Source organism: Sorex fumeus, unplaced genomic scaffold (genome assembly GCF_029834395.1).
Source record: "Sorex fumeus unplaced genomic scaffold, SorFum_2.1 ptg000142l, whole genome shotgun sequence".
Lineage (NCBI taxonomy): Eukaryota > Metazoa > Chordata > Mammalia > Eulipotyphla > Soricidae > Sorex > Sorex fumeus.
Window position 1 is genome coordinate 4,186,126 of NW_026606199.1, and position 67,279 is coordinate 4,253,404.

Sequence of the window (67,279 nt, forward strand, 5' to 3'; positions counted from 1 at the left end):
GGGCGGGGAGGGGGGCCGGGGCGGGGCCCGGAGCAGGGCGGGCGGGGGTCCCGGCCGAGGCAGGGGGCGGCGGCGGGCGGGTCCCGTGCTGACTCACGCTGCGCTGGCCCCGGGGCCCTGGACGTGCGGCGCCCGCGGAGCCGGAGCGCGTGGCCGGCGAGGCGGGCGGCCGGTGTCCCTTTAAGGGCGCGCGGCGGGCGCGGGAAGAACCACCGGCCTGCGGCGGGGGCCGCGGCTCCGTGTCCATGGCGACGGCGCGGGGCGGGCCGGGCCCGCATCTGTTGCTGGCGGGCTGCGAGCGCGGCCCCCCGCGCGGCCCGGCCTAGGGAGGGCGGCGGCGGCGGGCGCTGGCCCCGCGGCGGCAAGTCGGGTCCGCCGCGCCCTGCCCGGCCGGGGTCCGGCGGGTCCGCCCGCGCCCCGGCCCGGCCCGGGGTCCCGCAACAGGCGCCGCCCGCCCCGCCCGGGCCCCCGCCCCCGCCGATGGGCGACCCCCCGCGAGCCCCGCCCGGCCCGGCCCCGGGCCCGCGCCCTGACCTTCCGCTGGCCCTGCAGGCGGGAGCCCCGTAGGGCCTGGGCGCGGCCCCTCCGCCCTGCGCGCCCTCGCAACTTGGCAGAGCCCATGGTGAGTCGGGTGGGCGGCCGGGCCGGGCCGGGCCGGGGAGGGGGCGCCGGCGGGCGGCGGGGCCGGGGTCCGCGTTCGCGGCGCCCGAGGCTCGCGAGCGTCATACTAATTAGTTGCCGCAACGTTGGAGCGTTTCATCAGCCGCGACAGCCCGGCCGCGCGGTGACCCGGGGACCCTGGTCCGGCCGGGGACGGTGGGCTGCGCCCCGGGGTCCCCCGCCCGCTCAGCGGTGGGCAGGGGCCAGTGGGCAGAGGATGGTGTCCCTCGGGGAAGGGGGTCCCAAGGCGGCCGCCCGCCCCCTGCCTGCGGCGTTGGGGGTCCAGGACCGCCGGTCGCTGAGTGTGCCGGGCAGCGGGTGGGCACAGGTGGCGAGAGTGGCCCCCGCCCCCCACGAGCTCTCTGCGGATCCAGGGCCGCCTCTGGAGCCGAGCCTGAGTCACCCCCTCTCTGGTTCCGTCTGATACCGTCAGACGCTTCTGCCGGAACCCAGTGTCACCTCCGCATGCCGCTTGCACCGCGCCCAGGCGCTGCTGTACCTGGCGTGGTGGCTGCGGGGCTCGGGCACCTGTTGTGCCTGCCGTGCCACACCTGGCCTAGAGGCCCCCGGCCCCCCACCCCTGCTTGGCACAGGGAGCCAGCCACCATGGCCAAGGGGAGTCTGTGCGTGCTTGGTCACACCTCTCACCCTTGGGTCCTTCTGTGCCAGATGGGGGGGTGGCTACGGCCGGAGCCGCTCCTCGGCAGACCCCTGCTCACCTCCCAGTGCCCAAGCCCACCCCACTGCCCTCTGCAAACCTGTCCCGGGACTGCAGCCCTGTGGGGGCAGGAGAGAGAGAACAGAGTGAAGCACTTGCCTCACTGCTGCTGACCAGGCTGTGAGTCCTGAGCGCTGCCAGGATTCAGCCCCAAGCACAGAGCCGGGAGTCAGCCCCGAGCACAGAGTCAGGAGTCAGCCCCGAGCACAGAGTCAGGAGTCAGCCCCAAACACAGAGCCAGGAGTGACCCTGAATACAGAGCCAGAAGTGGCCCCTGAGCTCAGAGCCAGGAGTCATCCACGAGCACAGAGCAAGGAGTCAACCCCGAACACGGAGCCAGGAGTGAGCCCCAAGCACAGAGCCAGGAATGACCCCGAGCACAGAGCCAGGAGTGACCGCTGAGCACAGAGCCAGGAGTGCCCCCTGAGCACAGAGCCAGGAGTCAGCCCCGAGCACAGAGTCAGGAGTCAGCCCCAAACACAGAGCCAGGAGTGACCCTGAATACAGAGCCAGAAGTGGCCCCTGAGCTCAGAGCCAGGAGTCATCCCCAAGCACAGAGCAAGGAGTGAGCCCTGAGCACAGAGCAGGGAGTGACCCCTGAGCTTGGAGCCAGGACTCATCCACAAGCACAGAGCCAGGAGTGACCCCTAAGCACAGAGCCAAGAGTGACCATGAGCACAGAGCCAGGAGTCATCCCCGAGCACAGAGCCAGGAGTCAGCCCTGAGCTCAGAGCCAGGAGTCATCCCCGAGCACAGAGCCAGGAGTCAGCCCTGAGCTCAGAGCCAGGAGTCATCCACGAGCACAGAGCCAGGAGTGACCATGAGCACAGAGCCAGGAGTGACCCTGAGCACAGAGCCAGGAGTCAGCCCTGAGCACAGAGCAGGGAGTGACCCTGAGCACAGAGCCAAGAGTGACTCCGAGCACAGAGCCAGGAGTCATCCCCGAGCACAGAGGCAGGAGTCAGCCCTGAGCACAGAACCAGGAGTCAGCCCTGAGCACAGAGCCAGGAGTGATCCCTGAGCACAGAGTCGCGAGTGAGCCCAAGCACAGAGCTGGGAGTCACACTGAGCACAGAGCCAGGAGTGACCTCTGAGCACAGAGTCGCGAGTGAGCCCAAGCACAGAGCAGGGCGTGAGCACTGAACACAGAGCCAGGAGTGACCCTGAGCACAGAGCCAGGAGTCAGCCCCAAGCCCAGAGCCAGGAGTGACCCCGAGCACAGAGCCAGGTATGGCTCCCAACACAACCTCACCGATAACATTCGTGCCTGGAGTTTCGGGACTGCAGACCAACAAGAGGAAGCAGGGCTCAGAGCCGCGCGCCAAGGAGCTCCCCGGAGGCTGTAGGTACACCTGGGCAGTGCCCCCAGGTCCCACCCTCCTGCCCATAAGCTCTGGTCAGACACCCCAGCCAGGTCTGCGTCCAGGAGACAGGCCCAGGCGGCCGCTGGCCTGCGGGGGCTGGGGTTTACCCAACCCAGTCCGGGGCACAGGATGTGCAGCTGCCCAACGTGACACCCCCCCCCACCCATGGCCACACTGCTGTGCAGACAGCAGAGATCTCAGCACGACTTCCATGCCGGGCGCCTCGGGTGTGGGCCCAGCCCCTGCTGGGTGGACGCCTCCTGGGTTGACCGCCAAGTCCTCCGGACGTGCGCTGGCCGCAGCCTCTCGTGTGCCAGGGGCCCAGAGACAGCAGTGGCAGAGCCTGAGGGTGGGGGGCGGAGCCAGGCCTCGTGGGGTGGGGACCCAAGCAGACCACTCCCAGAGGGGGCGCCTTGGGCGGCGGGTCGCTCCTCTGCTGGTGGCCACCCGCATTCAGAGAGCCGGACAGAGCAGAGGCCCAGTGGGGACAGGACCAACTGCTCCTGCTGTGCCCGTCCTGGGCGCCCAGGCTCGGAGCTGTCCCACCAGGCCTAAGCTGGACAGGGCCTGGCACCTCTGAGAGCTGGCCCCTGGAGTTGCCACGAGTCTCTGCAGGATGGCCACCACAAGCTGCTGCCCGGGCTGTGGTCCCGGCCTTTGGGGGGAAGTGGGGTGATGGATTTCAGCGGTTGCCTCAGGCTTTCTCCTTCCTCAGCACCAGTGGCACGGCCACTGAGCACCCAGCCAGCCGGACCCGGTCAGCAGCCCCAGTGTCCGCAGTCCGAGCCCTTGGCGGATCTGCACGGTCCGCACCTGGCCCCTCCTCCCCACCCCCCGCCCCAGGAGCCTGGCGCCGGGTGCCGGGCAGAGCAGGCCAGGCCGCACGGCTGCTTGTACGTGGAGACGTGCGGGGTCCCCAGCACCGCCTGGTCTGTTGCTAGGGCCCGGCGGGCCTCTGCAGCTCCTTATCCTGGCGCTGACCCACTGGCCTGGCTGAAAGAATCCCCCAGAGTGACCCCACACCCTCAGGACCACTCAGGAGGCCCCCCAAGGAGACAAAGAAAGGGGCTCATGTAAATGGGCCCTGGTCCAAGCGAGCGCTGAGCCCTCAGTCCCCCGGAAGAGGCCTGGGGAGAGCGTCCATGCCCTCGCTTCTAGAACAGCTGGACCATGTCGCGGCCTGGAGTAGCAGACGTGATCTCCAGAGCAACTGCGTGCCCCCGGGCTCCCCGACTGACCCTCGCAGTCAGGGTCACCTCTGCTGGGCAGCTGCAGAGGAAACAGGGCCCAGCAGGCCACACTGTCCTCTGGGCATGTGACCTTGCCCGTGTTCTCCCTGTGGCGCGGCCATGGGGCACCGGCACAGCCTCTGCCTCGGCCCTCAGCAGCCCCCTCGCTTGGTCTGACTGAGGAGAAGCTTCCCACGAGAATGTGCCCTCTGACCTCTGACCCCTGACCCCGAACGGGCATCCTGGCAGCGGCCACTTTTCCCTCGCTCCCCGGGCATCCCCGTGAGGCCAAACACACTGTCCCTGAGGAGGCAGCCAGCCCCCATCTGGGTGACCCCGAGGGGCAGAGACCCCGCTGTGGGTGTCTGCTTCCAGGAAAGCCGACAGCTCGTCCCCTGTCCCACAGGATCTGAAGAGCGTCCTGTCCCCGCCCCAGCACCCAGGGGAGTTCCTGCACCCCGTGGTGTACGCCTGCACTGCTGTCATGCTGCTGTGCCTGCTGGCGTCTGTGATCACCTACCTCGTGCACCAGAGGTGAGCCCCGAGCCGAGATGGGACGGGCCCGGCACCCCCCCACACACACAGCCGAGCTGGACGGGCCCCTCCCTCCCCCTCCCGCGGAGATCAGGCTGGGGTCCCTCCACTCCCTGCGCCCCCTCCCATCCCAGGAGCTGAGAGGGCTCGGAGGGCAGAGGGCATCACGTGCGCCCCTTTCCACAGCGCCATTCGCATCAGCCGCGAGGGCCGCCACGTGCTGCTCAACTTCTGCGTGCACACAGCCCTCACCTTCTCCGTGTTTGCCGGCGGCATCAACCACACCAAGTACCCGGGCCTCTGCCAGGCGGTGAGTCTTGCACCTCACACTGCAATGGGAGAGCCAGGTGGCCCATCAGCCAGGTGACCCGTGACCTGTCGGCCAGGTGACCTGTCAGCCAGGTGACCCGCTGGTTAGGTAACCCACCCACCAGGTAACCTGTCAGCCAGGTGGTCCATCAGCCAGGTGGCCCGTCAGCCAGATAATCCATAAGCCAGGTGGCCCGTTGTCCAGGTTACCTCTCAGCTAGGTGACCAATCGGCCAGGTGTCCTATTGACCAGGTGACCCATCAGCCAGGTGATACGTTATCCAGGTGACCCGCTGGTTAGGTAACCCACCCACCAGGTAACCTGTCAGCCAGGTGACCCATCAGCCAGGTGACCCGTCAGCCAGGTGGCCTGTCAACTCTGTTGGCCACCAGTTGGCCACTGGCTGTGCTGAGGGGCTGGTTGACTTGTCCTGCTCTTCCCTGGACCTGCTCACTCCAGTCTGCCAGCATCACAGGCGGCGGGTGGCATCGGGCACAAGGGCCCAGTCCCCCGGGACCCCTTGCATGTGTCACAGGACAGTAGAGAGCAGGGGCAGCGGGCATCACCGCAGAGCTGCCCAGCCTGTCTCCGCCCATGAGGGTCCAGCTGAAGGTGGCACCTGGGTGCCTCTGGGCATGGGACTGTGCTGGGCCCTGCTGCGGGCAGCAGAGTGGGGGGCCGGCCCACCCCAACCTGCTGGGGGCCCCAACTGGAGGCCCCGGGGCTGCCCGAACTCCTGGCCCCACGCGAAGGCCGCGAGGAAGCATTCGGGATCCCACGACTCGTGGAGTGCACAGTGCCCCCACTGTCCTCTCGGCCCAACAGACTGCCCCTTAGCAGCCCACATAGGGCTCCTGTCCCACATGCCACTGTCGGGCGCCTGCTGTGGGTGGCCGCTGTGGGGCCCCTCTCGGGTGCTATCGGGGGTCCTGTCGGGCACCAGTCAGGCTCCTCTCGGGCTCCTCTCGGGGCTGCTGTCAGGTCCTGTTGGGGCTGTTGTCGGGGGTCTTGGGGGGTCCTGTCGGGCTGCTGCCAGGGGTCCTGTCAGACTTCCGTCAGACTGTCAGGCTCCTCCCGGGGCTCCTGTCCGGCTGCTTTCAGGACTGTTGTCTTGTCTCGTGCTAGGGCCCCCGCTGTCCCGGGAGGTGTGGGGGTCCCGCTGCACCCAGTGCTGAGTGTCTGCACCGGCAGGTGGGTGTGACGCTGCACTTCTGCACCCTGTCTGCCATGCTGTGGCTTGGCGTGGCTGCCAGGAGCATCTACGAGCAGGTGACCAAGAAGGCCCCACCGTGCCCCAGTGCTCACCAGCAGCCCAGCCCCCGGCAGCCTCTGCTCAGGTATCAGAGCTGGGTGGGGGGCGGGGGCGTGTGGAGACTGGGAGCTGGGGGCAGACCTGGAGGAGGGGGGCAGGCTAGAGCCGGGGGGTTCAGGTCAGGGTCTCTCCTGGGGTCCCGGCTCTGCCCCTGGTCGCTGGCCAGGAACCCTTGCTAGGTGCTGAGGGCTGGGGAGCACGGGTAGGGGGCCAGGGTGGGGTATCTGTGGGGTGCAGTTGCGGGGGGCCTGAGCAGGGTGTGTTGAGCTGCCCATATGGCAGCTTTATTTATGCAGTGACCTTGGACCCGAGCCTGCCTCTGCTAGGCCACTGAGGCCATGGTAGCAGACTTGCAGGAAACTGGCTACTCTCAAGGAAGGACCTCTTGACCACGGGGTCCCCGTGGGGCCGTGGCCATGACCAGGCCCTTGCAGCCGTGCTGGTCAGAGCTTTCCTCCCCATCGATCCATGGGAAGCCCAGCTCCCCTGGCTTTCCAGACCGCCTTCAAATGTATTTCCTGGCTGTGACCAGAGTCTCCTGGGGGTACAGTTGGGACCAAGGCCCCAAGCTCTCCTGCTCCATTCTTCTGCAGATCCCAAGTGCCCAAAGAAACCTGGCCAGCCTCCCTGCCTGGGCTCTGTGGTCAGAGCTGTGGAGTCTGGGGTCTTAAGGTCAATTCTGCATGCAGTTGGTGGTCTGAGCTCTACCTAGGCTTGTGGTCAGAGGCTAGTGGACTGGCTTTGTGGTTGCGGGATTTCTGACTTTGGGTTCTGTGGTCTGGGCTCGTGGTCAGAGGCTTGTGGACTGGGTTTGTGGCTGGGGGATTTCTGACATTGGGTTCTGTGGTCTGGGCTCGTGGTCAGAAGCTGCATAGCCTCAGGCTCAGGCTCTCTGTCACACGAGCAGGGAGCTCAGAGAAGACTCGTTCTGTAGCCCTCCCCTTTGTTACAAAGTGGCCTTTGCATTCAGGGTGCCATCCTGGGGCTTTGGCCCCGTGGCCCTCTCTAGTGGCATGCCAGGCCGGTGCACCTTCCTGACGTGGACAGACTGGGGGCCTTCAGCCTGTCCCAGGCACAGCCGAGCTGGTGCTGGTGGCAGATGAGCCGATGCAGCCTTCCCTAGGGGCCCAGGCAAGGGGAGAAGATAGGGGTCAGTGCCTTCTCAGCACCCCAGGGCCCCTGGTCTCTGTCCACCTCCTCCAGCCTGAAAATTCCATCCTTAGAGGCGGCCCCCAGGGCTGGAGCAATAGCACAGCGGGGAGGCCGTTTGCCTTGCATGCAGCCGACCCAGATTTGATCCCCAGCATCCCATATGGTCCCCCCGAGCACTGCCAGGAGTAATTCCTGAGTGCAGAGCCAGGAGTGACCCCTTGAGCATCGCTGGGTGTGACCCAAAAAGAAAAAAAAAAACAGGCGGCGCCCTGTACTGAGCAGACCCCCGATACCCGAGTAGAGCACGTGGCGGACATCTGTGCCGTGTCTGTGCCATGTCTGCCTCCCTGACCCTGAGCGCGCCGGATGCTGGCCTCGTGGAAATGCTTGTCACCCTGGGAAGGGAACCCAGAAGGCTGGTGCAAGCTCTCTCTGTCACAGAGCCTTGACGAGCAGCATGCTTGGGGTCACGTCTGGGCCACATCTGCTCCACATCAGTGCTTATGCCGCAACGTTACCATATCTGGGTCACATCTGTATCACGTCTGTACTGCATCTGTACCATGTCTGTGCCACGTCTGTTCTGAAGGAACCCTGAATCCCCACCAGCCTGGACTTCCCTGCTGAGCAGCTGCGGGTCTCAACTCAAGTGTGAATGTGACCTGCCATGTTGGGAGAAGCCAGGCCACTTGTCTGCTGGACATCTTACCTCTCTTGGCTGCCGCTGACCCGTAACGTGCCACATGCTTCCTGGCCACCAACGCTGTATACACACGGGGCCCACCTGGCCCCTGCCCACACCCTCCCAGTGCCCCCTCTGCCCAGCTCTGGAGGAAGCCACACCTGTCTGAGGAAGAGCATTTACCGGGATCCCTGTCCTCCAGTGTGGCTTGGGGTGACGCGTTCCGGGAGAGAGGTGACTCTCTGAGACCCCTGTCTCATAGGCCAGGACACTGCCCCCCCATCAGAGCTGGTCTGAGGCATCGGCCATCAGCCTCGGGGCCACCTAAAGTCGTCACTGTGGTCATTGAGAGGTCATCATTGTGGGTGTCCTGGAGTTCACTTGCGGTCATCCTTGCTCACTCTGCTGTGGGGATATGGTGTGGACATGTCCCCTGGCCTTGGGCTGCTCCTGTCGGACAGCTATGACCATGTCCACCCTTGGGCTGAGGACGGGCCTCACACCCGGGCGCTGCCCCGCGGTCGATGAAATGATCCGAGTCCCTTGCTGCTTCCCTTCTCCTGCCTGGTCTGTTCTCCCAGGTCTGCCCCCGGTCCTGCACTTGGACGGGGGTGGGGGGGTCACAAAGACCTCGGGGTTCTAGCCTGTGCCTTTCTCCAGAGTGGTCTGAGCCTCAGCTTCCTCCAGGCCATGCTCCTGGCTGCATCTGTGCCGCGTCTGTGCCTCTGTTGAGGTCTCCCGTGGCTCGTGTGGGCCTGGCCTTGGGGGCGGGCAGGATCTGAGCTTCAGACCCACGGACGCCACGGACCCGGGTGTGGCCCTGCCACTTTCTGGAGCACAGTGCCCCGGTCCTGCCATTCGTATTCTGCAGGCCACAGAGCAGCTCTCGGTCCGAGAGCGCCTGGTCAGACCCGGGTTCCGGTGTGGTCAGAGGGCAGACCGCGCGGTCTCTCTCAGGCCTGGGAGCTTGCTCCCACTGTGTCCCGGTTCTGCAGGCCCCGCGCCCACATGTGATTGGGGCGCCTGGACAGTGCTGCTTGTGGCTCAGTTGGGCTCCTCAGGGCTGCCTCAGCAGCACCAGCACTGAGCAGGGAGGGCGGCCCGTCCCCTGGGCGCGCCGCCGCCCTCTTACTCTTGGGATGTGCCTTCCCTGCGGCCCCGAAGTGGGGGTTGCCCCAGTCACCCCTAGCAGGCCTGCGTGTCCACCTGTACGCCACGTGCTGGGCCTGCCCGGCGTCCCTCCCCTGCTCTGCCTCTCGGTGGTCCCTCGCTTTCAGGACATCCCCCAGTCACTGCTGCCCGCTCACTTCTCTCTTGGCTGCATTTTTTCATCTCCTCCTGGATTACTTTGCTGCTCTCTGGAATCCCGCTTGAACTTACCTCTCCACTTCCGGCCCATGGGTTTTCGTGATTCTGTAGGGCTTAGACCCTGTGGTCTCGTCACAGATTTCTGAGGGTAAGAAACACACCATCCATGGCCAGTCCAAGAAGCCAGCCATATCCCTCCTGCCCCTGCATGGCCTCGAGCAGCCGAGCGTGCAAGGGTGAGGGGTTAGCCTAACATGCAGGGGTGAGGGGTCAGGCTAGCATGCAGGGGTGAGGGGTCAGCCTAGCGTGCAAGGGTGAGGGTCAGGCTGGTGTGCAGGGTGAGGGGTTCAGGATGGCGTGCAGGGGTGAGGTCAAGCTGATGTGCGGGGGGGGCAGATCGGCGCGTAGGGGGAGGGACAGGCTGACGTTCGGTGGGGTGGGGCAGCTGGGCGCTGCAGCCCTGCACCCGCTGAGCCCCTTGGGGTGGCCCCTGGCATTTCTGGGAGAGGAGGAGGCTACAGCCAGCGATGGCCTCTGGATATCACCACGCCACTTGCCTGCTGCAGCCTCTGCACCCCATGGCTGATGCCCGGTGCTGTGGGCTGCAGGCGCTCCTGGGAACTAGGTCACAGAGGGTCGCTCCGTTCCCAGGGACCCCATCCTCCCGCAGGCTGCAGCGCTCACCCAAGGTCAGACTGCTGGAGACACACAGGCCGGTCCCCAGCCCCGGGAAAGGAAGGCCCATCACAGGTCCTCCCCTCCCTTCTGCAGCACGTGAAGGCCCACTGGGCCCGGCCAGGTCATAGCAGGGGCAGGGGAGGGGAGAGCTCGGGGAGGGCTCAGAGGAGGGGAGATGGCGTGGAGGGAGCAAACAGGACAGGAGGGGAGTGGGGAGAGGGAGAGTAGGAGGGGGTGGGTCCCGAGGGGGAGGAGAGGGGAAGGATGGAGGGGAAGGGGAGGGGGCTCCTTCCCCCCAGACTGCCGCCCCTGCGTCTTGCACCTCCCTCCTTTCCCCCTGAAGCAAAACAGATGGTCCCACGCCCATCCCGTGTCCATCCCGTGTCCATCCCATGTCCATCCCACATCCATCCCACGTCCATCCCGTGTTCATCCCACATCCATCCCACGTCCATCCCATGTCCATCCCATGTGCATCCCACATCCATCCTGTGTCCATCCCGTGTCCATCCCATGTTCATTCCGTGTCCATCTCTTGTCCGTCCTTTGCCTGTTCCACCTCCGGGTTGTGTCTGCCACTTGCGTGTCCCATGTCTGTCCTGTGTCTGTGCCGTGTCTATCCCTGTGTCCATCCCATGTCTGGCCTCTGAGGTTGGGGTGCTGAGGGCCTCTCTCCTCCGCTCTCCTTCCTATAGGTCCTACCTCATTGGTGGGGGGGTCCCCTTCATCATCTGTGGAGTCACAGCTGCCACGAATATCCGTAACTACGGGAAGGAGAACGAGGACTCGGCATAGTGAGTTGAACCCAGGGACACCCGCGTCCAGCCCCCCCTCGCGTCCCAGTGGTCCTGAAACCAGAGCTGGCCCCCCCGCACCCACCCCTCCTCCCTTCCCCGCGCTGGGGATGGACCCCAGGGCCGCACACTGCTGCCCACTCCCGGCTCCCCCACACCAACTGGCCTCTGGCCAGGAGAGCAGCAGCCGGGGAGGGACCCCCCGAGGCCCGTCCCCCACTGTCCCTCTCCCCGCAGCTGCTGGATGGCCTGGGAGCCCAGCCTGGGCGCCTTCTACGGGCCAGCGGCCTTCATCGCTCTCGGCACCTGCGTGTACCTGCTGGGCGCCTACGTGCAGCTGCGGCGTCACCCCGAGCGCAGGTACGAGCTCCGGGAGGCCCCCGAGGAGCGGCCGCGGGCGCCCCCCGGCTCGCCGCCCGCCCGCCCCGCGCTGGCCGCCTCGCTGCTGCAGAACGAGCACTCGCTGCCCGCCCAGCTGCGCGCGGCCGCCTGCTCCCTCGGCCTGTTCGCGGCCACCTGGGCCTTCGGGGCTCTGGCCGTGTCGCAGGGCCCCCTCCTGGACATGGTCTTCAGCTGCCTCTACGGCGCCTTCTGCGTGACCCTGGGGCTCTTCGTGCTCATCCACCACTGCGCCAAGCGCGACGACGTGTGGCAGCGCTGGTGGGCCTGCTGCCCTGCCCGCGGGGAGCCCCCCGCCGGCCCGCTCTGTGCCCGGCCCTCGCCCCACGCCGCGGACGGGGAGGCGCTGGGCCCCCCCGCCTGCCTGCCAGACTCGCCCTGTCCCGGCCAGCCCCGCAGCTACGGCCACCTGCCGGCCGGCCCCTGCCAGCTGACCGGCCTGCCGGCCCCCAGCCACCCCAGTTGCCTGTCGCCGGCCACGCCCTGCTGCGCCACGCGGCGCCGTGAGCAGCTGCTGCAGGAGGACGTCTGCGGGCACCACCTGCTGCCCCGGACGCGGCCGCACTGCGCCCCGCCGGCCTTCGACTACCACCTCCCGTCCAGCCTGGACGGCAGCCCCCAGAGCTCGCGCACGGACAGCGCCCCCAGCTCGCTCGAGGGCCCGCTGGGCCTGCACACGCTGGCCTGCTGCGCCCAGGACAGCGCCTTCCCCGTGCTCAGCCAGCCCGATGGGCTCTACGGCTGCGGCCTGCGGCCCGGCCGGGAGGTGGCCTGCGGCCCCGTCCACCTGGAGATGCTTCACAGGACACAGTCGCTGCCTTGCGGGGGCCCCGGCCTCAACGGGCTGTTCCGGGGCGACGAGCACGGGGCTCGCTGTGCGGTCAGCATCCGGACAGGGCCCTGGAGGAACGAGACCAGTGTGTAGGGGGGCCCACGTGGCCCCCCGCGGACAGGCCTGTGCCACGCCCTGCGCCCACGAAGCACCACGCCCTCCCGTGTCCCAGCGTGTGTTGTGAGACTCTGTCCCGCGTGGGGAGCCCTGGGCCTGGCCCTGAGTGCCGGTCACTGCCAGCGGGCCCCACTCAGGCCCTGCCTGGACGCAGGCCTGGGCTCATGGACCCCCCGGGGAGACGTCAGCCTGGGGGCTGCGGGCTCTTCTGTGCCTTCAGGGGGCTCAGCTCTCCCCCCGGGACAGCCGCCTCGGCTGAGAGCGTTCACTGAGGCAGGAGACGGAAGGGGTGTGCGCCCCCCCCCCCGCGGGCCCGCCCGTCTCCCAGGACACGCCTGCACCGTGTGTGGCCTGCGTGTGCTCGAGTGGCTGCTGCTGCTGCTGCAGGCAGGCCCACAGCGTGTGCTGTAGGTCACCAACAAATACAGTGTTTGCGGCGTGGCTGCGAGGCTGCGTGTGCTGTGTGCCGTGGCTCTGCCGGCAGCCCCGGGCACTGTCCTCGGGGCCCCTGCCCGCCCCCAAGGGACCCTGCGACCATGGCCGGCTGGGCCAGCCCAGTCCCTGCATCCCAGGGGCTGGGCAGCTCCCACAGAACCAGGCCGGGTCCCCACATGTTGCTGAGGATGGACCGTTACCCCCCACCGCCCACCCCGGCGCCCGCTGCTGGCTCGTCCAGGCCCTGTCCTGAGCCATGCACAGGGCTGTGGGCCTCGCCCCTGCTGCAGCCAGACCATGAGGACAGTCGAGTCGGGGGTGGGGGGCGGTCAGGCAGCCACCGAGGAGGCCAGAGATAGGCCAGCTGGACCCTGAGGGAGGCAGGGGTGGGGCGGGCCAGCATCCAGGGCACACAGTACGTCCCCGAGGACCCTGTGGTCACAGTGAGTCGTGCAGAGAGCCCCTCCCCGCCCCTGTGGGACACTCACCCCTCCCTCAGCTCTGCCCTAGGATAGGGCATGTCTCAGAATCACTCAGACTCATGAGTGTCGGGGACACAGCCTGGGCAGGGGACAGGTGACCTGCTCTATCTGTCCATGCTCTCCTGCATGTGTCGGTCAGCTCCGGGGCGGGGCGGTGGGGCATGCCCCCTACTGGCCCGAGATGGAACGCTCCTGCCGGCTGCCTGGACGCCCGAGGGCTCCTTGCTCGCAGCGGGTGGGGCACAGGCAGACGAGGGGCACTCGGTGCCCACAGGTCACAGCCGGCTCTGGCCAGGAGGCTCCCGTGGAGTGGGGCCACCATGACAGGAGGACGGGGCCCTCGGGCACCGGCTGTCCCCAAGGAGACCAGGCTGGTGAGAGCCTCGGCAGGAGGCCGCAGGTGCTATGTCTGCACAGAACCAGCAGGATGAAGCCCGATGCCCCTGCTGGACCCCGAGAGTCCACACTGAGCTGCCCCAGCACACACGCTGGGGCCCTCAGCCCCTGCAGAGCACAGGCGGCTCCTGTCCCCACACCAGGGACTCCGTCTGAAGGGCACCCGCCCACAGGAGATGGTGCAGAGGTAGGGGCAAGTGAGGTGAGGCTTCAACTGGGGGCACAGGGCAAGTTTAGTCCCTCCGTCTCCTCCCCACCACCCCCTGCTCCCAGTTCAGAACCAGCTAAAGACAACCCAGCCAGTGCCTGGTCACGCAGATTCCCTCAGAGCCCCCCCAGTCACGCAGCCCCCCCTCAGAGCCCCCTGGCCACTCAGTCCCTCCAAGGCCCCATCACGCAGACTCACCCAGAGCACCCCAACCTCAGAGACCCCCAGTCACGCACTCATTCAGAGGCCCCTGGGCTCCCAGTCACTCAGACTCCCTCAAGCCCCCCAATCACGCACACCCACTCAGAGCCCCCCGGTCACGCAGTCCCCCCTCAGAAGCCCTCCCCTCGGTCACTCACTTGCTCACGGCCCTCGGTCGTGCAGACCTATAGCCCCCGGGTGCAGGAACCCGTCACTCTGAAGACTCTCCCCAGAGAGAGCGTCACTCATGAGGACACCGCTGTGGGGCCCCCCACTGTCCTGAACTGCCAGTGCTCAGAGTGGCCTCACCACCGGCTGCCCCCCAGCACCCACCAGTGTTCTGGTGCCAAAGGCAGGTCTAGAGAAAGTTGGGCTGCACCAGGACCCAGCAGGGCCGCCGCCGTCCAGGCCGCCTGGGTCCACCTACCCCCCACCCAAGGGCCACAGGAGGGTCAGGTGGAGAAGTTCGGGGTGGTGGGACTTGGGGGGGAGGGGGTGTGAAATCTCACCGTGCGCTGCAGAAACTGGCGGGAGGGGGGCCTCGGACAGTGCTGAGCCCACAGGACACCCACCAAGGGAAGAAATGCACACGGAGTTCAGGGCAGAGGGCTGAAACAGGGACCCCAAAACAGAGACCCTCTGCCCACCACCCACAGCGGCCGCCTCCGAGGCTCCTGAGCCACGGAGGTTGAGAGGCGGGACTCAGCGCAGGTGGGCAGCAGCCCCCTCTCAGGTGCCCGCCAGCTTCCCTCCAGAGAAGGGGGCGTCTCAGCCTCCCTCGGAGGAGCCCCTCCCTTCCCTCCCTGAAGGGGAGAATCAGGGGTGGGGGTCCCACCTGCAGGCGCGGGGAATTGCCACCAGCTTCTCGAGCCGGTTTGCTGGTGCTCTGCCCTCACTTTCCGTCCCTTGTTCAGTGAGTCAGCACCAGGGTCCAGAGGGGCGTGTCGGGCGCTACCTGCCCCGTCCTGGGGAGTTTGCAAATGAAGCAGGAGGGGCTGACTCTGGGGGGACTGGCTGCGGCTCCCCCCACCCCCACAGCCACCTCCAGTCGGAGCTTAGCCACCACCGCTGGAGCTGGGCTGGCAGTGCAGGGACCTCGGTCACAACCCGGACCCCACTGAGAGACCCCTGAGCCGTGGGGAGGGAGGAGCCCAGCGCCAAAACAGGGGCGTAAGATGCCCGAAGCCCCCCACAGTGACAGTGGGGACGAGGGTGCCCCCGTCACCCCGGGGGCTTCCTAGGGCCAGAGACAGCACAGGGCGGGCACTCGCGTTCCATCCCAACAGCCCACAGGGGGCCCAGGACTGAGCCCTGAGCACGGGGCCAGGAGCGCTCCCCAGGCCCAGCCAGGTGGAACCAAATGGGTCTGCTGGTCCCCCCGGGGCAGGGGAGAGGCCAGCCTGCTCCTGCGGGTCCGGCGGTGCGGAGCAGCCTCGTCTCTGTGAAGGAGGGTCAGCGCCCGGCTCCTGCCCTGGGGGGACCTGGGTGCCCTGGGAGCCGCGCCGGCAGGGCCGCAGCCCCGGGCCCCTGCCGCGCGCCCGGGACCCCGCGCCTGCAGCGCGCGGACCCGCCTCCCTCCGGACACTGCGGCGGCGGCGGGCGGGGCGCGGCGGGGGCGGAGCCGGGACGCGCCGGGCAACGGGACCAGCGCCGCGCCGGACCCGACCGGACCCGGACCGGGCCGGGGGGCGCGCGGCGGGGCGCGGACGCGGGCAGGGGCGCGCGGCGGCGGGGCCTCTGGACGCGGGCACCATGCAGGCCCCCAGCGCGGGCGCCGCGCGGCTCTGCCGGGGCGACAGCAGCGACCTGGACCTCTACGACTTCGAGCCGCTGCCCACCCTGGCCGAGGACGAGGTGAGCCGGACCCCACCCTCCCCTCGGAGCCCCTGCGCCTCTGCGCGGGGCGGGGACCGGCGCCCCGGAGAGCCGGGGGCGGGGGCTGCCGCAGAGGCCACAGGGGTCACCCGGGGCGTCCCCTCCCCCGGTGCCGGCGTGTCCCCGCCAGAAGTTTCCTCCTCAGGCGGGAGCCGCGCTGAGCCCCTCAGCAGGGATCGCGGGCACGGCGGCTGCCCCCACGGCCCGCAGTGCTCACGCTGCGTCCAGGCCTCCTTGGCCCGTGGCCAGGCCAGGAGCGTCCTGTGAGAAGCAGCTTCGGGCGGGTGCCCAGCGACCAGCGCCCGCCCATGGGCTCTGGGTTCCCGGGGAGACTGATTGGGGGCCCCCCCGGGGCCCCCAGGAGCCAGCCCCCACAGGGTCAGGGGCCTGTCCTGAGGTCGCAGTGGCCACTGAAGGGTGCCTGGGATGCGGCCTCCCTGTGCCTGGACCCCTGGTGCCTCAGGAAGGCGGGGAGGGGCCGAGAGCGGGTCCCAGGGCCTGAGCCCGGGTGTGTCAGACCCCAGGAGTGGTCAGGCTCCAGAGCTCCTGCCCCCTGTGGCTGGTGAGGCTGCCTGGGTGCCTGCGAGGCAGGGGGACCCCTGACCGGGATCCCTCCTGAACCAGCCCTGTGTGTGTGTGTGTGTGTGGGGGGGGGGTTTGGGGGGTCCAGCACGTGGCTGTGCGTGGTCAGTCTAGCACAAGGAGAGCCCAGCGGTGAGCTGGCAGCGCCGCAGAGGCCGGCAGGGCCCTGGCAGCTCAGAGACAGGACAGCGGCCACTGTGGCCACTGCAGCCGGGGTGTCCGGGCCCCCGGCTCTTCTGGAAGCTTCCCCGGCGTGTGGTGGTGCCAGGCAGAGCCTCCCGCCTACCAGTTTGCTGGAGGGCGGGGATCAGAGGGTGCTTGGGCAAGGTGCCCTGTGGGCTGCCTGCAGGGGCCCCTCGGGGCAGCTCAGCCCACAGCAAGAGCAAGGGTGGGTCTGGGGGTGCGTGAAGCGTGTGAGTGCACAAGCATGTTCCTGTGTGTGGCATTCGCACACATGTGTGATGTGAACTCACAGGTCTGGCCAGGTGTTTGGTGTGTATGTTCTTGTTTATGGTGTGTGCGTGTATGAAGTAGGTACACATGCTTATATGTGCAGTGTGTACATGTGTGGCTGTGCACGTGTGCATGTGTGGTGTGTGGTGTGTGCATGCATGTGCATTTGTGTGTGTATGTAGAGTGCATGTTTTATGTGCGTACATGTGTGTGCCTACATGTGGAGGTGAGTGTATAGGCATGTAAAGGCATGAGTGTGTGTGTGCATAGGGGGGTGCTCACACCTTGGTGCCTATTTGACCCGGTGTCCAGGAGCACCAGCTTCCCTGGCCCCGAGGAGTCGGGAGCAAGAGGTGACGGGGAGATTCCCGGGCCTGCACCCTCCCGGTGGGAGTTGGATGCTCAGCTGGGCACGTCTGTGCCCCTGCCAGCCCTCCGGGGCTCACCATCACCTCTGCCCACACGCACAGCCCCACAGCCCCTCCTGGAACATCCAGGCCCCCTCCCTGCCAGCCAGCACAGGGGCTAGAAGGCCTGGGCCACCTCACCAGGCCCCTCTGGCCCCGCCTCTGGCCTGTCCCGGCACCCTCAGCCCCTTGCCCCAGGCCCAGCCCAGAGCCGGGAGCCCAACGTGCTTTCCTCGTTGCATCTCGTTTGCCCTGGCACTGTGAGGGGGAGGCACGGGCCGAGGCAGCCTGACTGTGTGCAGGCTCCCCACGTGGGTCAGAGGAGGGCTGGGCTCCAGCTCCTGCCCTGGACACTCACCCCCATGCCCGGACCCCACCTGGACCCAGCCTGACTCGTACATGCTTCCTCCAGGCTGACTCCCAAACTGTCCCTGACACGGAGGCGACAGGAGAGAGGCCCTGAGCTCCAGGTCGTCTGATGTGTGTTGTGAGCACACGCGAGTGTGGGGGTGGGTGTGCAGGTTAGTGTATACGTGTGGGTCTGTGCCGGTGGGTGTGCCACAGGGGTGGAGCGTGCTTGTGTGGAATGCATGTGAGAAGAGCTGCGTGTGTGCACTGGACGTGCCTGCTCTGGTGTGTCTCCGTGTGTGTGTGTGTGTGTGTGTGTGTGTGTGTCTGCTGGACACATGCCTGCTCCAGTGTGAATCTCTGTGTGTGTGGGGGAGAGTTGGTGTTTGTGGGGGGAGGGGGAGAGCTGGTGTGTGTGTGTGCGCGTGTGTATCTGTGTGTGTGCGCGTGCGTGCGTGCTCACACCTGCAGAGAGCCATCCGGCTTGTGCCTTGGAGCCCTGTCATAGCCTGTCATGTGTGTATGTGTGTGCCTGCAGGGATTGTGTCGCGTGAGTTGTTGGAGTTAGCTGCCTCGTGTGCATATGAGACTGTACTGGTGTGTGTGTCTGTGGCATGCTGGTGTCATTGTCAAGGGCATGCACGTCTGTGTACATGTGACTTGCTGTGTCGTGCGTCATAGCTGTGCATGTCTATACAGGTGAGATCGTGCTGCTATTATCGGTGTGCGCATGTGTGACCAGCTGTGCCATGTGTCATTAGCATGCCCACATGTGCACGTGTGATCATGCCGTGTCATCGGCGTCACGTGGCTTCCCGAGGTGGAGGCACCCCTCAGCCTGGGCCAGCGCAGCAGGAGCTGGAAGTGTGACTTGGGAACCCCCAGAGCACCGGGCTCAGAGGGGCCACGGAGGCGGGGAGGGTGGGGTGGAGGGCTCGGCCAGGAGCCAGGGCAAGGTGGGCTGGCTCAGGGCCGGGCTGGGAGGGGCCGGGCCCAGGGGACTCTCGGGCAGGCCTGGCCCACTCCTGAGTGGCCGCCCTGCGGCCTCCACCACTCTCCACAGTAGGACGGGCAGACTGGGCCCCCAGGGCGCCCACCCGCCCCCGGGTTGCCCCCAAGCCCGACTCGGCAGGGCAGCTCTGGGCAGGGCCCGCTCAGCCTCCCCTTCCGGCAGGAGAACGTGTCGCTGGCAGACGTCCTGTCTCTGCGGGACGGCAGCCTGGGCGAGCAGGAGGCCTGGGCCGTGTGCCTGGAGTGTGGCCTGGCGCTGCGCAGCGTGGCCGCCTCCGCCCCGGGGCTCTTCCACACGCTCTGCATCACGCCCGACACCCTGGCCTTCAACAGCAGCGGCAGCATCTGCTTCATGGAGCAGCTCAGCGGTGAGCACTGTGGCGGGAGCGGGGACACGGGTAGGGGAACGGGGGATGGGGACCAGGGACAAGGGAGGGCACAGGGATGGGGACGGGGTCTCAGGAGATGGGGTGGGGACAGGGGACGGGGACTGGGGTGGGGCTGGGGGCGGTGAGGGGGGAGGGAGGGACACAGGCCCAGGGATGAGAATCAACAGGAACAGGAGACGCCGGGGCAGGAAACGGGTGGCGGTGGGGTTGGAGGGCAGAGGGCAGAGGGCAGGGAGGGCAGGCGGCACTTTGGGGGGAGCGTGGACACGGCTCCCCAGTGGGCTCGGCCCCTTGGCGGGCCCAGGCACAGAGACCCATACTTTCTCCCCAGATGACCCCGAGGGCGCCTTTGTTCCCCCGGAGTTCGATGACACTGGGAACACATTTGAGGTGAGTGTGGCGTCTGCCCTGGGGCTGGCTCTGGACCCCCGGCCTGGCCCCAGTCCCCGCCCAGCACCCCTGCTCCCCCTTATTGCTCATGCCCCCAGGCCTCACTCCTGGCCTGGAGCCAGGGCCCTCCTTGGGGGTCGCCCAGCAGAGCCTGCTGGGCAGTGGAGGGGAGGGGTGGTCCCGTCCCAGGCCCCAACGGGGTGGAGAGGGAGCCTCACACAGGCCAGGGGGACCCCAGGGCGACCCCGGGAGTGAGGCGCTCAGAGACAGGCGCATGGCGTGTTCTTGGGCCGCCCCTCCCGGGGCTGCAAGTGACCCTGGCTGACGGCAGTGACAGGGCTCAGGGACTTGGGGCCAAGGCTGGGGACAGGCTCCTAGCGCGTGCTGGGTGTGGCCCCTCCCTGTGTCCCTCCCCTGTACTGGCCCCGCGGGCCCCAGCTCTCTTTGCTTTTGCTCAGAAGTGACCTGGATTCTTGGCCTTCCCTCGGGCACCTGCTGCTCTCGCCACACCCAGCAGCCCTCGGGGTCTCCTCTGGGCGGGGGAGGAGCCGGTGCTCCCGGCCATCTGGGCTCTGATTCAGGCTGCTGGCCAGGCTGCTCTGCCGCCTGCTACTGGGGGGAATCGCGGCCCAGCACGCTGCCCCCATCGGCCACCCTGCAGTTCTTTGCGGTGTCTGACAAGACTTTCCCTGTCCTTCGCCTCAAGGTCTGAGCTGAGTGGCCCTTCCTTGGCCTCCTGCCCCCTCTCACTGCCTCTCCAAGAACAGGGTCTTGGTCTTGGGAGACTGGTCAGGCTTGCCATGGCCCCAGAGGACGGCAGCAGCATGGCCCTGGGGCCGGGCTGGGGCTGGGCTGAGACTGGCCCTGGGGCCAGGCAGTGACTGGGCTGGGACTGGCCCTGGGGCCGGGCTGGAGCTGGGCAGTGACTGGCCCCAGCTTGTGCTCTGGTGCAGCTCTGTCCTGGGGTGGCTGGTGATGCCCAGGAGGCGGTGCTGGCCTTCATCGGGTTCCCACAGGGTGTGTGCGAGCAGAGTGCCCCTTCCAAGTGGGTCTGGTCTGTTGGAACTCGCGAAAGCCTCTACCTCCTGCTGGGCCGGAGCTGCTGCTCAGACCCTGGGCTGGCCTCTGCCGGCTCGGTGTGCCAGCTCTGACCAGCTGTGCACCTTCAGCGTCGTCAGCGTTTGCTGTGTGCTCCGGGGCCGGGGGGCAGCTGTGCCTCCCAGCCTGGCCCATCACCTCTCGAGCCCCGGCCAGGCCTTCCTTCCTGCCCCACTTTGCTCCTGGCCAGCCCCTCAGCCTGGACCTCCCTCCATTCGGGGCTCCCAGCCCTCCCCAGCTGACCACAGATCTCCCCCGCCCTCCTGGCCCCCGTCCAGGCCCCCTTCAGTGTTTTCACTGAGTGTCTGTGGGTGCAGGTCTTCCGTGGACCCTTTCACCAGTTTTGTCCTTTCTGTGACGTGCAAGTTGGTCCCTGTTCATTATTCCAAATGTGGTCAACCAAAGCTCCCAGCATCCATAGGCTGGAGAGGTGAGCATTGGCACCAGCGTTCACTGACCACACACAGGGGCTTCATTTCTGGTCTCTGCTCTGCCCAGTGACCTGTGCCTCTGTCCTTATATCAGCACCTTTGCGTTTTTGATAACTAATGCTTTTCAGTAATGTTTAAGAAATGTGATTCTTCTAGCTTCGTTCTTTCTCAGGATGGGTTTGCTATCTGGGCCTTTCAGAGTTCATTATGAATCATTTTACTTTTTTGTTTGGGGGGACACATCTGGCAATGCTCCGGGGTTACTCCTGGCTCTGCGCTAAGGAATTATCCCTGGCAGTGCTCAGGAGACCCTATGAGATGCCGGGGATTAGACCCAGGTCAAGGTGAGGCAAGCTACCTCCCCACTGTGCTATTGCTCCAGCCCCTCAATGTGAATCTTCGGGTTTTCTCTTCTCATTCTGTGAAGGATGCAGAGGAAATTAGAGAGTGAACATTTTAGCAATATTAATTCCTCTGGTCCCTGGACATGGGATACCTTACATTTATTCTTTCTTCATTTCTTTTGTCCAAGTATTACATAAGTGAAGACAGATCTTTTGTTTTCCTGGTTAAATATTTTCCTAATTTGTTCAATAAAACAATTCTATTGTGAGTGGAGTTGCTTTCTTTATTTCACTTTAGATATTTTATTGTTAGTATATAGAAATATCACTAATTTCTGAATGCAAATTTTAAATCCTAAATCCTTACTCAATTCTATTATGATTTCTAAGTATCCATTGACATCTTTAAGATTTTTTTATGTAAGATTATGTCATCTGTAATTGAAAGCAATCTCTCTCACTCTCGCTCTCTCTGATTTGAATTTCTTTTATTTTTTTTTTGTGTATACTCTGGTAGAACCTCCAGAACTTTATGGAACAGGACTGTTGAAACTTGGGTCCTTTCCCTGGGTCCCAGTGTCAAAGAAGAACTTACATATTTCCACCACTGGCCGTGATATTTGATTGTGGGGTCGCCACAAATGCCTTTATTATGATGAGATGCTTCCCTTTGGATTTTGAATTTCTTCAAATACTTCTTCTGTCTCTGCTGGGGTGGTGACGTTCTCTTCCCACCTCATGGCTAGTGTCCTGCAGGGCAGCAGACTTGCCCTGGGACCCTCGTGGTCTCAGCATTCTATCTTTTCAACGTGCTGTTGAATTCAGTTTGATAATATTTTGCTGGAAACTTTTATATCTATGTTCATCAATGATGCTCGAGCGGGCTGCAGTTCATCAATGATATAGGCATGTCATTTTCTTATTGTATGCTTATCTGACACAGATGTTAGGGTATAATGCTGGTATCATTTAAAAAGTTGGTGATGGGATCTCTCTATTTCAATATTCAGGATTGTGAGAGGGGTCAGTATTGGTGCTCCTCTAAATATTTGGTAACATCTCTGGGGAAAGTCATCTGGCCATGAACTTTTCTCTGTTAGGAGGTTTCAGACAACTGATTTAATATTTTTTGACTCTCGGAGAGCCCGGCAAGCTACCGAGAGTATTCGATATGCCAGACACAGTAACAACAAAGTCTCCAATGGAGACGTTACTGGGCCCGCTCGAGCAAATCGACTTATTATTGGTATATTCGGATTTTCTATTTCCTCGCGATTTGGCCTTCATAGGCCATATATTTTTAGGTACGTTACACATCTGTTCTGGGTTCTCTGATCTTTTGGTATATAATCTTACATCACAGCCTTGTGGCTGAGTCTGTCCATTAGGAAGTCTCCGCTTTCTTCGTGTGTGTGGTTTTGTTTATTTGACTCTTTTCTTAGTTTAGCTAGTGGTTTGTCAGTTTCTGTGCATCCTTTCAAGAGTCAGTTCTTAGTTTCATTAATCTTTGCTTCTTTGTATCCATTTCGTTCAGTTCGGCTCTGAGCTTTGTGGATAACCTTCTCTGCGCTAATTTTAGACTTAGCTTTTTCTTCTTTTTCTAGTTGCTTCAGGTGTACTGTTAGGTGGCTGGCGTGAGATCTTTTTCTTTGACGTAGATGTTCACTCCTAGAAACTGCCCTCTTTGAACAGCCTTTGCCGCCTCCCATCCATTTTGGAAGTTTTGTTTATTTCAGGGTATTTTTATCTCCATTTTGATTTCTTTTTGTTTGTTTTTGGTTCACACCCAGAGTTACTCAGGGCTTGCTCTTGACTCTGCACTCAGGGATCACTCCTGGTGGGCTCAGGGGATTGTTTGTGGTGCCAGGGATCAAGTTGGCCACATGCAAGGCAAATGCCCTCCCCGTTGCACTTTTTGGTCCCTGATTTCTTCTTCGATGCACCATTCTCGAGGAGAATCTTTCTTCATTTCCAACATTTCTACACTTTTCATTTTTTCCTCCCGTACTGATTTCTGGGTTCATGCAGTTGTGGCCAGAAAAGGTACTGGGGCTGGTCTCAGACCTTAAATTTGCCAAGGCTTGTTTTGAACATAAGGTCCACCCTGGAGAACATGACTCAAGCAGCAAGGACAGTGCCCTCGCTGCTCCGGACGCCTGAGAGCCACCTGGCCTCATTCCTTCAGCGTGGGCGGCGAGTCCTCTGTGCCACCCACCCGCTGCCCTTGGACTCGGTGCTTCTGTTGCTTCGTCACTGTGTGCAGGAGAACCCTACGCTGTTTCTGGTGTGTGGTGATGGGGCAGCCGCAGCCCTGCTCTTCTCAGCCATTATGTCTCCAGAGAAGCTTTCTCCCTCCCCACTTGGTTCTCCTTCCAGAGTTCCACCCCCCGGAGAGGTGTATTATTTTATGTTATGTGCCTGAGCTGCAGGGTCGTGCGGGGAGGACGTGTGTGGTCTGACACCCAGACCAGGGGCTGCCTCTCCTTGCCAGGAACTCGCCCGTGGAGAGGTTGGCAGGGCCTGTGACTGGGCAGGTGACCCGAAGTCGTGTTTGTAGCCAGCCGAGGCTCCCCCTGACTCAGGGCAGAAGTGTGCTCAGTTCAAGACACAAGACCCCCCACTCTGCTGTCACAGATCCCAGGGGATAGGCTTGGCCAGGTATTCGGGCCCAGCACTGAGGCCGTGCTGGGATGTAGCACAAAGGTGTCGCGAGGTCAGACACTGACCCCACCGGCCAGGGCAGCCCTTCCCAGGTTAGGCTGAGGCTCTGGCCCCAGCCCCACGTGACACACTCACATGCTCACGGTCAGACAGGGTGGGCCCGAGTCCAGAGCAGAGGAAGCACCCTTCCCTCTGTTCCATCAGTTTCTGAAGAATTCACCTAAAATGCTTTGTCCTGCAAAGGACCATGCAGAAGGGGTGGGGATGCGGTGGGGTGGGGGCTGCCTGGGGTGAGCAAGTGAGATGGAGGCGGGTTGGGGGGAAGGCACTGCCCAGAGCCTGGACAGTAGTAAGGCAGAGGATAGTGATCAGCCTAGACAGCAGTGAGGCATATTGCTACCCTGCCACACTGCCACACTGTGACACTGCCATGTTGCTACACTGCCACACTGCCACACTGTGACACTGCCATGTTGCTACACTGCCACACTGCTACACTGTTACACTGCCATGTTGCTACACTGCCACACTGCTACACTGTGACACTGCCATGTTGCTACACTGCCACACTGCTACACTGCCATGTTGCTACACTGCCACACTGCTACACTGCCATGTTGCTACACTGCCACACTGCTACACTGCCATGTTGCTACACTGCCACACTGCTACACTGTGACACTGCCATGTTGCTACACTGCCACACTGTGACACTGCCATGTTGCTACACTGCCACACTGCCACACTGCCATGTTGCTACACTGCCACACTGTGACACTGCCATGTTGCTACACTGCCACACTGCCACACTGCTACACTGCCATGTTGCTACCCTGCCACACTGCTACACTGTGACACTGCTATGTTGCTACCCTGCCACACTGCTACACTGTGACACTGCCATGTTGCTACCCTGCCACACTGCTACACTGTGACACTGCCATGTTGCTACACTGCCACACTGCTACACTGCCATGTTGCTACACTGCCACACTGCCACACTGTGACACTGCCATGTTGCTACACTGCCACACTGCTACACTGTGACACTGCCATGTTGCTACACTGCCACACTGTCATGTTGCCACACAGCCATATACATGCTGGCCCTGGAACTGCAGTTCTGGGCCAGAGGAGCAGAGGCTGCAGAGACAGTGTTGCAGGCCCTAAGGAGGCTCTCCTCACAGGCCCACATCTACTCCCTGGGCGCCACCCTGAAGGCCGCCCTGGAGTACGTGGCGGAACCAGCGCCCCAGCTGAGCCAGGACTTGGAGGCGCTCCTGGGCCGGATGCAAGCGGAGGACCCTGCACAGCGGCCGGACCTCCAGGTAACCTGGAGCGGAGCCCCGGCCTGACCCCAGCACACCGGGGCCTGCCCACAGCCCTGGCCTCAGACCCACATCACCCTGAGGGTCAGAGACCAAGAGGCCTAGGAAGTGCTGGGTACCCTGTTTCTCTGCGGCCCTGAGGGCAGTTCAGGGTGGGGGCTGGGCCAGGCTCCCCCGCCCAGTCCCTTCCGCCATGGCGTCGCCCTGTCCGCAGAGCATCATGGCGCTGTGTGAGGAGAAGCTGCAGCCCACGTCCTCCTGCCGCCTGTGCCGCAGCCTCTCGGCCGCTGGGCGGAGGGTGCTCTCCCTCGAGTCCTTCGGAGCACTTCCAGGTGAGCAGGCATGCACCGCACCGCATGCACAGAGGTGACTGTGGTCTCCCACATGTGCCGGTACACGTGCACACACTGAGACACAGACACGTGTGCTCAAACACAAGCATGCATGCACACATTTGCTTCTTGCTCACATGCAAATATAAGCACACGTGTGCACCTCACATGCACAGGCCTCAGACACATGAAGATTTACACATGCACGTGTGCATCCTCCCACAGGCTCACAGTCTCACACATGCGATGTGCGAGGCATTCACAAGGAAGACACGTGCCCACACCATGTGCTCAGACACCAGATATGCCCTTACGCTCACAGCCACACTCCTCAGAAATCACACGGGCCTTCACACCCCACACACAGGCTCAGCAGTACGAGCACACGCACACTCACGTTCAGTCATACACCCACTTGGATACACAAGCACACACACTCAGTCACAAGCACACACTCAGCCACCACACAACACACACTTGCCCTCAGCCTGGAGCTCAGATCCCAGGAGAGGTGAGAGGGCTCAGGGCAGCCTGGGTCGGCGTCTTTCGGATTGTCCAGCACAGCCCAGCACCGCCGGCCGGGCCCTTGTCCGTGCCGAGCCAGAGCACCTGGCCTGTCCGGTGAGCGGGGCTCTGCTGGAGCCTCAGACGAGCCCACGTGGCTGCTGCGTCCGTGTCTGACCACAGGAGCCCGAGCCAGCAGCAGCGTTGCCGAGACTGTGCATGTGCATGCATGCAGTCGTGTGTGGGACACGCCGGGGAATGTGAGCGCACTGTGTCCGTGCATCTGCACATTGTGCTTGTGTGCGTAGGTCTGCTTATGTATTTGTGCATACATGGTCATGTGTGGGTCTTTGTGTTTAAGCAGGTTGTGTATATGTGTGTATTCACCTGTGAGTACGCACTGTGCATTGTGAGCACATAGGAGGTGTGTGCCTGTAAGCATTGTATCCACGGATCTCTGCATGTGTGCCTGCACCTGCCATTGTACTGCATGTGCCTGAGTTTGCGTGTGCATTGTGTGTGCAGGTGTACACAGGTATGTGTACACATGTGTGCGTGACTTTATGCATGGACATGTATTTGTATGTGCACCCACCTAGGTGTGCATACACTTATGAGTCTTGTGTGCTTGGGTACGCATGGGCATGCACGTGAACATGTGTGTAGATGGCCATGTGTGTGAGCACCTATGTTTGCATGGGTGTGTGTGAATGTGCATGTGTGTGCATCTGTGTGTGCATTGTGGTCAGGTGTGTATGTATACGTGTACATGCATGTTGTGTACATAGGTGTTTGTGCCTGGCTAGTAGTGTGTTCATTCACGTGTGTGCAGTAGAAACTCTGGGTTCCCTTGAGGGACCTACTTGGGAGTGGCTGACCTGGACGGGAGACCAAGGGTCATTCACTGACCAGCCAGTGCCAAGGATATGGCGGACCATGTCCGCACTGATCCCGAGGAGGGGGCTGAGGCAAGGGCGACGGGGTGCAGGCCTCCGGGCTGTGGCCGGGGGTGACTGCCTCCCGGGCAGGGAGTCACTGGCCAGCTCTGCTTCTTCCAGACGCCAGCGAGAGCCCCTGGAGGGGGACAGTCACGCCTAAGAGTGTAGCACCCACAGACCTGCCCACCCCGGAGGAGCCTCCTGCGGACCCCCTGCAGACTGGCCAAGGCCCAGGGCATGCCGGGACCCTGCCCCCCAGGCCTCTGCTGCCAGCCCCCGTGAGAAACGGGGAGAGCCTCAACCTGGAGGATCTGGCCAGCCTCTTCCTGGATGCCCAGGCTGACCCACACCCCAGCTTTCTGGAGAGGAGCCGCCTGAGGAAAGTGGGAACCTCCCCCCAGCTCTTGCCCGAGGGGCCCGAGGCTGGTGCCCCCCGCCCATCACTGACCAGTGCCCAGGACCCTCCTGTGCACCCCCAGGGGGCCTCTGAGCAGGGGGTGAACGGCCTGTCGGGCTCTCGGGCTCAGTGTCCACCGTGGCCGGAGCAGGAGCCCGAGGGGCAACAGGGAGGGGCAGAGGGGCCTGGCCAGCGCCCCACAGAGGGAAGCCCCCCTCCCTGTTCCCAGGACCCTCCAGGTGCAGGCCCAGCCGCAGGGCTGCTCCGCGCTGAGGGGGCTGCAGACACAGCCGGGGCGCCAGAAAGTGCCGCCCACAAGCAGGTGAGTGACAGTGTCCGCCCGGGTCCCTGAGTCCTAAGTGGAGAGGCGGCTCCTGTCCTGAGTGCCGAGTCCCCGGTGGGCGGGTCCCCGTCGTGTCCCGTGTCCTGCAGGTGTGGCTGCGGCGTCCCCTCCTCCCGGCTGTGCTCCTGCAGCCTCACTCCTGCGGGGACAGGCCCAGCGTCTCGTGCACACAAGACCCCTCACACCCCCGCCCTGACCAGTCGCCTCTCTCCTGTGGGGTCCGCCTGGCGCCTTCCCATGCCGATCGCCCCGAGTTCTCCACAGAGCAGCCCACAGCACGTCTCCCAGCCCTGCCCTCTAGGGCCCCCTCGGGCCTCCTGACCTCCTGGCCAGAGGGCCTCACAGGGAGATGGACGCCGCCAGGCCTGTGCACGGACACGGGGCAGCCCAGCGCGAGCCGCCCGGCGGGAGCTCCCTCACCTGCCCCTGCAGCTGCGAGGGCACGCACGCCTGGCCCCGCCACTGAGCCCAGCACACCTGGCAGCGTCGCCTGGTAGAGGCACCTGGCAGGGTCGCCGGAAGAGTCCCTTGGCCCTGAGCAGGTCTGCTCCCCCCGGGCTCCTGGCAGTTGCTCCTCTAAGTCCACACAGCTGGGAGCTGGGCAAGCGAAGGATGAGGTGACCTCAGGCGTCAGGTTCCAGCCAGGACGTTTGTCTCGTGCACTTGAGCGTGGAAACGTGGAGCCTTTGAGCAGGAGCTGCCTTCAGGCCCGTGCTGGACACAAGTGCCGTAGGCACGTGGCCCCGGCTGACGCCGTCCCCAGAGACCGTGCCCCTCCGTGGCCCCGCTGCCACTGTCCCCACAGGCGCTGCCCCTCCGTGGCTCTGGCTGCCACTGTCCCCACAGGCTCTGCCTCTCTGTGGCTCCGGCTGACACTGTCCCCACAGCTCTGTTTCACTGGAGGGAAGTCTGTCCTGAGCCCGGCACTCAGCCTGTCATTCCCGTGCAGGACCTGAGGCTGGAGCAGAGCAATTCCCTCAGCAGCGGTCTCCCTGACCCGTGGCCCCTCTGGCCAGGGACCTTTACCCGTCAGGAGTGGGTCCCTCGGCAGGTCACGCTCTTTGACCTGCTCATGCTTTCGTCCCTGGGAAGCTGGGGGCCAATGCCCACCATGGCTGGGCACGGTAGCTCCAGGACACACCTGGTCTCTGGCACCTGTCCCCGGCGCTGTCCGTGTCCCCGGCTCGAGGCTGCAGGCCTCTGTTGGGGGTTGCACAGGGCAGGGGCCCAGAATGTGGATCTGCCAAGTGGCGCCCTGACTGACTCTTGCTTCGACGTGGAAGCCCTGGGCTGGGTCCCCCGCATCACACGGTCCCCCGTGATGACTCGAAGGATGAAACAAGATGGTCGAGGGCCCCGTCGCCTGGCTGGCAGCCATCCCCACCCTCCACTCCAGAACATCTCCCCTTCTCCACAGACCCCCGTCCTGAGAGACGTGGACCCCTCCCCCTGCCCCCATCTGCCTCCCGTCCCTGCAGTGGAATCTGGCCCTGCAGGGCCACCGTCTGGGCCCTCTGACCCGTGTCAGGCCACCGTCCTCCCTGGACTGCAGCTGCTGCCACGGCACAGTCCCTGTGAGCGCCACACGCGAGGTCAGGTGTGGCCCCGCAGCTACCGTGGGGCCGCTGACTGTCTCCTCCCCTCACGCTGTCACCTCCTCCCTCGGACTCGCACCACGGCCACGGTCCCCGGGCCCCCGCCTGTGGCTGCTGCAGCCCCTCCATCCTGCCGAGAGCTGGCATGGGCCTGAACCACGCTTCTCAGGGCTCTGGCTCTCGGCACCAGCTGGTTCTGCCTCTGGGCCTGTGCCCCGCCCGGGCCTGCCCCGGAGTCCTCGGGCACCTAATCCTGATTTACTGGCCGAGTCACCTGTCTGGGCTCAGGTTTCCTCGCAGGAGGGCCCTTGCGGGGCACTGGCCTTCCCAGAGTGGCCTCCTGACCTGCTTTCTCCCCCAGGGAGTGTCCCTGCGCTTCGTCCTGTCCTCGCTGGGCCGGCCCTTCCGGGAGCACGAGCTGTGGGCCCTGTCCCACGCCTGCCTCAGCGCCCTGCGGACTCTCCGGCAGCACCCAGGTGCCTGCCCTGCCCTGGCCCTGCCCCGCACCCGCCCCTCCAGCCTGCGTGTCCAGGAGTGGGCCCGCGGCTGGCGCTGACCCTCTCTTGCAGCTCGCCTCTGCCTGGACTCGGTGCTGCTGGCTGAGGACGGGGCTGTGCTGCTCGGGCCGGGCCCTGACAATGGTACGCACCGCTTGCCTCGGTTGGACCAGCGTCCTGCCAGCCACGGGGCTCACGCAGGGCTGGACTCTCTCCTAGGTGCTCACGACACCTTCTTCCTGGCGCCTGAGGTGACAGAACAGAGGCTGGTGACAGAGAAGGTAACAGCACTTTCTTCCCAGAGGCCTCCCCCCTCCGCTCAGCCCCACGGTCCTTCCCCTCCTCCAGGGTACCTTCCCCACTCAGCCTGATGGGTGGGAAAGGGATAAGTGTGACCCCCCCCCCCCCCCCGAGGCAGTATCAGGCACTTCTTGGGACACAGGGACATGGAAGATCCCAGGGAACGCAGGTAGAGTTTTGGGAAGGTCCATGTCAAAGAACCACCCTTGGAGATTCCCCTGCAGGCCAGAGAGTACAGCTGTTAAGACACCCCCTGGCACCAGCCAACCTCGTTCCCGCCCAGGAACCACATAAAACCCCAGGAGCCACGTGGGCCAGGAGTGATCCCTGAGCACAGAGCCAGGACGAGCCCCCAAGCACCACCAGGTGTGGCCCCCAAACCAAACACCAAAAAATGAAAATAAGGAAAATTGAAAGAGTTGAAGGCAACCCCAGGAGGCAGGGGAGGCTCTGGCTGGCACGGGGCTGCCTCAGCACGAGAGGAGACGCAGGCAGGCAGGAGAGCAGAGCCTGTGGCCTGTCTGCCGAGAACCTTGAGATCTTATCCCAAATCTTAGAATGTACGCACTGGGGAAGGCAGCAGAATGTAGGAAAAGGCACCCGGGGCCAGAGAGATAAGACAGTGGGCAGGGTGCTTGCCTGGTCTGTGGCCATTCTGGGTTCTACCCAGGCATCCCTTGTGGTTCCCCCAAGCCAGGTGAGTGATCCCTGAGGGTAGTCAGGAGTAAGCGCTGAGCACCTTTCGGGATGGCCAAAAACAAAAAAAGGAAGGAAAAGAGAAAGAAAGTATCCAAAATCAATTCCATTTCTTTCTCTGTAAGGGATAAGTGAGCACTGTAATTTAAATACAATGTGTCTACAGTGGGCTGGAGCCATAGCACAGCTCAAGGGCGTTTGCCTTGTACTCGTGTGGCCTGGCCAACCCGGGTTTGATTCCTCTCTGCCCCTCTCAGAGAGCCTGGCAAGCTACCGAGAGTATTGATGTATTCGATATGCCAAACACAGTAACAGATCTCACAATGGAGACGTTACTGGGCCCCTCCACCAAATCGATGAACAATGGGAGGACAGTGCTACAGTGTCTACAACCAGAAGGGGGGAAATGGATGTGAATTAACTAAAGGTGCAGATTTGTGTGCTGAGACTACTGACCGCTGGTGCCTCACAGACAGGCCCCAGGACAGGCGGGAAAGCTCCCTGGACGGGGCCCTAAGGAAGGTCACAGATGCTTCTCCACTAAGGAAGATGGGGTCCTGGAATGTCAGCAAAGACTAGGACTGGGGGGCAGAGAGATGGGGTGGCTGAGACCCCAGCGGGAGTGACCCCTGAGCACGGAGCCAGAGTCAGCCCTTAGCACTGCTGAGTGTGGCCCAAAGAGCAAAAAAAAGAACCTGGACCCAAAGCCCACAGGAGCACCACGGTGTGGGGGAGAAAGTGGGGTTTCCCCAGGTCAGAGGGGCCCCCTGCACTGGTCAGGGAGTCCTAGAGGTCAGGGACAGTCTGGGAATGGAGCCTGGGCCCCTGGCTCCCCTCGGGGTGGAGCCTGCTGTGACCTTCCAGAGGAGAAGGCAGCTGGCGCCCCCAGAGGTGGAGGCCTGTGTGTGGTCAGGGCGCCGTGAGGCCCCAAGAGCCGGGCCTTGGCCGAACCGCCACTGCCACACAGCTCTGAAAGGAGCACCAACTCCAGAGACGGACGGGCGCGCCCTCCCCGCCGCCCTCAGCAGCTGAGAGGGCCACCAGGAAGGGGGTCTCACAGAGGAGGGAAGGGCCGAGGCTCCTCGCGCACCCCCAGGCAGAGCGTGAGCTCTAGGCCTGCCGCTCCCAGTGCAGCGTCCGCACTGGTGGGCTGCAGTGTGGGAGCTCTCCGGTCAGCGGGGCGGGGGCAGCACCCTGCCTGTGTCAGCCCGGGTGACGTGGGGACGGCCAGTGCGCTCCCTTCTCAGGGCCCACAGAGGAGAGAACAGAGGCCCTAGGGGCCACGGGGGCCCTTTGCCACACTCCCGCGGGCACTCCAGACACTGCTATGGACTCTCCCGTCACACTCTCAGGAACAATCCCATGGGCACTCCCATGGCACGCAGATGGCCATATCTGCTCAGCATGGGCACCAGGACAAGAGCCAGTGGACACAGAGGTGCCCATCAGCTCTGTGTGCAGCACGAGCCCGTGCACGCCATCCTGCGCGCCCAGGAGCTTTATGTGGAGTGAGAACGTGCGCTGGGTGTGCTGGGGAGCTGTGACCCGGGCCGCTGTCTGTCCCGTGGCTGGACGCTTCAGCGGCCACGGGACAGCACCATCCTGTGGAAGTCCAGAGGCAGTTCTGCGGGGACCGTGCCTGAGGCCGGGCGCGCAGATCTCTGCGAGTGTGTTCCCAGGCCAGTGCCAAACACTGTGGGGCAGGAGGGTTGCCCTGCATGCAGCCAGCACAATTCAATCCCCGGCACCACGTGTAGATCCCCGAGCACCACTAGGAGTGAGCCCTGAGCACGCAGGTGTGGCCCCAGACCAGAAGTTAAGCGCTGCGTGTCCCGGAAGTCCAACAGGAGAGATGGGGACTGTCCTGTTGTCTCCTGGGGCCTGGGGCCAAGGCAGGCCCAGTGGGTATGGTGGCCTCTCTCCTCCGCACAGGCCTCGGTGTACTGCGTGGCTGCAGTGCTGTGGGCAGCAGCCAAGTTCAGCGTGCCCCGAGACCACAAGCTGGCCCTGCCATGCCGGCTCAAGACACTTCTCCTGGACATGGCGAGACGCAGCGCCCAGGAGCGGCCGTCTGCAGCCGAGGCCGTCCAGGTAACCAGCTGCAGGGGCGTGCCCTGCAGAGGGGGCCAGAAAGTACCACCCACCTCCAACCCACTGTCCCCAGCTGGATCTCCAAGTCCAGGGGCACAGCTGAGGAATGGTCTGGGTTCTGGCCCCTCAGGAGGGCTGACAAGTGGGGGTGGTGAGTCTGGCACGAGACGGGCCTGGGACTCAGACCCCGAGTGTGCGACCACCTGCCCAGCCGCAGCCTCAGTGGCCTTGGGGAAGACCGAGCCGGGTTTGCTGTGCATCTCGGGTGGCCTCTGCACTGCAGGATGGGCATCGGGCATGCTGTCTTCCTGAGGAGCTGCACAGGCCCCTGGGCCTCTCCCGGTGTCAGGGTGAGGGTAGGAAGGGCAGCCCCAAGGGCCGGTGGTCCAGGGCCCAGTGGGTCTGGGTGGGGTCCCCCTGCCTTCTCGTGTGACCTCACCACGTAGCTAAAGGAGGGGTGTCTCCTCTCCCCCAAAGCACCACTGGAGGGCTGGAGCGATAGTACAGCAGGGAGGGTGTTTGCCTTGCATGCGGCTGACCCGGGTTCGATCCCCAGCATCCGATGGGGTCCCCGAAAACACCGCCAGAGGTAATTCCTGAGTGCTGAGCCAGGAGGAGCCCCTGAGCATTGCCAGGTGGACCCAAAAAAAGAGGGGAAAAATGTGCCACTAGCCCTGCCTCAGACAGAAGTTCACCTAGCAGAGCTCAGGGACCAAGCTCAGCCTGCTGGGTCCTGACTGTGTCCTTGGGGCCCCTGGCCAGAAGTGGGTCCTCACTCTGGGCAAGGAGCGGACCCCCCGCTCCCATTTTCTCTTGTCTGGTTTTAGGTCACGACTTCTGAAGTTCTCAGTATGTGTGTGTGTACAAGGGTGAGTGTGGCAGTGTGTGCTCTGGTGCAGGAGAGACAGCACACGTGACCTGTGTGTGACCGCACACGTGATCTTGTGTGACCGCACACATGACCTGTGTGTGACCACGCACGTGACCTGTGTGAGTGTGATGGTTTCTGCACATTAGTGTGGGGTGACATGGCTGCCACTGTGACTGCACACAGATGTGAGTGTGTGGTGGCACAGTGTGCCTGTATGTGGTCGTGTCTGCCCAGTGCGAGTGACAGGTTGCTTGCGTGTCAGTGCTCAGTGAGGGCTGTGTGACTCGGTGCTGGCTCCATTCTGGGCTCTTGTGAAGGTGGCAAGTTTCTGGTTCTTGTGGATTTTAAGAGATGATCAGAAGATGAAAACATTTCTGCTGTGCCCCTGAACTCAGAGCCTCGGCGGGGGGGGGGGCTGTGGGCTAGGAGGGAGGGGCAGGATGTGGCCTCCCTGTCCCTTTGTCACTGCTGAGATGCCGGGAGGACACTGGAAGCATCACAGGGCGGCTGTGGGTCCTTTGCCAACAAAGGGAGAGCGAGAGTTGGGTGTGTGCGGACCAGCGTGTCCTCCTTTGCAGATCTGCGGGGCTTACCTGCTCCAGCGGGGCCTGGACGGCAGGGACATCCTGGCCCGCCTGCAGGCTTCCGCCTGTAAGGTGAGGTGGGGGCGCGGGGGGGGGAGGTTGTGGGCTTGGAATCAGGCAGAGAGGAGGCAGTGGCAAGAGGCTGCGCCCGCACGCCACTTCCTGGAGGGACCCCGGGCCTGCCCCACTGCCCACACCAAGGGGTTGCCCACGGTCACAGCCTCTCACCCAGCCGGGCTGGGCATGCAGGGGAGAGGGCAGCAGCTGGTCAGAGAGGCCACATCGGGGCATTCGGGTCCCAGCCAGCTGTAGGGAGGTTGAGCTTTGGGGACCCCCGTGCCCACCAACCCTTTGTGGAAAGGCAAAGTGCCCTGAGGGTTCCCAGCTGCTGTGGCCTCTCCCTCATCCCCACCTCCTGATTGGGATCTATCCTGCCCCAGGCTGACCAGAAGGAAGAGACCGTCAGGCTCCAGAACACCCTCTCAGTGGTGGACCTGAGCCCCTGCACGGCGCCGGCATCTCACCCTGGCTCTGGTGGGCCCCACCACCCCGCCCGGCCCCCATCCCCAGGCCCCGGCCCTTGGCTTCCAACCCCACGCGGTTGCTCTCTCCCACCCCGACCCAGCAAGCAGCTCCAGATTCGCCCCCTTCCCAGACTGCAGCCTCTGCCCACCCGTCTCCCACCAGGTGCCATCCGGGACCCCCACCCAGACCCATCAGGCTCCCTACTCGCCTCGCTGATGAATGGGAATGCGGGAGGGGATACGGCACCCCACTGGAAAAGCCGCTGAGTCCCACCCCACCCCATCCCCTTCCAGGCTTTACTCAGCTCAGGGGGGACACTGGGCTTGTCCCCAAGCAGGGCCCTGTGCCCAGCCCAGGGGCCTCAGAGCTGCCGGTGGAGTTCACCTCGGCTGCCACACACTTCAAGCCCATTGTGCTCCTTGCGGATACAGGCATGTCCGGGTGAGTGCTCCCCGCCCAGCACAGGGGTGCCCGGGTGAGTGCTCCCCTCCCAGCACAGGGGTGCCCGGGTGAGTGCTCCCCTCCCAGCACAGGGGTGCCCGGGTGAGTGCTTCCCCCAGCACAGGGGTGCCCGGGTGAGTGCTTCCCCCAGCACAGGGGTGCCTGGGTGAGTGCTCCCCTCCCAGCACAGAAGTGCCCGGGTGAGTGCTCTCCTCCCCTCACGGGGTCTCTGCCCCACTCTGGAGCTGTACTCTTCCTGCAGCGACGAGCCAGCCCAAAGTCCAGAGAAGAGAGGCTCCCTGGACAGGAAGGATGAAGGGCAGCAGAGTCTTGTGGCCCATGGGGTGGTCGTCAGCCTGAGGACCCCTGAGCAGCCAGCACCGGACCCAGGACCAGAACCGCACCAAGAGCCGGAGCCAAGGGGACTGGCCCAGGGGTGTCCCCCGTTGCCTTGCCCAGCACCGACCTTGGAGGAGGCAGCCTCACCGGGGGTGTCTGGCTCTCCTCCACCCAGCCCACCCCCCAATGAGCCCCCGCATCAAGGGCCAGAGGGGCAGGAGCCCCCCGGGCCCTCACCTGAAGACCTGAGTCTCAGCCCCTGCCAGCTGGTGGCCAAGATGCCCAGAAACAGGACCACTGAGAAGCCCAGCCAGGAGGACAGGGACGCCTCATTCCCCCTCCAGGACACCCCCAGGGCTGCAGTGAGCCCTGGCAGCCCCAGGGGCACCCGTGTCAAGGAGCAGGCCCCGGAGTGCAAGTTTTGTTTGTCCAGCGTGGACGCCCCCACAGGGCCAGCCTGCCCGGCACTGCAGGAGGCCATGCGTCTCATCCAGGACGAGTTTGCCTTCGACGGCTACCTGGACAACGGGCTGGAGGCTCTGATCATGGGTATGCACCCCTGGGGTGGGGCCCCCACACCTGGCAGACCGGGGGAAAGGGACTCAGGGCCACCACCCCAAGGACCACTCCACCCTGAATGCCCGAGACCAGGGGAGTGCAGGGGCCCCTCACCTCTCCTGGCTCCCAACACCAATCACATGCCAGTCCTGCTGTGCCCCAGGGGAGTACATCCAGGGCCTGAAGGACCTCACGTACCCCACCTTCTGCGGGGCTGTCTCTGAGAAGTTCTGTGACCTGTACTGGGGGGACAAGCTGCTACGTGGTCTCTTCTCAGTGGTGAACGGACCACAGCCGACTTCCCTAGGGTGAGTGCCCCCATCCCAGCAGCTCAGCTCCCAGAGAAGGAAGAGGGGCAGGTCACAGGGATCAGGGGCTGAGTGACAGGAGCCCGCAGGTCTGAGCTGGGTGGTACACCCCTTCATGTGGATGGGTGACTGCAGGGCTGCACACCCAGCACAGTCAGGATCAAGGCGGGTCACCCCTGACCCAGAAGGGGCTCCCTGCCTGCCACACAGTAGCTAGGAATCCTGGACAGCCACCTACACCGCACCGTGGCTCCCCATCTGGGTGCCAAGGAGCTAGGGGGCAGCAGCCAGGCTAGGGCCTTGGGCCAGGAGATCCAGCCCCCACTCTGTGGTTCAACTCAGGAGTAAACCTGGGGCTCCCACACTGGCTACATCAAGGAGCCCAGGGCTGAGAAGAGAAGTAGAGGCAAAGCCCCAAGAAGGGTGCACATGTTGGGAGGGAATGGGGCCTGCAGTGCCCACCGCAGACAGCAGGGGGAGCTGCAGTAGCCCCTCGGACTGTACAGGGAGCTGCAGTGCCCACCGCGGGCAGCAGGGGGAGCTGCAATGCTCCTTGGACTGGAGGGCGAGCTGCAGTGCCCACCACGGACAGCAGGGGGCGCGGCTGTAGCCCCTCGGACTGGAGGGGGAGCTGCAGTGCCCACCGAGAACAGCAGGGGGCGCTGCAGTGCTCCTTGCACTGAAGGGGAGCTGCAGTGCCCACCGCAGGCAGCAGAAGCCGCTGCAGTGGCCCCTGGAAAGCAGCGAGCTGGAGCGCCCCCTTCTGACGACAGGGCTGCAGAGCAGGCTCCCTCCCAGCCGCGGGACAAGGACAGCAGCTGCGTGCACCTGCTCCGAGGCTCCCCAGGCCACAGACACGGCCCCCTGCACAGAGCAGGTGAGGGGGCACGGGGGGCTGGGCGGACTCTCCTGAAGGTGCCCCTGAGTGCGGAGACGCGCTGCCCCTGGGTGGGGGGTGTCCTGAGCTGCCGGGCTCCTCCTTCCTGAACTGTGCAGCCCCAGGAACCAACCCCAGCGCGAAGTGTGGCCCGAAGCCAGATCGGTCCGTAAAATAATAAGCCTGGAGGTCAGTCCCCATGACCTCTGTCGCGTCAACCCGAGGCCGTGGCCCCTCATGACACAGACGGGGGCAGGGCTGGCGGGGAGCCCAGCCCCGCCCCCATGCACGCAGGGCTCCACCTTCCCAGCTACCCCACGTCCACACTGGCCTCGAGCGGGCCCTGCCATGGGCTCCGCAGCGCCCACCAACCCTCCCACGGCCCCGTGTCCAGGAAAGGAGAGCCATGCCGCCGGCCCCCGGGCCCCTGGGCCCCTGGCCCACGCCAACTCGGACGAGCTGTCCCAGGGGAACCTGGAGGTGGGGTTCCGGCCTCAGAGATCGGTGAAGGCTGGGCGGGAGCCGCCGCCTGTGGTGGCGGGCGAGCCGGCGCAGAGCTGGACCAGCACAGCAGTGGACACACCAGCAGAGGCCGTCTCTGGGCCCGAGGTGGGCGGCCCGGCTGAGTCCCGCAGCTGCTGCCCCGGCTGGCGCAGCGCCTTCTATGAGGCCGACTGCTTTGGTGCCGATGTGTCCAGCTACGCGGAAGAGCTGTGCCAGCAGAAGGCCAGCGGGTCCCTCGACACCAGCGCCCACAACCCGGTGAGTGCCCTGCTACGCCTGCCAGAACCTGTGGGCAGCAGCTCGGGCCAGCCAAGGAGAGAGGCCAGGAGTGGCCCCTGGGCACACCCCTGCACCCCTCCCAGAGGCTGTCTGCTCCCCTGTACACAGTGTCTGCATGGGGGGCCAGGGGACAGTGTGCTGGTCAGCTGGGCATGTTTCCGAGTCACAGTGGAGGAGGTCAGCTCATCCTGGCCACTAGTCAGGCCAGACTTGCCTGTGGGGGCAAGTGTAGCCCCTAGGCCATCAGCTCACCCACTCCCAGGTAACTGCCTTGAGGTCAGGAAGAATTCAGGGCCCTGCATGGTCTTTCTGCGGGCAGTGAGCTGTCCAGGTGGGTCCCCAGACAGCCCGAGGTCTGCTGTCCACTGGGCCACTGGGCTACACAAGGCAGCATGAGCTCCAGCAAAGGGGTGCTTGAGAGGACCTGGAGGGCCAGCAGCACTAGGAGCACAGACACATGTCGGGACAGGTCACGTGTGTGCCCGCCTGGGGGGTGGCGCTGGTGAGTGGACCCAGCTCCGGTTGGCTGCCATCCTCTCAAGGGCACAAGGTCTCCTGTTGGTGCCAGCTTCCTGGCCCTGAGACCCAAGCGGGTCTGGCTACCCCTGGGGCCTGCCTCAGCGTCCATGGTGGAAAAGGGCGGTGTCCACACTGTCCACGCAGCAATGCAACAAGCCCAGGACAGTAGGTTCCTCTCCCTGAGAAACCCCACAGTGACACTGTCGCTGGTGAAATGATGTGGAAGCAAGCTTTCCGGGCCCCGGTCCCAGGGGCCACGGCCTGCCTGGACTGCACGACCCCACACAACCCCGGATCCCAGGCACTGGCCATTTCACTCCCGTCTCCAGGCCACAGGGTCCCCACTTCACTCCACCTGGCCTGCCCTCACCTCCTGCAGCTGTCCAGCTTGGCCCTTCTGCTCAGCCGCCAGTGGGAAGGAGGCCCAGCACCAGCCAAGTCCTGAGATGGGGCTCGGGGGGGGGTCGTCTCAGGTGAGGGACTGGGGGAGCAGGCCCCTTCCTGGGGCATCTCCGGACACCTTGTGCTGGGAGGGACTATGAGGCCCAATAAGCAGGACCCCCAAACAGTCCAGCCCTTTCAGGGGGCAGCAGGCACAGTCCCCAGCCCCACGAAAGGAGGGGCAGCGGCAGTCTGACCTCTGCCTGGGAGCTCCCTTCCCCATCCCCACTGCCTCGGACCTCACAGGGACAGGGGTGCGTGGGACCCTCTGAGCCCTGCTGGGCCAGGCGCCCGACTGGGGGACCCCCCAGGGTGCAGAGCCAAGTGCAGCCAGGAAGCGAGCACAGCAGCCCGTCTGGAGGGCAGCGGCCCAGAGCACCTGACGGGGCACCGAGCAGTGTCGATCGTTCTGGTCTGTGCTGAGTGGCTGAGGCCCTGCAGGTAGCCACAGATGCCCCCCGTCAAGGGCCCGCTGGAGGAAAGGCTCTTCCTGGTTCCCACCAGTGTCTGGGGCTGGGAATAGCACAGGTGCCTGGGCACCGCCTGGCAAACACAGTCACAAGTCAGAGTCACGGGTGGCCCCTGCGCCCTCGCTGTCTCCAGCCACGGAGCAGCCGGGTGGAGCGTCCCCCTTGCGCACAGGACCCCGAGCACCACCGCCAGCACACGGTCTCGGCTAACCAGACCGCAACCACAGTGCCAGCACAAAGCTGAAGGGGCATCACAGCTGGCACTGGCCACCCCAGCCAGGTCCTCGTGCAGCCCAGGCAGAGAGGACACAAAAGGGAAGAAGGGAGCCCAGAGCTCCCGCAGGGTGGGAAGGAAAGAAATGACGCAAGCGTTCAGGCTGGGCACCGGCAGTCACGGTGGCTGGGCTGGGGCCCCCGAACCCGCAATGACGGTTGAGTTCCCGCTCTGAGAGCTGGCAGGCAGCAGCCCTGGGTGGTTCCGCAGAACGAGGGAACCCACACAAAAGCCCACAGAATTCCGAACGGTCAGAAGAGCCCTGCGGGGAACGGGGGCCAGAGAGACAGCCCAGCGGGAAGCCGGGTCAGCAGCCCTGAGCCCTGCCAGGTACCGCCCAGAGCACCTCCGGGTGAGGCGCAGCAGTCTCAGGGGGCGGTCAGGGCGGAAGCATGGGCATTGCGGGCAGGAGGCCCGTTTCCATCCCAGGCACGGTCCGGGGAAACAGCGCACTGACCCACACCAAGCTCAGCACCTCTCAGGCAGCAGAGGCCAAATGCGGAAAGAGAAGGAGCTCAGGGGCTGGCAGGCCCCGCCCTGGGCGTGGCCGTAAGTCAGCAGGCCCGCCCTTGGGCGTGGTCGCGGGAGGGCCCGCCCCTGGGCGTGGTCACGGGAGAGCCAGCCCCTGGACGTGGTTGCGGGAGGGCCCGCCCCTGGGCGTGGTCGTGGGAGGGCCCGCCCCTGGGCGTGGTCACGGGAGAGCCAGCCCCTGGGCGTGGTTGCAGGAGGGCCCGCCCCTGGGCGTGGTCCTGGGAGAGCCAGCCTCTGGGCGTGGTTACGGGAGGCCCCGCCCCCGGGCGTGGTCACAGGACCCTGTCCTGGGCGTGGTCGCGAGAGGCCCCGCCCCTGGCCTGCTGCCGGGACTCTGGTCCAGGCACCTGGGTACGGGCTGTGTTAGCCCCAGCAGACTCAGGACACCGGCAAGCATGCCAGATGCCGAGCACTGCGCCCGCCGCACCTCCTCACCGGTCGTGGGGATCCCGCGGACTGCAGGACCCGGGGCACAGGCACCATGGGAAAGCCGGGGGTTCCTCAGAAGAAGAACCACGCCCTGTCCCCTCCTGAGGGCTCCACCACGAGGGCCGAGGTGCCCTGTGGGCCAACCCCCAGCTACCTAGGAGGGAGACCCCATGTCTGTTCCCCTTGTCTGTCCCTGTTTCTGGCCTCCATGTGCCCTGTGTCCCCCATGCTGTATCCCCGTGTGCCCCGTGTCCATCCCCACTGTGCCCCATGCTCCCCGCATACCACTGTCGGTGCCCACCTGACGCTCCCGGTTCTTTCCCCAGGAAGTGGAGCAGCAGCTCCTGATGGAGCAGAGAAACTTCCGCAAGACTCTCAGGTTCTACCAGAAGCTGTTGCAGAAAGAGAAGCGAGGCAGAGGTAGGCTGTGTGGGGGGCGCGGCTGGGCCACGCGCCCTCCCCAGCTCAGCGCCCACCATCTACCCAGGCTCCGAGGTGAAGACGATGCTGGCCAAGCTCAAGGGGCAGCTGGAGGGCATGAGGTCCAGGGTGCACTTCCTCAGGCTGGTCCAGAGGTACCTGCAGGCAAGTGGACCTTCACCCACCTTCACCCCCCAGCTCGGGCTTGGCCTGGAGCCCCGCCCCTGGCTCCCCACAGGCACCCTGCTGGCCGCTGACCGGCTGTCCCCCAGGTGATGCACGCTGAGCGCTGGGGCCTGGAGCCATGCACACTGCCCGTGATCGTCACCATCTCCTCGGCCCCCTGTGACTCCCTGGACTTCAGCCCCCTGGATGAGTCCTCGTCCCTCATCTTCTACAACGTCACCAAGCACCCGCGCGGAGGCCGGCCACGCAAGGCCCGTGCCCTGCAGGCAGGGACGCCGCTGGGCCTCATGGCCTTCCTCTACTCCAGGTGCCCAGCGCCCCTTGCCCGAGTCCTGGTGAACCAAGGGAAACCCAGAACCCCCAGCAGTGAAGGGGGCGCCCCCTCCTGGCCGCAGGGACCTTCCCTGCACCTCCACCTGCCTCTGGGCTGAGACTCCAGGCCACTGGCCATGTCTGGACGCAGCAGCGGGGGTCACTGACCACTGGTGAATGGGGTGCATGCTTGCCCACAGCAGGCTCCCTGCACCCCGCCTTTCCTCCGGGGAGCTTGGGGCAGCTCTCAGGGCCCCCCGCCCCCAGGGGCTGCTCCAGAGCTGGGGGGTCCTGCTGGGCACACACCCAGGCCCCCAGACCCAGGTCTCCTTGGCTGCCTCCTGCTCAGCCAGGCTGTGCGCCCCTCCCTCCCATCGGGCGTGTGCGTGCGCGATGGGCGTGTGCTGTCACGCACAGGTGTGCTGTGAGTCCCAGGCACCGTGTGTGACAGGGGGCGTGTGTGGCATGTGATGTGCAGTGCAGGGCAGCATGTAGCATGTGGTGCGTGTGTAGGGTCTAATGAAAATCCTGCACTGTGTGTTGTGTTCCCATTGTGTCCTATCTATTGTAGGTCATGTATGGTGTGATGTATGACACATATGTTACATGACATGTGTGGCTGCAGTATGCTTTGTGTGCTGTTTAATGTGTGGCATATATGTGTGTGTGGTTTATGTAGTGCAATGTGTAATAAGTTGTGTGTGTGGCAGTATGGCATGTGTGCATAACATGTATGTCTTTATATTTACAGTGCATGTAAATATAATCACTGTCACTGTCACTGTCCTCCCGTTGTTCATGGATTTGCTCGAGCGGGTCCAGTAACGTCTCCATCTTGAGACTTGTCGTTACTGTGTTCGGCATATCGAATACATCACGGGGAGCTTGCCAGGCTTTGCCGCGCGGGCAAGATACTCTTGGTAGCTTGCCAGGCTCTCCGAGAGGGGCGGAGGAATCGAACTCGGGTCGGCCAAGAAATAATAAATAATAGTAGGTGTGTAGTATGATGCAGTACGAATGTGGGGTGTGTATCTGTGTAATGTGTGTGATGCACGTACGTGAGTCATGGTATGTGCACTGGAAGGTGTGTGCTTGTGTACAACTGTGCATGTGTGTGCACATGCATGTGCACTGTGTCAGCAGGTCCGGGTGGACCCAGCCACCACGTGCCCTCATGCCTCATCACAGTGTCTTCACCCTGGAACCCTGCCCAGAGTTTCGGGGGACTCCTGACCTCAGGACTACCAACACACAGGCCTTGCCCTCTCTGCCACACACTGATGTGGTGTCCAAACTGGGGCGTCCTGAGGACCCCTGACTTTCGGGTGATTGGCAGGACTGAAACAGAATCTGGGGTGGGGCAAGCTTTCCCCAACACCGGGTGGGGTCACAGCATGTGCTGAAGCCTCCAGACCCCGCACTGGAGCCCCCACGTAGGAAACCCGCCCAGGCTCTCCCCAGAGGCAGCAACCTGAGCCTCGCCTCACCTGTACCGCAGCGACGCCTTCCTGGAGGGCTACGTGCAGCAGTTCCTCTACACCTTCCGCTACTTCTGCTCGCCGCAGGACTTTCTGCAGTTCCTGCTGGAGCGCATCAGCAGCACCCTCTCGGGGTACGCCCAGGGCCCGGCCAGCTCGATGCAGAACCAGCTGATGCCACCCAGGGGGCTGGGAGGGGAGCCGGGAGGCGGGGTCCGCCAGTGGGGGCGGCCCCACACCCACCTGCCAACAGCGCTCAGCGGGAGCTCACGGAAGCCCCTCAGGGAGCCCCCACGCCTGCCTCCAGGGCCCTCCAGGACCCCACCTCCACCTTCACCAAGATCTACAGGCGGAGCATCTGCCTTCTGCACGCCTGGGTGGAGGACTGCTACGCAGTGGACTTCGCCAGGAACGCAGAGCTGCGGGCGCGGCTGCACGACTTCGCCTCCAAGGTCGCGGTTGCCGTGGGTGGAGCGTGGGCGGGACCGAGGGCGGGGCTCCGCGAGTGGGCGGGGCGGAAGAGGGGCGGGGCCGTGGAGGAGACCTGGTGGGGCGTGGCCCGAGGGCAGGGGCGGGGCTAGGACCGGACCCGGCTGCGAGCAGATTCTGTGGAAGTGGGACCAGGCCAACCGGACAACCCACCCTGCCAGCTGGGCACCAGCGACCTCCTGGCCTTTGTCCAGATTCTGCCCCGGGACGGCTCCGTGGAGCACTTGCTGGGACTGTTGGAAGTGGGCGCAGACCAGCGGGCAGAGGGGCCCCCACGCAGCACTGACACGGAGGACCCGAAGGAGGCTGAGGAGGACGCCGGGCCCCTCAACGCCCTCTGTAAGAGGCTCTCCGAGGACAGCATCTCCCGGAAGGTGAAGGCCTTGGCAGGGTGGGGCACCCCCAGACAGACAGAACAGCTCCCCCAGCCCGGCATGTGGGGACACACTCGGGTACACACAGAAGCGGGCACACAGCCTCACGTGTGCACACGCAGGGACACACAGAGGCACACACGTGCCCGTGTGCTCAGGTGCCCTGTCCTGTGCACATGCCCCCCACACACCTGTGTGTGTGTGTGAAGACAAAAGTGCAGGCACACATGCACTCCCTGCCCAGCCAGGTCCTGGTGGAAGGGGCAGGAGCCAAGGCCCTGTCCAGTGTGTGTGCTCCCAGACTCAGCTGCCCTGAGGAGGGAACCAGATGTGCCCCGCGCTCGGGAGCCCGCACAGCCAGGGGGTGGAGTCTCTGTGCTCACTTAGCAACCGGCTGCGAGGCAGGACAGGCCCTCAGTGGAACCTGGCTGCCCGCAGAACTTCCCCTGGCGGCTGTCCAGGGGCAGCGGCCTGGCCGCGCCTCACAGAGAGCGGCAGTACAGCATTGCGTCCGCCCTGCCCAAGCCCTGTGTCTTCGAGGGACTCTACGGGCCCTGCACTGCAACCAGCGAAAAGGGATCCTTCTTCCTGACCGAGTACGGCACCTCCCAGCTCTCCAGCCAGCTGACGCTGCTGCAGGAGGTAGGTGGACGGGGCCCGAGGGGGAAGCCCGCACAGACCCTGATGAGCAGGCGCGGGGTCGTACGCAGGCCTCCCCCATGCTGGTCCCGTGGCGCCTGGCTGCAGAGGTGGGGAGTCCAGAAGGCAGGGGCGACCCCAGCCCAGGGCTGCCTGTTGCAAGTCTGTGGGGCTCAGGCACTGGGCGTGGTTGCCGGCAGGAGCTGTTCCAGAAGTGCCACCCTGTCCACTTCCTCAACTCCCGGTCCCTAGGCGTCACGGACATGAGCACGGCCCTGCCCCGGTGAGTTCTGGGGCCGGGCATCACCTCTGGGAGGCAGAGAAGGGCAGCCGCTGTGGCCAGTGTGCTGAGCCGGGCCCCTTGCAGGGCCAGCAGCTCCGAGTGTGTGTCGGCCAGGGCCTGCAGCCTGTTCCTGCCTGACTGCACCCAGGACCCCTTCCTGCTCCAGCTTCTGAGACACGGGGATGATGTCAGCACCTGGGTGGCCGCAGAGATTGTCACCTGCCACGGTTCCAAGGTGGGCACCTCCACTGGCCAAGCAAGCGACCCCCTCATCGCAGTCCTGAGGCCCACCTGCAGCCAAGGGCCAGCCACACCCCAGCTTCTGCCATCAGTGACGTCAAGACACCCCTGCAGCTCATCAGAAAAGCCTGTCCCACACTCACTGGGGAGACATGCACTGGACAGCTGGTGGCAAACCCCGTGAAGCTTGTGAGCATGTGTGCGCACATGGAGCCGTCACACACATGTAGGCAGCTTCACACATGTGCACATGGAGGTTACGTATGCAAGCAGCTTCACATATGTGCACACGGAGCCCTCACACACATGCAGGCAGCTTCACACATGTGCACACGAAGCCCTCACACACATGCAGTTGGCTTCGCATGTGCTTTCGCAGCCTTCACATGCATGCAGAGAGGTTTCATGGGTGTTCACAGTTCCTTCAGACACAGGTGGGCTTCACAGATGTGCACACAGAGCCTTCTTCATATGTGTGCTGGCAGGCGTCACTCGTGAGTGAAGTGATGGGGCTTTCACACACGTGCTCAGATACAGAGCTGTCACACATGGAAAGACATGGAGGTATCAACTTGTGTGTACACAGGGACTGCAGTGCGTGTGCACCAAGCCGGCACGTGTGTGCCGACCTGGTTCCTCATGGGCACATGCAGCCAGGCACTGAATGCGCGCCCTGGGCTCACTCCCCTCAATCCCCCCCCCCCGCCACACACACACACACACACACACACACACACACACTGGCTCGGGGCCTGGGCTCGCTCCCCTCAGACCCCACAGACTTTCCTGCCAGGACAGAACATGCTGAGTGCTACTGGCCGTGACCCCGCAGGACAGGCATGTAGCCAGGAAGGGTGACCTCCAGCTGTTCTCAGCCCTGGACCCTGGCTGGTCCGGGCCAGAATGACAGGTTCCTGCCTCACGTCAGTGCCCACTGCAGGGTCCCACTGTCAGCCTCCAAAGTCTGGCTTGCATCCTCATCTGGGAGCATCCTGTCAGCTGAGTGGGGCACGGGAGGGAGAGTAGGGGGAGGTCGTGGCCCGAACACGTGACTTGGCCTGATGCCAGGGGCTACTACTGGCACCATGTGCCCCCTGCCCCAGCAGACCCTTGGCTTCTGAGCAGCAGCTCCCCGAGCAAACTCGACTCCCACTCACTCCCACCCTGAGTGGGCAACTTCCGTGGGAGGCTGGGGTCCCTGACCCCTGGGGAGGCTGAGATGCACCTACTCCCATGCATCGATCTCAACAGTGAGAGGTCTGGGCTTTCAGGCGTTGCTGACAGATGACCCTCCTCTTCAGCCAGGATGCGAGCACAGGAAACTGGGTGTACTGGGCCAGAGAGATAGGACAGCAGGTTGGCAGCTTGCTTTGCACACACCAGGCCCAGATTCAATTCTGGCACCAAATAGGGCAACCCAAGCCCCACCAGGAATGACCACTGAGTGCAAAGCCAGAGTATACTCTGAACAGTCAGGTGAGACCTAAGAAAAAGAAAAAAGCCAATTGGGTGTCCCTCATATGCCAATCCATGGGAGTACCTGGTAAGCTGATCCACAGGAGTACTCGGTGTACTCATCCTCAGGGGTGCCCAGTGTGCTAATCCAGCATAAGCCCCCGTGTGCTGACCCGTGGCAGCACCCCGTGTGATTATTCACAGGAACACTCAGTGTGTTCACTCACAGGGGTGCCCAGTGTGCTAATCCAGAGAACACGCCAGCGTGCTGGCCCCCAGAAATACCCTGTGTGCTGGTTCACGTCAAACAAAGGTGCGCCCCGTGTGCTGCCACGGCTCTACTGGTGTGTGCTAACACAGGTACACTGTACCAACTCATGAGAATAATCGGAGTGCGAATCTGTGGCAACCCAGTGGGCGTGAACCCACGGGGCTGCCTCTTGCCAACCCCAACCCCAGGCAGCAGGGACCACCCTGTCCTGGCCTCTGCCGGCACAGGAGCCCTGACGACGGCCCCGGTTCAGTTGCAGGTGAATCTACTCTCCAAATTCCTCCTGATCGCCAAGTCGTGTTATGAGCAGAGGAACTTCGCCACAGCCATGCAGATCCTGCGGGGCCTGGAGCACGTGGCCGTGAGGCAGTCCCCGGTGAGTCCCCGGCTCCCTGCATCCCGCAGGTGGGATGGCACAAGGCGGTGGTGTCTCACGGATGCGTCTGTTTCAGGCCTGGCGAGTTCTGCCTGCAAAGGTGGCCGAGGTGCTGGAAGAGCTGAAGGCTGTGGAGGTGACGCTGGGGCTCCCCAGACCCCCCCCCCCACCTGCGTGTCAGCCCCTGCTGCCAGTACCCCGGGGCCGCGCTGAGGCAGAGGGGCGTCCCCCTTTGTATAGGCTGGGTGCCCAGGAGCCCACCCGCTGGGGAGGGAGCAGTGAGGCCCCTAAGTGAGGCCCCCGACAGCCCAGCCCAGCCCAGACACCGACCCCATAGAGCAGCCTGTCCGGACCCCAACCCTGGGGGCCACGCAGGCAGGACACACGTCTAGGAGGGTCCCAAGTGTCAGAGCCACAGGCGGCAGGACTGCATTCCCCACCTCACCGAGGTGGCCTGCGGCCAGGGGCGTCAGCGTCCGGCCTGGTCCTGCTCTGACCCAAGCCCCTGTCCCCACCCTCCACACTCCCAGGTCTTCCTGAAGAGCGACAGTCTGTGTCTGATGGAGGGGCGCCGCTGCCGGGCGCAGCCCACCCTGCCCTCTGCCCGCCTGCTGGCCATGCACGTCCAGCAGCTGGAGACTGGCGGCTTCACCATGACCAATGGGGCCCACAGGTGGAGCAAGCTCAGGTGAGGGGGCGCGGGGTGGGTGGGTGGGGCAGGGTGGGCAGAGCGCCAGCATGGCGGCAGGATGCTCGCCCTGCAGGTGGCCAGCCCAGGCTCCATCTGGCACCGCATGTGGTCCCCAAGGGTGGTCCCTGAGCACAGGCCAGGGGTAAGCTCTGAGCACCGCCTGATGTGCCCCCCAAAAGGGGAGCAGAATAGGGAAGGGGTCATGGTAAGGCAGGACATGTGAGGGGTCAGAGTGGAGCAGGCCCGGTGAGGGGTAACCTCTCCGTCCCCTCCCCCACCCCTCCCCACACTCCACAACCCTATTTCCCAGGCCCAGTGGTCCCAGGGCCCCATGTGCGGCCAGACTTCCCAGGCACCCCCTTGGTCTTCCCCTGGGTCCTCAGAGGCAGGGGTGCTGGTCACCCATAGCCCAGCTCTGCTCTCCAGCACAGCTCGGGGACCTGGGGGCCACAGTTCCACCTGCTCTAGGTGCTTTGTGGGTGTTTTCGGAGTTTGGGGTCCACACTGAGTGGTGACAGTCCACCCTGACTCAGAGCTTGAGGAGGCCACTCCTAGAGCATGTATGTGCCTGCCCACTGAGAACTGCCTTTGACTCCTGGTGCCCAGCTCAAAACCAGTCCTGGCCAGAGTAATAATACAACGGGTAGGGTGTCTGCCTTGCACATGGCCGACCCGGGTTCAATCCCCGACATTCTATATGGTCCCCGAGCACCGCCAGGAGTAATTCCTGAGTGCAGAGCCAGGAATAACCCCGGAGCATCACTGGATGTGACCCAAAGGCAAAAACAAAACAAAGCACATAAAAACCTAGTCTTGTGGGCAGAGATGGTTTGGGTGGTGAAGCTCACGCCGGGCTGGGTGCCACCCCATGCCCCAGGACTCCCGGCACCACCAGGAGCTCTCCAGTGGCCCCACACTGCCAGCCATGCTCTGCCAAGAGGCCTCGTATGACTCCAGTAAAAGTGATTTTTCAAATAGCCTTTCCGGGACCAGAGAGACATCTCACAGGGCTGGGACACATGCTCAGCAGGGAGCCTGGGTGGGATCCCCAGCACTGCCCAGTCCCCCGAAAAACCACCTGTATGGCCCAAAGCAAGCAAATAAAACAGGTTTGGGTTTTTTCAATTATTTTGGGGGAGTCAAACCCAGTGATGCTCAGGGATTTCTCCTAGCTCTGCACTCAGGAATTACTCCTGGCAGTGCTAAGGGATGCTGGGGATCGAACCCAGGTCGGCCAAGAACAAGGCAAACGTCCACCCCGCGACAGTATCAATCCGGCCCCACAAAACAGGTTTTTCAGGGCTAGAGACAGGCAGCAGGTAGGGCACTTGCCTTGCACATGGCTAAACCAGGTTTGATCCCAAAACCCCACAGGATTCCCCCGAGCCCCGCCAAAGATCCCTGAGCACAGAATCAGAGTTAAGCCCTGAGAAACACTGGGGGAGACCCTGAGGCCAGAAACACTCCAGTGCACTGCATTGTAAGCGATGAGAAAAACCCCATCAGCAAAATGAACTCAAAGTGCGTGACTTCCCACATGAAGCCTGGGTTCAAACACTGCTGCACATGCACACATGTGCACAGGCACACGTGCACATACGGACACAGCGAGCACAAGCAGGCACACACACAACGCTTGGCACACAGTGGAGAACAGGCTGAGGCACCGACCATGCCACGCCACTGCCACAGAGGGGCGGCCGCCTTTCCCTGAGCAGGGCCCTCTCCACTCTGGACAGCCCGTTCTCCAGGACTGGGGGGAAGAGCGTGTCAGAGTCTGTGCACTTCCCAGCCTGTTCCCAACGTCCCCGGGGATCCTGGGGTGCACCAGCCCCTCAGCGCTCCGGGGGAAGATTCCCCACAAGCCTCTGCTCATACTGCCCGGTCCCCTAGACCCAGGCCTACCCACAAGCCCTGGCAGCTGACCCTCGGTTTCCTTTCATCCCAGAATTCTCAGCTCTTGAGCACTGGGGTCTCACGCTGCACTTAAGCAGACTCTTATGGACTTGAAAGTGGAAGGATGGGGCTGGAACCATAGCACAGCCGGGAGGGCGTTTGCCTTGCCTGTGGTCGACCCAGGTTCAATCCCCAGCATCCCATGTGTTCCCCCAAGAACTGCCAGGGGTAATTCCTGAGTGCAGAGCCTGGAGTAACCCCTGTGCATCGCTGGGTGTGACCTAAAAAGCGAAAGAAAATAAAGAAAGAAAGAAAGAAAGAAAGTGAAAGGAGCGAGGTGAATGGGTGGGTAAGTGAGTGGAAGGATGCAGGAATGGACGGATGGATGAGTGGATGGATTTGCGGGTGGATGAGAAGGTGGGTGGGAGGCTGGGGTGGGTGAATGGATGGATAGAGGATGTTTAATGGATGGGTGGGTGGATGGTGGGTGGCAGAGTGACTGGAAGGGTCAGCACACCACCAGTCACAGTCATGAAGGAGACGTGGCCCCAAGAATCCGCAGCCCCCCTCCGGACCCTGCACTGGGAGCCTGGTCTGCACGCTGCAGGCGCTCAGGGGCCCTGGCCCTGCAGGCTGATGCCCACTCCCCCTGCAGGAACATCGCCAGGGTGGCGAGCCAGGTCTGCGCCTTCCAGGAGAACCCCTACACCTTTGCGCCAGATGCCAAGCTGCAGACCCACCTCAAGCAGAGGATCGCTCGCTTCAGCGGGGTCAACATCTCCCTGCTGGCGGCCGACAGCAGGGCCGACTCGCGCCAGCTGGCCAGTGAGAAGCACTCAAGGAGGATTCAGGACAAGCTCCGCAGGATGAGAGCCACGTTCCAGTGACGGCCACAGGGCGGAGACTGCAGCCCGGCAGGCCCAGGGCACAAGGAGCTGGACCCAGGCCCAAGAGCTGCCCCTGCGGGAGAGAGGCGGGCACCACATGCGGGCAGAGCAGCTCTGTCCTCCCGAGGAGGAGGAGGAGGGCCGGGCTGCCTTGGAACAGGTGGCACGAGTGGAGGTTGGGGCATTTCTGGTAAGATTTTAAAAATCCAAAACCGAGTATTCTGAAGACAGAGGCCAAGCTCCAGCTTATGCACAGACTTCTGGCTGGACCCTTCAGGGCCCAGCCCAGCCCCCCAGAGCCCACCACCCAGTGTTAACCACAGCTTGTGAGTCTAACAGCAAGGGCCAAAGTGACCCACACCAGCCACAGGGCCAGGACCCTCCCCGGGGCCCCCAGGCCCGACCCCCTGACCCGGTGCCTATGTCCAGACGCCCGTCCCGGCCTTTCCTCCTGCTGCCCCAGGCGCCAGTGCTCGAATCGCGGGTGGTGAGGCCAGAGAGGGCGGGGATGGGGCCCCAGCAAAGGGCTCGGGACAGCAGCGGCGGCGCTGGCCTTGCCCTGGCCCCCTCCACACCACACACGTGCCCACGCAGAGCCCACGCCACAGCCATGCCACGTCCACACCAACGCTGCGCCTGCAGAACACCCATGCCAGGCCCACGCCACACCCACGCAGCACCCGGCTCCGAAGACATGTCCCTGCACTGCATCAGCCCAAGGGGACCGAGGCGTCCCCCACCCCGGCAGCCAGCACTCTCTCCCCAAACGGAGGTCAGCTTTGCTCAGGGGCACACCCTGGACAGGTGACAGCCATCCACCTGGGGCACCCAGTTCGGCCTTCTCAGCTGAAGGCCACGGGTGACACAGCACAGGCCACCACACTTGAGCTTAGCCGACTGCAAGCTGCGAGGGGCTGCCAGGGGGCTCCACTCAGTCCTGCTCAGGCCACAGTGTCACCGAGTCTGAGTCCAGCACAGAGTAGCCTAGGAAGGGGCCCTGCATGCCACCCTCATGGCACCACCCTCTGGTCACCACCCGAGCCCTGACTGTTCATCCCTGCGTGTCTGCCCTGAGTGACACATGGCCACCCTGGAAAGAGCCCAGGACACAGGTGCAGTCCCAAGTGGGACAAGACCCAGGCCAAGGCCCCAGGAACTGACGCTCCTACTGGCTGGCAGGGCTGTCTCTGCTGCTGCCCCAGAGAGGGCGCGCAGGGTCAGTGAGCATTGCGCAAGGAAGGGAAGAGACCAGGGCTCAGGGTCCAGGGACAGCGGCTCAGGGCACGAGCATCTTGAAGGTCTCCTGAGGAGACCCACAGCCGAGGAGGAGGGTCCATGAGGTCGTGAGTCAAGACAACTCAAGCGCTTCCTGGGCGTCCGATGGGAGAGGAAGAGGCCACGTGGCAGGAGGGAGAGCTTGTGGGACCGGTGTAGGCTTTGGTGCAAGAGACCCAACTTCCCCAAGCCTGCCAGGAGCAACCCTGAGATGGCCAGTAAAATAATTTTTGAAAGCATCACCTACAAAGGAGGGTAGGGTGGTCAGAGAGACTACAGCAGGGAAGGCACTTGCCTTGCACGCCGCCAACCCCGGTCCCACCCCCTGCACACGTGAGTGCCCTGAGCATCAACTGTTGTGATCCCGAGCTCAGAGCCAGGAGGAAGCCCTGAGCATCAATGGGTGAGGGATGAAAACAAAACAAAGGTGGCGGCTGTGTGGGCCACACGAGGTCAGGTTCCAGAGAGTGGGGGAGGGCCGCTGTGGTCCCTGATTTTCACCCACACACAGGAAGGCCTGTGTGTGGCCCCCAGCAGACCCTCAGACACTGCTGACTCCCCGGGGATTCCTGGAAGCAGGGAACCTGTAGTACCTGCCTCGCCGACGCTCTGCAGCTGGACAGAGGCTGGCTGGAGGCTGCGGCAGCGATGGGAACAGGGCATGAGTGCATCGGGGCAGCGCAGGGCCAGGAAGGACTAATGGATAGAGATGGCCACAAGAAGGGACATGGACAGGAGAGGGGACAGCTGTCGCAGGGTCAAGTCCACTCTGCATCCACAGAGGGTGGAGCAAGAACGAGACAGCGGAGTGAAGCAGACGGGTGTGCCTGGGATGGTCAGTGACTCTTGAGGACACAGGGGGCCACTGGGCAGTGTCAGATCCTGCTGGTAAGTCCTGGGCAGAATGGTGGTGGAGCGTCCAGTGCCCCATGGAACCGAGAGACCAGGCATACCCCAACTGAATATTCCACCAACTACCTGGCAGGGGTCCTCAAAAGTGCCCGATGAGGAAATGGACACCCGATAAGACGCAACGTGGCCAGAGGACAGGAGAGGCGATGGAGGGGGCCGGGGGGGATTTTCCAAGGCAGCATTTTCATGGTCTCACGTGAGAACAGCATCCTGGGACCAGGGCGAGGCCTAGGGCAGGGTCCACGGGAAGCAAGCAGGTGAAGGGCGGCGAGGAAGGGCTAGGATGGCCCTGTGCGACTGCCGGGGTCGGCTGCAAAGGCCGCCTGACCGGAAAAACAGCTCGTGTGTGTGGACTCCGCGCGACGCGCGCTCGAGCTGCACCTGCGTCCGTGGGCATTCCCAGACCCCCGCGCTCTGAAGCTCCGGTCCATCCTGCACTCTCTCTCGTCCTATTGCTCTAACCAGGGCTTCTCGAATAAAGTCCGCGCGAAGCAATGATGCAGGACAGTTGCCTAATTCCCAACCTGGGGGACCACACAACGCCACTCTGCGCTGGGCGTGGGGCGCCCGGTGAAGTTCGTCCCGGGGACGCGCCTTCGGGGCGGGCGGGCGCGGCAGAGAGGGTCGCACAGGGCAGTTCTCGCGGGCGGAGGGGGCGCGCGGGCGGGACGGGGCGGGGCGCGCGGGGGCACAGGGTCCGCCCTCGGCGCTCGGACCGCCACTTCCTGCGCTCGCTGCGAAGCCCACCCACTCCCGGGGCGGGGAGCGCAGCACGCACGGGGGCGCCGGGGGGCGCCTGGAGGGGCGGGGAGGCGCAGGGGCGTTCAGGGTCCAGGGCCCGCGGCGCCGAGGCCGGGCGCGGCGCGTGCCTATAAACCGCGGGCCCGGCGCGCCCTCTCCCTCTCCGGCCGGCGCGGCTCGTGGCTCCCGCGCGCGGGTCCGTCCCGTCGGCGCGACCGGCCTCGCGCGCAGACCCCCGCCCAGACCCCCGCGGCCGGACGCGCGTCCCAGGCGCCCCCGCGGCCGGACCGCGGCGGCCGAGGGGCGGGGCGCGGCGTTGCGGGGCGGGGCAGAGCCGGCTCGACGGCGGACAGACGCGCGCGGGGCTCAGATCCCAGCGCGCCCCGACGGCCCCGGGATGCTGCTCCGGCCGCGGCGGCCGCCCCCGCCCGCGCCCCCGTCGCCCGCCCGCTCGGACCTCGAGGCGGACCCGGGGGCCTCGCCCGCGCCGGCCGCCTCGCCCGGCTCGCCCGCGCCGCCCGCGTCCCCCGGCTCGCCCGTGTCGCCCGGCTCGGCGCAGCGCACGCCCTGGAGCGAGCGGGAGACCGAGCTGCTGCTGGGCACGCTGCTGCAGCCGGCCGTGTGGCGCGCGCTGCTGCTGGACCGGCGCCGCGCGCTGCCCACCTACCGCCGCGTGTCGGCCGCGCTGGCCCGCCAGCAGGTGCGCCGCACCCCCGCGCAGTGCCGCCGCCGCTATAAGTTCCTCCGCGACAAGCTGCGCGACGCGCACGACCAGCCGCCGGGACCCTTCGACCCGCAGATCCGCGAGCTCGTGGAGCTGCTGGGCGACCACGGGCCGCCCCGCAGCCGCCGCCGCTCCCCGGGGCGCCCGCAGCGCGCCCGCCGCCCGGCCAGCAGCGCGCCCGCCGAGCCGGGTAGGTGCGGGGGTGGGAACGCGGGGGCGCCGCGGGGCCGGGGGAGGGCGAGCCCCACCTGACGCGGGCCGGGGGAGGGCCAGCCCCACCTAACGCGGGCCGGGGGAGGGCCAGCCCCACCTAACGCGGCCGCGCTGCGCCTCCCTAGGGGCCGCGCTGCCGCCCGGCGCGCGGGACGCCGACGCGGACCCGTCCTGGACGCTCAGGTTCAGCGCGTCCCCGCTGAAGGCCGACGCCCCCAGGCCCCCCGGCTCCCCGCCGGCGCTCTCCGGCTTCGACCCCGCGTTCGGCCGCCCCGAGGGCCACGCGCCCTTCCGAGACCCCGACGGCTCGTCGCCGCCGCCGCCGCCGCCGCCGCCGTCCCCCGCCCGGGAAGACCCCGCCTTGCCGCCCGGCAGCCCGGAGCAGCCCGCGCCCGCGCCGCCGACGCTGAACGCCGCCCTGCTGCAGACCCTGGGCCACCTGGGCGACATCGTGACCATCCTGGGCCCGCTGCGCGACCAGCTGCTGACCCTCAACCAGCACGTGGAGCAGCTGCGCGGCTCCTTTGACCAGACCGTGTCCCTGGCCGTGGGGTTCATCCTGGGCAGCGCCGCGGCCGAGCGGGGCGTCCTGGGTGACCCGCGCCAGTGATCTCTGGCCCCCTCTCCCCCAAACCTTCCGACGCTGAATAAAAGGGGAAAAAACTTGGCCTTCCTGCCTTTGCTCTGCGTGCGGATTCCCGGGACCTGGGGGTGGGAGACGGCACCCCGAGACTTCGGGTGTCCAGCAGGCCCGTTCCCTCATTCCTGCGGGCGCAGCGCCAGACGTGGGCCCCCGGGGGAGGGTCGCCCAGGGACACCCTTGACCGCGGGCCCCGGAGCAGGGATTTTACATCTCCGCTGAACCCTGGATCCCGCAACGTTTTCATTTTGCGTGTCTGGGAAATGACCCGCCACCTCGAGCGTGCCTGGCAGGCGCTCGGTCTCGGCTCCAGCCCCAAGCCTTCCTCGGGAGCGTTTTCCAGGGATCCGGGACCAACCAACCCCGGGCTGCTGGAGGAGGGGCCGCAGCCGCTGAGGAAGTGGCCCCGGGCGCGCGCCGCATAACAATGCGCCCTGGGAGCGGCTGGATTGCCCGGGGCGCTGGGGTGGGCAGCTGGCCGCCTGCGCGCCCCTCCCCCACCTCCTCAGACCGGGCGGAGCTGGTCGGGGGCCTTTCCGCTCTCGGTTCTGGAGATCCAGGCCTCCCTCCGTTCGTGGAGGGCACGTGAGACACGGAACGAGCTCGCAGGGTTCGGGCAGGACCTTTGGACCCCTCGCTCAGAATCACCTCTGCACGCACCCCACCGGTCCAGGTACCCAGGCAGCTCATCTCCCTGCCTTTGGCCGCGCCTCTGCCCTGCCCCTAGGATTTGGGAGCGCCCCTCTGCAGACTGGCGCGACCGGGGGCCCTGCGTCCACGCGCCTGCAGCCAGGGACCGCCTATTCACCCACTGGGGCCGGGAGCGCGCACGCCTACCCTCGAAGGTCACACCGACGACCTTCCCACCAGCTGCTCAGACGAGGCGGGGCTGGGGAGCGCCTTCGGCGGCGCCGCAGACCTACGGGAGGATTAGGGTTCCAGGGAGTCTTGGAGCCGACCCGGGGCCTGAACGCGCGTGAACTCAGGGGGTGCCGGGGGGAGGGCTGAGCAGGACAGGGTGGTGTGGGGGTCGCGCCGTCGGATGGGTTAATAGTGAGCCCATAACCTCCAGGTCCGGGTCCCTGCCCAGCCGTGGCTCCTGGGGCCCCCTTTGCGCGCTGGTCGCTCCAGCTACCTTTGTGCCCAGGAAGCAAGACAGCAGGGGTCTAGGCCCTGTGCAGCCTCTCCCTCCTCCCCTTCCAGCGTGGAACCCCCAGAGGGACTGGAGGCTCCCAAGGAAAGCCCAGTGTGTGGAAGCCATTCCCGGAAGGGCGGGAGGGCGAGTTGCAGCCTTTCCTCGGTGGGTCACCTGCCCCAGCGCTGTAGCCGCCCCTCTGCCTGGCGGCCTTGGTTTGGAGCACCCCAGGACAAGCCTCTCGCTGGTGGACTGCGGGGTGAGTGGGCTCATCTGCTCCATTCTGGGCACAGAGTTGCGTGCTGCCCCACCCTGGCCCTCAGCCATAAATGCAGCCTGGTTACTCCTGAGCCCTCCAGGGACCCTGCGCCAGACCCCGCCCTCCCACCCCCCCACCAGCTCTGAGCGGGAGGAGCAGGGAAACCCCTGGTAGGAATTTCCCTTTCTAGGGAGGTTTTACAGGGCTTTGCTGCTGGAGAGGGGCTATAACAGGCTGGCTTTATTACAGTGAAACCCACCTGTTTCCTTCATGGGAATGGAAGCAAAGGCCACCGATGCTGTGTGGTCAGAGGGGAGAGTGCAGGGCTTGGGGCTTCTTCTGCCTGTGTCACCTGACCTGGGGCCCCAGATGTCACTGGCTGTACCCGGGTAATGCACAGCACCACATCCTTGGACACATCTTTGAATCTATAGCACCTGGCTGATGGTCACCCACTCCTAGGCACCCTTGGGAGGACCCCCCCCAAAAAAGTGTGGTGAGGACATTTTAAATTCTGCTTAAATCTTTTTCAATAACTGGTGGGGCAGGGGCTGGAGCGATAGCACAGCGGGTAGGGCATTTGCCTTGCATGCGGCCGACCCGGGTTCGATTCCCAGCATCCCATATGGTCCCCTGAACACCGCCAGGAGTGACTCCTGAGTGCATGAGCCAGGAGGAACCCCTGTGCATCGCCAGGTGTGACCCAAAAAGAAAAAAAAAACTGGTGGGGCAAAAGTGTTACGGTATTTTGTATGTTTGGGGCCTTACTGGCGCTGCTGGGGACCACCAGGGGTACCCCAGTGGAGCCTGGGCCACTGGTACCAGGGTTGGACCTGGGGCACTGCCCCTGCCAGACTGGTATTCCTTTGAGCCATGGCCCGGTGAGGGGGTAGAACTGTGACTCCTTCTCTGTGACTTGCCTGCCTTCCCCAGAAAAGCCAAGCCCTGCACCAGACTTCACCCGCTCGGGAGACAGCAGGGGGCAGCGCTGCCCTGCTCATCCCAACCCCGGCTCCATCCCAATCACTGACCTGACCGCCTGGTTAAGGAAGTCTCTGGGTGGCTTCCAGGCCCCTGGGCACCCTTGGGAGCCCTCCCCCTGAAGACCTCACGAGAAGGTCCTGCACCACCTCAGCCCGGCTCTCACCGAGCCTCGCCCCTGCTGCTTCTGGGCTCCTGCACGCCCGCACAGCAATGCCGCTTGCCGCCCTGTGTGCCGGCAGTCACAGCAACCACCTGGTTTGGGTTCAGACTTGAGTCCAGAACGGACGAGGTGACCCTCACCCATGGCCCCTTCCCCTTGTGATGCTGGAACCAAGGGCCTGCCGTTGACGAGGGAACATGAGGGACCCCGGAGAAGAGCGATCTGCAGTCTGTCTCCGCACCCACCTCAGCACCATCCTCCTTATCTGCAGGAAGAGGAGCCGGTTTCTGGCGATGAGAGGAAGAGTGTAAGGCGGGGCCGCGGCCCCTCCCAGCAACCTCTCTGTCCAGTCTAGGGAAGCAGAGGCCCAGGGTGCAGAGCAGTGAAAGCTGGGCTGGACAGGTGGGCGTGGGGGGCTCCATCACTGACCTGCAGCCCCAGAGCTGGCACCTGGGAGAGCTGAGTTCTCCCATGGGGAGACACTTTTGGCCTCACCTTCCCTAGGGGTGCGGCAAGAATCCTGAGCGGCCCACTCGGGCAAGGGTCACGGAGGACTTATCAGCACGTTGGAGAGCTCCTTCCTTCTGCCCTGAGTGCTGCGAGCTGGTACCGTGCTGGGCGGGGCCAGGCAGGCGCTCCTGCAGCCTGAGTCCTCCTGCCTGACCTGCGGGGGAAGATGCTGGCTCTGGGCCCTGCACTCCGCCCTCCAGCCTCTGCTCCCCAGGACTCAGGCTCCCCACCTGCTGCCCCTCCTGGGCCTGCTGCTGAGTGGGACCAGCTCCCAGCTCCCCGTCTCAGGGGCAAACCCCAAGGCTGCCTGGGTGGTGGACACTGACCTCGCTGTGCGTGTGTGTGCTTGTGTTTGTGCACACGCGTATGTGCACGTGTGTATGCTTGCATATGTGTGCACGCGTTTGCATGCATGTGCATGCACGTGCGTGTGCTTGTGTATATGCACGTGTTTGCATGCATGTGTATGTACATGCATACATGTTTGTGCATGCATGTGTGTGCTTGCATGTGTTTGTGCTTGTGTTCGTGTGTGCAGTTATGTGTATGCATGTGCATGCACGTGTGTGTGTGTGTGTGTGTGTGTGTGTGTGTAGAGCCAACAGGCTCTTTGCGGAGGGAACTGTCATTCATGTCACAGCCTGGACAGGTGTGGGTGCCAAGCAGACGCAGGCAGCCCCTTAAACTCAAGCCTCTCACCATCCTCAGAGGTGAGGGTTGGGTGTTTTCCAGGCTGGCGGGGAGGATTCTGCCAGGACAGGGACCTCCTCCAGGTGGGCTCTCCCGCCAGCGAGCCTAAGTTTTGTTTACTGAGAGAAGAGGTGTTGGGAGTTTGCCCTCTGCAGGGACCCTGTGCTGGAGAGCAGCCAGGGCTGTAGCCTCGCCTTGCTCCCTGTCTGCAGAGGAGTGGGCCAAGCTGGGGGGTGGCCGCACCACACCTGCAGGGCTGAGTACCCCCCACCAGGGACACCTGGGGATGAAGCCCCACACCAGGGGGCCTAACCTTGGGCCTCCGAAGAAGGAGCAGCCAGTGCCTCCCCGCAGAGCAGCCGGTATCTGATTGCTGGGGCCTGTCAGTGCTCTGAGTAGGGGCCTGCAAAGCCTTTCTGGAAAGTTCTGTCTGTTCCTCAGAAGTGAGCAGGATGGGCCCGTGCCCAGGAGGGACAGGTCAGTTACCCAGGTGGGCTCTGAAGCCCACCAGTAAGAAGCGTGGTTCCCTGGGGGTCTGTTGGTGTGACTCCGTTACACCTCCTGCCAGGGGGTGTTGGAAAGAGGCAGCCATTTGGCGGGCCGGGTGAGCAGGACAGTGGTCGGTGGACAGCGCGGTGCCTGCACAGGCCAGGGCATGCCATCCCCAGGGACCCCCATCGTAGGGCGTGCTTCCTGGCTGTAGCAGGCCTGGTCTGGGAGGCAGAGCAGGGCCAGGTGGGCAGAGAAGCTGGAAACAGCTCGGGGGCCTAGGAGAGCCGCCAGGATCAGCAGCTCGCTCTCCTGTGGCCAGGCCGCTGTCCCCCCACCCGCATTCTCCTGAGTGTCGTCGTGAGGACCCCTGCCCTTGTGGTGGGGTCTCCCTGCATCCCATTCCCAGGCCCTAGAGTGGGGGCTGGGCAGGTGCCTGGCTGCAGCCTGCTCTGCGGGGGCGGCCGGAGTCCAGCCCCACGCAGCCCTGCTCCCCAGTGCTCTGGGGGGCCCCGCCAGGGCCGGGCGTGTGAAAGGGAGCTGCCCCCCACCCAGCGTCCCCCGTGCCCCTGCCTGGGAGCCCCGGGAAGGTCAGCAGCCTCGGACCTGCTCCTGAAGGCTCCAGCCCCGCCGGCCCGACCCGGGGCGCGGCACAGGGACCCCCGCGGCGGCTTTGTCTCACTCTTGATTGTTTCAGCTCTGCGCGATTAAGGTCATCGAGAGCCGCTTTGTTGCTACTTCCCCTCGCTCCCGCCCCAGACGGGCGGATCCCGCCCCCTCCCCCACACGCCGCACCTGGCCGCCCCTCCCCCCTCCAGGCCGGGGTCCCTCCCCCACGCCCGCCCGCAGACCCCGGGCGGCTCCGCGTCCGCGCGGGCAAGGCTCGAGGAGGACCTCGCTGCCCCATCTTCCCATGCCTACACCTCTTCAGGCCAGACCTCAAAGAAGTGTGTGCATAGGAAGAAGGTCCAGCGAGCAGGGTGGCCTGTCCTCGCGCTGCGGCAGCCGGTGACAGCAGGATCCTAGGAGAGAGTCCCGGGCAGCGACCACCAGGACGGCTGGCCTCCCCAGCCGCCAGTGCTGCCCCTGCGCAGAGTCCTCCCACCCGGGCCGCTGGGCCCGCGCATCTTCCCGCAGCACTGCCGACCTCCGGTGTAGTCCTGCCACTTCTCGGGGTCCTCACTTCTGCTGCTGCCGCTCGGGTCCTGTGTCCTCCTGCCACAGCCACTGGGGTCCTCTCTCCTCCGGGCCCAATTTATGGGTGGCCAAGACCTTGGCACAGCGCCTGGAGCTGCCCTGTCACACGTGAGCCCAGGCTGCTCCCTGCCAAGCCTGTCCACCCCCGCACCTGCAGGCTGGGGCACAGGGAGCCTCCCTCAGCCCTGGGAACCTCCCAGGCGAGCCCGGCCACCCCCACTCCTGCTTCCCAGGGCCACTGATGTCAGGGCCCCGCAGGCAGTGCCCCCATCCATCCTGCCTGGGGTCTCGGCACTGGAGAAGCCCCTCTGGCAGAGGCTGCCTCCGGCCCAAAGTTCGCAGAGGTCCTCATAGCCCCCTGTGCCCCCAGGGGCCAGAATGCCAGGACAAGACAGGCGACAGTTGCCCAACATGTAGATTCTCCACAACAGTGACAGGGTGGCGTCCCAGACAAGACCACGGGTGGAAGATGCCTGCACACCTGGGCCCCCTTGCCCTGGGTCCCATGAGCCTCCTCTCAGCACCCTCAACTCTGCCCCTCCCCCCCATCCTCCCTAAGGCCATTCCTGTGCATTCTGTGTGTGTGTGGCTGTGTCTAAAGATGTCCGTGCCTCTGTGACAGTGTGTCTACATCTGTGTATGTGTGTGTGCGTTGCCTGTGTCTGTGTGTGACTGTCCCGGGTTCTCATTGCCATGCAGCAAGCCCCTGGGCTGGTGCACCCCGTCTCCCAGGAAGGGAGCTCATGGACCCCTTGGAAGGCAGGTCTCAGGATGGGGGCATGCTCACGCTGTGACTGGATCCTTGGGGACAAGATGGGAAGGACACAGCTGGGAGGACAGCGGGTAAGCAACCCCTGCCCAGGGCTTGTCCCCAACGTCCCCGGGCCCTGGATGCACAGGGTACACACCTATGGTGGCCAAGACCCCCAGAGGATAGTGAAGTGACAGGCCTGCCCCAGAGAGGCACTCATTCTCTCATGCTCACATAACTCATGTTCACAGTGCTCACTCGTGTATGTCATTATCACTGCCCTCCAGTTGTTCATCAATTTGCTTGAGCAGGCCCAGTAACATTGTGAGACTTGTTACTATGTTTCACATATCGAATACCTCAGGGGAGCTTGCCAGGCTTTGCCATGTGGGCAAGATACTCGTGGTAGCTTGCTAAGCTCTCCGAGAGGGGCAGAGGAATCGAACTCGAGTCGGCCATGTTGGCTGCATGCAAGGCAAACGCCCTACCGCTGTGCTATCGCTCCAGCCCACTCGTGTATGTACACTCACATATGCACATGCACACACTTGTAACTGTCCCGTGTACACACAACACTCACCCAAGCGTGCTCACACTCACATACACTCGTGTACACACGTGCACGGGTCAGATTCCTTAGAGTCCCCAGAAGCAGACTCAGGCCCTGCCAGAGACAACCCACAGGAAGCAGGTGGGCCTTCACGAGCAAGTGATCCCCAGGGGTGGGTGACAGAGGAGGCCTCAGGGCCACCTCTAGTGACCACTGCCTCTGTAACCCCTGCATCCCCTTGAGGCAGTTCCTATCCTGCGCCTGTCCTGTGTTCTGCCCCCACAAAGCTCTCCCCCCAGGAGGCAGGAGAAAAATCATAGTGACCTTGGTCTCCTTGGGCTTAGAGACAGTGACCCGGACATGGGGCAAGTGGAGAGAAGCCACATGGATGCCAAGCCCCTTCATTTCTCTCCACATGTTGCTCCTCACCGCAGGATGGAGCGGAGTGCTGGGCCCCTAGCCACCACGGAGGGGAGGCCGTCACTTCCTGTCCTGGGGCCCTCAGTCCCTCTGCTCACCACGGGGTGACCCTATGACCTCTTCACCTGCCTTGGAAAGCTGGGCCTCTCTGGGGTGCTGGTTGCACAAACAGGGGCCTGGGGACTTGCCAGGAGGTGGGTGATGGTGACATGGGAGCCCACCCCTCTCTGCCTGGGCAGGACTGAGGGGCCTGGGCATGGCCAGCAATGCCCTGGAGAGGTCTTGGCACATGGCCGCTTGCACATCTATCTTGTGGCTCTCAGGCTCAGGGACAGGATGGTGCTGACCGGAGGACATGTGACCCCTGCAGGCCTGTTGCACTGTGGGGACGGGCCCACATCAGCTCTGCCATGTGGAGAATTAGGGTCCAGGATTCCCGTGGAGAATTTGGGTGTGGGCAGGGAGTGAAATGTCCTGCCCCCAACCCCGGCAACTGGCACGGTGAGATTTCAGTACAGGATTGCCGCTGGCGTACAGGGCCTCCTTGGGGGAGGGTGAGCACCCCTTCCTCCACCGCACTCACAGGTGGTGTCTGATAGAAGACTGGGGTTGCCCCTGTGTGTGTTGCGGGGGGGGGGGGACATGGCAGGTGGAGGTCAGGGAAGGCCGTGGCCGAGGGCCAGGTGGGGAGGCGAGCTTGGTCCGCACAGCTCTGTGCGTCAGGCCTCAAGGCCGCGCCTGTGCTGTCTCCTCCCAGATAGTGGCCTGGGCTTGATATTTTCTTTCTCTCCCGTGTTCTTATCATGCAGGCGCTCCAGAGCTGGGAAACCCTGCGCTCTGCAAGGACAAAGAGCTCACCCCAGATGCCCGAGTGGGCAGTGGGCAGTGGGTGCCTCTGCCCCAGAGCTGAGCCTGTCCCCATACTCGGCTGGCTCTTGTCCTCACCCATCCCCAGGTCCCGGGCCCAGATGTCTCTCTTTCCTGAGGAGGGGCTGCCCCAGGTGGACCACTGCACCCCCTTGTCCCACAGGCAGGAGCCCTGTCGACTCTCCCATGGCCAGCTCGGGCCTCAGGCCTGCCCGTAGGACCTGGGGGTCAGTCAGGCGTGGGGGTGCTGACCAGCCCTGCCACAGGATCATAGGAGGGTTGCTGCATCTGCAGGGCATGAGCGTGGTCATACAAGTGTGTGCGACTGTGGGGCTGCTCGTGCCTGGACCGGGGGCATGTGGCATGGGCAGAGATAGCCGAGGTGGAGGTGGACTTCCCCCAGCACAGACCCACAGGCCCTGAAAGCAGGAGGCAGGTGTGTGGGCTCTTTAGGGGGGGCAGCTCTCACTGGGACTGCCCCCCAGCTTGGTTCCCAAGGGCCGGGGGGAGCACCTCTGCTGGCAGTCCAGAGCAAACAGCACCCATGCCCAGGCTGGGCAAGGGGAAAGCTGGTGCCCACCCAGAGCCAGAGTGCTGAGGGGAGGGGTGCAGACACTCGGCATCACCCCTCCACACACGGGTGCCTGCCCCCTTCCTGCAGCCGTGCCTGCCTTTCTTGGTTATTTTTTAAATTTGGGGGCTATATCCGGCAATGCTCAGGACTTACTCCTGGCTCTGTACTCAGGGATCAACCTGGTGGTGCTGGGGGCCAGATGGGGGTGGGGTGGGGATCAAAGCCAGGTCAGCCACATGCAAGGACTGTCTGTCTTCTCAACAGCCCACTTGATCAACGCAGCCCTGGGTTCCTGGTGCAGTCCCCGCCCCGTCCCCCACCCCACCCCCCACCCCTGGCTCCTGCACCTCGAGGCAGGGTCTGGCCTCCCGGGCTCAGGCCTGCTCCGGCCTGGCCTGGCCCCTCCTTTCCCCAGTTCCTGTTGTGGCATCAGCTCTGTGGACCCCTAGGGGCACTGATGTTCCTTGGGAAAGAGCTTTTCTGTGGGAAGGCATGTTTCTGTCTTGGGGTCGTGGTGTGGCACCCCAGCAGTGCGTCGAGTCCTGCACTGGACACTTTCTGCTTGTGTTTTGGGGACACGCCCAAAACAGTGGTGCTGGGAACCAGTTCCCCTTCCACTCTGCAGCCCTCAGTCTGCTCTCTTTTCTGAGATCCCAGGTGGTGCTCAGGACACCTGGAACTACTCCCAGCAAGGCCGGCCAGCTGCATGCTGGGCCCGTAGAGGCCCTACCACTCGGACCCTGAGGTGCCAGGGACCAACCAGCAGTGCTTGGGCTGCCTGATGGTGCTCAGGGACCCAGGTGTGCCAGGGTCAGCAGGGTTGGTGTGCTCGGGGCATGTGCCCTACTGCCGTGCAGGAGACGGGCTTCTCTTACAAAGCCCTTTTGGTGTGGGAGAGACTCAACAGGCCGGGCGCAGCTTTGTGAGCTGGAAGCTCCGGTTTGACCCCAGCAATGCACGGTCCCCTGAGCCCTGCCCTGTGAGACCTGGAAGCAATGTTTTCTGGGGCCTGGGACATGACTGAGGATGAGGAGCCCAGTTTGGGCACCCTGCATGGATGGTCCCCAGCGCAGGTGGGTGTGAGAAAGACACGTGTCCACGTGTCCAGCAGCTCAGCCATTCTAAGGCCTGGTGCATGCCTGAACCCCAGGGATTGCCCACCCTGTAGAGGTCCCGTTGGCCTCCCAAACACAAGCCAGCTTCCGAGGCGGCCTCCCACTGACCTGCCCTCAGGCCTCGATTTGGGGACACAGTTGCTCCTTCCATCATTCTCCACCTTAGAGACGCCCCTGCCACCCGACCCCTGGACTCTTGGCTTTGCCCTCCCGGGAATTCCCTCCCCGGTACTTGCTTTCTAAGCAAATTGTTTTTGTTTGCTGTTTCGGGACTACCCGTGACTGTGCTCAGGGATAACCCTTGGCGGGGCTTAGAGGACCTTATGAGATGCTGGGGCTTGACCCCGGTCAGCTTCATGCAGGGCAAGCCCCCTACCCACTTACAGGGGCCTTCTGCAGGCAAGTCTTTCTCCTTGTAGACGTTTTCCTCACATCTTCACTCAAAGTCGGCCTTGGGGGCACTCCTGGACACCCCATGAGGTGGCAGGGCCTGGGTTCTCGTGGGCACCCCACTTCCCTCCTGTGCTTCCTGTACCCCTTACCCTGCTGGTCACTGCAACTGGGGGGCGCAGGGAGAGGATGGGTGCGGGTTGGGGCTGAGCCGCAGGTTAGTGGGTGGGGCCCTCAAGGGACCCCACTCCCACGTTCACGCTTGCGGGACCCCTGCCCCCCAAGACTCATGCCCAAGGGACCACCCCAACCAGACACTGCTAACTGTGGGACACCCTCAGGTCTGGGCTGTGGGAGAGCTCGGGTCTGGGCTGTGTGGGCCCTCTCAGTTCTGGGCAGTGTGGGCCTCCTGGGTCTGGGCTCTGGGAGAACCCCGAATCTGGGCTGTGAGATGCCCCCTCAGGTCTGGGCTCTGGAGCCCCCCTAGGTTTGGGCTCTGGAGCCCCCGGGTCTGGACAGGGCTGTGGAAATCCCCACCTCCCCAGGGTGGGCTGTGGAGCCCCCGGGCCCCTGGGATCTGGCTCCCTCCACACGGCCGGGAGGATCTTCAGGCCTGTGACATCCCCGGGCCCTCTTCTTGGTCCGGCTGTCCCGGCCTCTCTGGGTGTGGCCACGCTGTCCACAGCCACAAGGACACCTCTGAACAGCCCCTCCCAGCTCCTGAGCCGCAGGAGGTATGTGTGTAGGGGGGAAAATCTTTTTTTTTTTGCTTTTTTTGGGGGTCACACCGGTGATGCTCAGGGGCTACTCCTGGCTCTGCACTCAGGAGTTACACCTGGCGGTGCTTGCGCGACCATCTGGGATGCTGGGGATCGAACCCCGGTCAGCCGCATGCAAGGCAAACGCCCTCCCTGCTGTGCTATTGCTCCGGCCCCTCGTCTGTAGAATCGTGGGCACACAAGCATCTCTGAGACCTGGCAGGCGCCTCAGCTTGGTCACACCAGAGCAGGCCCAGAGCAAGCCCCACTGTGGCCAAGTGGCCACCCTGCTGGGGACAGACATGAGGCCCCAGAAAGGCGCAGAGGATGGGCTTGTGGGCAGCAGTGACAGTCCAGGAGGGCAGCGGGGGGCTGCCCTCTGTGGCCTTGCGGGAGGACACAGGGGCACAGCCTGGAAGGTGCCGGAGCACCAGCCCCAGACTCCCCATGAAAGCGGGACATAGGGCTGTCCACCTGGACCCAAGCAGAGAGCCGCAGCAAGGTCACTGGGACGGGGCCTGCGAGGAGGGCTGTTGTGCTGGGGCAGGACGCCGTGTGGCCAGGGACACTGACACGCACACAGCTTCCTCCTGAGATAGCAATTTCCTGCCCTGTCACTTCCTGTGCCCCACAGCAAACCCTGACCACAGAGTGACTCCCGGGGACAGCCCTGCAGTGGCCCAGAGGTCTGACCACTGTGGGGCCACTGAACACCCCCCAGCCTAAGCCTGAAACTCCCACTGCAGGGCGGGCAGGGCCCGTGCCGGTCACTCTCTGTGGTGGCAAGGGCTGTGCACTCTCAGAACCATGCCTCTACTCCCGGAACCAGGGCTGTCCCCCAAACCAGGCCTCCACCCCAGAACTAAATCTATCCCAGAGCCTGTAGTGGCTGAGTAGCTGAGACGTGCTGGTAAGGGCCTCTCTGGTGCCCTTGGGAATTTTCCTAGGTTGGTTTTCTTCTGGGTTTGTTTGGGGGTCCTACCTACCTGTTGGCTCAGGGTCGCCCCGGGGCTCCTGCATGTAAAACATAATTCTGCCCTTGGGCATCCCCCAGACGCCCCCAGGGCCTGTTTTCTAACTATTCCAACTGAGACTCGCCCTCCCTGGCCAGGAACACTGCCTGCCCAGCCCCCGCTGCTCTGGGCCGCCCCCAGCTC

The 67,279-nt window shown here is 64.2% G+C and overlaps 3 protein-coding genes across 3 annotated transcripts; all 3 read left to right on the plus strand.

Annotated features, from left to right (window-relative positions):
* Window positions 1-488: 488 nt before the first annotated feature.
* On the plus strand, window positions 489-12,079 carry ADGRA1 (adhesion G protein-coupled receptor A1). The gene is made up of 6 exons (XM_056106657.1): window positions 489-622; window positions 4,378-4,505; window positions 4,692-4,815; window positions 6,007-6,152; window positions 10,643-10,741; window positions 10,979-12,079. The coding sequence occupies exons 1-6, from the start codon at window positions 620-622 to the stop codon at window positions 12,063-12,065; spliced, it is 1,587 nt and encodes a 528-aa protein (XP_055962632.1). The 5' UTR covers window positions 489-619; the 3' UTR covers window positions 12,066-12,079.
* A 3,460-nt stretch (window positions 12,080-15,539) lies between these two features.
* On the plus strand, window positions 15,540-50,768 carry KNDC1 (kinase non-catalytic C-lobe domain containing 1). The gene is made up of 30 exons (XM_056106711.1): window positions 15,540-15,665; window positions 18,651-18,855; window positions 19,208-19,266; window positions 24,988-25,128; window positions 25,343-25,460; window positions 27,023-27,621; window positions 29,599-29,713; window positions 29,807-29,878; window positions 29,954-30,015; window positions 32,663-32,821; window positions 34,271-34,348; window positions 34,717-34,810; window positions 35,095-35,242; window positions 35,505-36,130; window positions 36,303-36,447; window positions 37,221-37,324; window positions 37,719-38,086; window positions 41,098-41,191; window positions 41,259-41,356; window positions 41,464-41,684; window positions 43,188-43,301; window positions 43,475-43,619; window positions 43,851-44,030; window positions 44,469-44,672; window positions 44,870-44,952; window positions 45,037-45,187; window positions 47,172-47,294; window positions 47,371-47,430; window positions 47,825-47,982; window positions 50,537-50,768. Exons 1-30 carry the CDS (start codon window positions 15,564-15,566, stop codon window positions 50,766-50,768), a joined length of 5,058 nt encoding a protein of 1,685 aa, XP_055962686.1. The 5' UTR covers window positions 15,540-15,563.
* A 3,325-nt stretch (window positions 50,769-54,093) lies between these two features.
* UTF1 (undifferentiated embryonic cell transcription factor 1) lies at window positions 54,094-55,243 on the plus strand. The gene is made up of 2 exons (XM_056106746.1): window positions 54,094-54,610; window positions 54,759-55,243. The coding sequence occupies exons 1-2, from the start codon at window positions 54,094-54,096 to the stop codon at window positions 55,241-55,243; spliced, it is 1,002 nt and encodes a 333-aa protein (XP_055962721.1).
* Window positions 55,244-67,279: the final 12,036 nt, after the last annotated feature.

Excerpts from the sequence above, each read along its gene's own strand:
- ADGRA1 (XM_056106657.1), top strand. Across the intron at positions 4,816-6,006 it reads ACCCGGGCCTCTGCCAGGCG|GTGGGTGTGACGCTGCACTT; the intron begins GTGAGTCTTGCA and ends CTGCACCGGCAG. Across the intron at positions 10,742-10,978 it reads GAGAACGAGGACTCGGCATA|CTGCTGGATGGCCTGGGAGC; the intron begins GTGAGTTGAACC and ends CTCTCCCCGCAG.
- KNDC1 (XM_056106711.1), top strand. The coding sequence starts at position 15,564 with ATGCAGGCCCCCAGCGCGGGCGCCGCGCGGCTCTGCCGGGGCGACAGC. Across the intron at positions 25,461-27,022 it reads GTCCTTCGGAGCACTTCCAG|ACGCCAGCGAGAGCCCCTGG; the intron begins GTGAGCAGGCAT and ends TGCTTCTTCCAG. Across the intron at positions 34,349-34,716 it reads TGCAGGCTTCCGCCTGTAAG|GCTGACCAGAAGGAAGAGAC; the intron begins GTGAGGTGGGGG and ends ATCCTGCCCCAG.
- UTF1 (XM_056106746.1), top strand. The coding sequence starts at position 54,094 with ATGCTGCTCCGGCCGCGGCGGCCGCCCCCGCCCGCGCCCCCGTCGCCC. Across the intron at positions 54,611-54,758 it reads CAGCGCGCCCGCCGAGCCGG|GGGCCGCGCTGCCGCCCGGC; the intron begins GTAGGTGCGGGG and ends GCGCCTCCCTAG.